Genomic DNA, 72,089 nt, shown 5'->3' on the forward strand with positions numbered 1-72,089 from the left:
TTATATAAAAGTCAGCTGTATTATAGAAAATATTTATATAGATTTTTATTTTTTTTATCATTTGAATCGAAAAATTTATCTATTTGCTGGAAAAAAAAATCCAAGCTCAAAAAATGTTCAAGCAATATTTAAAAAAGCTAAAGAAATAAATAGAAAAAGTAAAAATTACTTGCCTTAAATGTAATTTAATTGTTAAAATTATAATTTTATTTTAAAAGTCGTTTCGAAAAATTGGAGATCCCTAAGAAGATGCTGGTTTTTATTTGTCACTTTGGTAGAATTTAAAAATATAAAAAATATATTTTAATAACTGTAATTTACAAGCTAATTTAATTTAGAAATTGCGATTCGAAATAAGCTCAATTCCATAGAAAAAAAAAATTGCACTTTACCACAAAATTTCACCACTATAATTTATTTTTTAAAACAAAAATTAGAAGGTTGAAATTATTCTACTAGAAACATTCATCTTTCTGTCCATTACAGCTCAATTTGTACACAAAAAAAAAATTCTTTTTGGCCTTAAAAAAAAATACAATAACAATTAACTAAAAATGATAATTTTCAATACACTAAAATATTTTTTTTCAACATACAAAAAAAAAAAAAAAAAAAAAAAGATTTACCATCAACATACTTGACTTTGTATATATAATCTTTTCAATCCGTTGTAATCCTTGATCATTTAGCTGAGTAGTATACAAAGTAAGTTGCAACATAGTTTACACAAAATCATATAAAAAGTCTAGTTTGTATAATATAATATATGTGACAGGGAGAGTCATGACATGTAGGGTAGAAAAGAGGAATTGAATTGTCCCTGTTTTTGACTTCCGTGCAGTGGATCAGAAAACCGACACAGCGAATAAGTGACAAAGGTATATATCAAAACGGTACAGGGGTAAAATTTTCATACACATTTATATGTGTTATATATATTACATGTGTGTGTGTGTGTGTGTGTATGTGTGTGTTGAACAACAGTAGGGGGTGTCAGTGAGTATAAACTCAAAATGACCCAGCAGCCTTGTATCTTTCATCTCTTAGTTTATCTTCTACCCTTATTTTATTTTTTCATATATTTTTTTTTTTTTTTCTTTTTGCTTTTTTTCGATGCCGTCACCCCCTGCTTGGCCTCATGATTGAAGGCCATCTTTGCTGACAATAAGTGTGAGAAATCTTTACACGCAAGCGTCGAAATATTTTTCTTGCACTTTTTTTTTTTTCTTTTCTTTTTCATTTTAAATGACATAAAGATGATGGAATTGTTACTCAACACTTGGGGAAAATTTGATTATTTATATATTTTATATAAAAATTCAATGTGGCAATATATTGATGATATTTAGTTTTCTTTATATTTGAATAAATATTTATATGACAAATAATGTTTTTGAAAAAAAAATTATTATAAAGGTTGATCAAGTATTATGGTTAATAATTTTATTACAAATTTATTATTTACATATAGACAATTTAACTATAGCTTCATTTTTTTTTTTAAATATATAGTAAAACTCAAAAATAATTTATAAAAAAAAAAAATTGATAACATACATATTACTGCGTTGCGTTAATGGAAAAGTAAGAGAAAAAATTAAAAAATAGAAGGGTTGAAAATTGTAAGTAGTAAATAAACCAAATAAAAGTATTTATACATTTGTTAACTTGAAAAATTAATAGATGGCTTATACATAACTGTATAACTGGTACCAATAATGATGATGATTTATATGTGCAGCTGATTGAGTCAACTGATTATCTATACAACTCTTTCTGTTATTTAAAGAATAACACAATAATTATTATGGTACTAATAACGCTCATCTGGGTCATGTCTTTACGTAATATGTATATAAATTTTCGGAAGCTATGCCTATTGTTGGATTATCGTAATCATAATAATTTCATTTTCTTTAATAAATCCAATGCATTGTTGTTTTATTAATTCTAAAAAAAAATATTTATTCACATAATATTTATAGGCCACATAACTTAACAAAAAAATTGACTTTTTTTCTGTTCAACTATCGAAATTTATAAGTTACCATATTAAAAATCTAAATATAAAAAAAAAATTTACAACCCAATAACAAATTTGAAACTTATAAAATTATATTTTTTTGTCACAAAAAAAAAAACAAATAAATAACGTTATAGTATATATAATATATTGTATCAATGAATAAAACAACCAAAAAATAATAATAAAAAATAAAAAATTGATCCACCCAAAATTTAGCCATAATATATATGTCGATTTTTTATTCCTCCCTTTTTATTCGGATCGTGTAATGTCAACCCTCGGTATTGGGTAAGTCACCCTGTTCGGCCCACCGCAAAATAAACCATAACATTCATAAGCAAAGGGCATTCCCCGGAGGCAAGTTACATGCACGCAAAATAAAACCAAATGTATATTAAAAAAAAAAAAAATTAAATATATAAAATAAAAAAGAGAAAAAAAAAAAAAAGAATAAAAAGGCTGATAGGGTAGATTTTGTGGTAAAAGGCGAAGAAAGTTTTGTCTTTTTTATTTATTTTTTTTGCATTGAGGGTTGGCATTTCAACCCCTCGTATGTCTATACGTGTGTGTGTGTCACATAATTGAAGAGGGGCTGAAAAAAGGGAGAAGACAAGCTATCAACCCCTCAAAGCCTAAAGGGCTTGGTCGTTGCAACTTTGGAGGGTATAAAACCAACGCCATGTTTGATTTAATCGAGGGGAAAATGGTGGCCACATGAAACATCCTGCAATAATTTTATTTTTTATACCAATATTAACATAAATTTATAACAATTTATATCAATTTTAAATTATATCATAATACAAATTAAACATTGGTCAAATATTAAAACATAAAACTCAAATTTTCAATTTAAAAATACTTTTTATTTATAAATATATTATTTTAGTATTTTTTTTTTTTTCAAATTTTTTTAATACATCAATCAGCAATTGGTACTCAAACTGGATAAAAATATATTTTTTTCAATCAATGTTAATATTTTTTCTCAAGGCGTTAAATTATTAATGAATTTTTTTTTTAGTTTTGTCATTTTATATTTTATTTACAAATCACAACCTTATTTTTTATAAATTTTTATAAAAATCCACATATAATTTTTATTTACAATATTTTTGCTTTTTTTTATTTGTATAATCTCAAGGTATCAAAGTTAACCATAGAAAATCCTCCAGGGACGGAATCGAAATTTTTAACAATATCGAAATAAACCTGATATTATTTCACTGGTCCTTTTTTTTCATATTAAAATTTGTACATTTTCATCGATATAAATCTATTTTCTGGCAAAAAATATTCTCCATATTTCCCCAAGTTACTCCGTAATAACTTTCTATTAAAAATAAAATTATTTCTTTCATTAAAATAGCTTATTTTTTCTTTCTAAAATATACCCAAATATATTTCGAAATTTCGATTGGATATTAGCTTCGAAAAAATACGTTAAAACGAATTGAAAAATCAAAAATAATTACGGAGAATATTATAAAGCATTTACGGAGTAAATGAAAAAATGCGGAGAAATATTTCTACCAGATTTTACATAAATAAAAAAAATATATTTTAGCATATTTGATAGGCATTTGGATGTGGTGGCATTGGATACAGTTGAGCTGCAATTTGATGATGTCCCATGATCATTGGATTAATCATTGGAATATGATAAAATGATCTATTTTCATGTGTTCTTGTATGTTTTTTTAAATGATCTTTTCTTCCAAATTTTTTACCGCACATATCACAAGAGTGTGGTCTAAGTCCAGTATGTATTCTCTTGTGTCTTGTTAGCTCTTCATTTCTTGTAAAACTTTTACCACAATTTTCAGCATCACATTTGTAGGGTCGTTCACCTGTAACAAACAAAATTCATAAAAAATTAATAATCATATCAATAATCAAACAGCTGTAATGTAATTATTTTTATCCCAAAAAAAAAAATAAGCAATTATAATTATTTTAAAAATAAATTAAAACCTACCAGTATGAATTCTAACATGTCCCCTGAGTTGTCCATTATTGCTAAATGCAGCAACACAATATTGACATTGAAATTTTTTAGGTCTTAATTTTTTTAATCTTTTTGCAGCAATATCTTCTTCATGTATACGTTGAGCAGCATGTTGTACACTTCCATCAAATGGTAAATTTGTAACTGAATTTATTAATCCATTTGTATAACATTGTTCAGGTATATGAACTTCATTTAATCTCAACCATGTTGAAAAAAAATCATGATGCATTGGATATGAGTAGGTTGATGTAAAAGCCGATTTATGATCATTAAATTGATATTGATTTGATTGATTTGATACTAGTTCTGATTGATCCAGCAACTTTTTGTTACTATCATTTAATAAATTGTTAATATTTTTATGTTTTTTTGATTGTCTTGGGTATTCAGAGCTTGATGTTGAACATGGTGATAATGTTTGTCTTTCAGAATCACTTGATGATGATGATGATGATAAAATACTTGCATTGTCTTCAGTTGTATCACAATCAACACTGATATTTTTTTTTTCTTCATTTGAATTTTTATCCTTCCATGGACACCACAATATTTTATTACTACTTGTTTCACTTTTATTACACATTTTTAATTATTTTTTATTTTATTTTTTTGATAAATAAATATATTAAAATAAATATAGCTTTTTTTTTAGATTTTTATTGTGGCACAATTTGGTTGTATAAATAAATTTTTTTTTTTTTTTGATTATTTAATAGAGAAGCACGTTACCACACAAAATTTGGGGTGATACTGTTCCCCGAGGATTCGAAACATGCTTTATATAGCTTTGAATTTTAGGGATGACTTTTTGGAGTAGGGGTTTATTTTATTTTCTATGCCCCACCTTCTTGCAAGTGATTGGGGCGCTGAATCAAGGGTGACAAACGGTCAAATTTTATCCCTCTTTTTTTTGTATATATATATTTTTTTTTTTTATACATAATAGATTGAAAATATTGCAAGAGCACATGTTCATTACGTACCACATATTTGGTGGTTAACTGTGTATTAATAAATATTATTTTTAAAATTAAATTTTCATTGTTCTTAATTATCATAAATAAAAAATTTAAAAATAAAATAATTGAGTCTTTAAATTTCACTTTATAAACATTAAATATTTTTATTAAATTTACAAAATAAAAAAAAATTAATTAATAATTTTAAGTATATAGAAAAATTGAAAACAGTCTTCATTTGATTGTTCAAAAAAAAATAATTTGAATTTGTTGTATCAATGAGTTTGAGTGGAATCCGCGTAGTTTTAACATTTATAGGGTGAATTGTAAATTTAAGTATAAACAGACTAATGTACATGTGTGTGTGTGTGTGTTGATATAGTGATATGTGAAAGAAATAAAAAAAAAAAAAGAGAATGAATAGAAAAAAGAAAATTGAGCTGAGATGAAACGGTACTGTGGGGAATTGTTTGAGATTTTGGTGGGTGAGTTTTACCCAAGTGTTGCCATAAATCAACGAGCCATCTATGGGGCTCCACCCCCGAGTGTAACAACTTCTGGTATATAGTATGTATATATACACATGACACGGGCCTGCAGATTCCATTCAAATAATCCATAAGGACTCCATTGTCATCACAAAGTGGACTCGTACGCATTATTGCCGACGGTATAAATTTAAACTTTAAATTATATACGTTTGCTTTTCATTATACGCATAGACTGATGATAATATTTTTCTGGCTGTAATTTAGATTTTTTTTTTTTGGTATTAATACTTGTTTTTTGTTTTGGAGTTGAGTATTTTTGAATTTACAAAAATTCATATTGGGTAATTTTTGATAAGCGTGGATTAGAGAAAATTAAAAAGTCATTAATGAGTACCTCGGAGAAATATTTTTACCAGAATTATTTTATTTTGACAATATAAAACAATTAGAGGAATAATATAAATTTTGAAAATAAAATAATTAAATTTCTAATATGTATTTAAATAAAATTGAGTTTTTTTTTCTAATTCTTTTTTTATATTGACCATATAAAACAATTAGAAAAAAAAAATATAAATTTTGAAAATTAAGTAAATAAATTTCTAATATATTCAAATGATAAATAAATTTTTTTTTCTAGTTTTTTAATTTAATTAAACAAGAAGTAAATGATTAAATAAAAAGCATGATTTATATTTTAAAAAAAATCTACTAATTATTTAAATAAACAATGAGAAATTTTTATTTAATTTTAAAATAAATTTTAGGATATTTAGAAAAATAGGAATTTATTAAAATTCTAAATATATTTTTTAATCAATCAAATAGCCATTTAAATATATTTAATAAATTAAGAATAACAATTCAATATTTCATATTTTTTTTTCAAAATCTAGAATCTAAAAATTACATATAAAATCAATTTCAATTTTTTATTTTTTTATTTTCATTATTATAAAATTCATCTTTCAATTGAGAGATGATAATAAAACTACCTTTTTTTTCTTCATTGTAATTATAATTATACAAGCTCAACTAAAAAAACACTTGTTATGTCTGACGAAAACAATTTAAAACTACTTAAAAATGAAAATAACAATTTATCCACTCAATTTTTTATCCAAATAAAATTTAAAAACATGGCATACAATTTGATAAAATTTGCATAAAAAAATATCATGAATATTCAATTACAAACCTTATTTTTTTACTTTCTTAAAATGTACTAAAAAATTTAACACTGTATCTGACGCCGATGTGAATAGATCAATCCGTCTTACTCATGTCTTCCCAAAAGTCACAACAGTCGATACTAATCCCTCTTTTAACCTTTCAAATTTTTTTTAGAATTTCCAGATGACAAGCAAAGACAGACCATTTGACCCCGTAAATACTACAAGTTTATTTTTTTTTTTCCTCAAAAAATTTGTGGTCATTCACATTGAGATATTTCAAACATGCAACATGATCCAATTCGTTTCGAAAAATCAAACAAATCCAAACAATCGTTACGCTGTATTATCTGATTTTTTCGTTTGTTGATTTTTCCAATTTTATTTTTTTCTATTTATACATATTTTCAAAGAAATGTTTGCATATTTTTTTGACACTATTTATTATTATAAACGATTGATTTGTATTTAATTCATCGTCATTTTTTCATTTTTTTTTCTTCTCAAAACCACAAACAGAAAAAATATTTTTATATATTTTTCTTGTAAAGCAAACATTTCAATATTTAATTTTGCGGTTACTTGGTTTTTATACTTTGAAGCATAGCCATTTTATTTTTCTACCCCAATTTGTAATAAATCTAAAAACTTCAATTTGACCTTTTTATTTTTTCCAATTTTTCCATTTATGTTTCAATTACGTAACCAAGAAAAATAAATACATCAATGCATAAATTTATTTTGTTTTTTTGAATATAAACATAGTGTGTATTGAGATCTTGATATTAAATTTTTCCCCCCACTGATATAGTTTGTTTTTCGAGGGGTGAGAGAGAGAGAGAGAGAGTTTGATCAGTATATACGCAGGATTGGATGCCCACGCCCCATCAGAAGAGCCTTCGTATCGCACGCTTTTCTACTACCCATCGTTGGTTTTCAGACGAGTACACTCAAGGGTAAGGGAATCAAGAAATATATCTATGTATATACACGTATGTATCGAAGCAAGTTGGGGCTTTTGGGGGGTGCTCAACGGGCTCACATTGCAAGCCCTATGAAAGCCCTTTCTCACTCACCCTATTTTTGTTAAAGAAAAAAAAAATGATGCTTCTGCTGTTGCTGCTGCTGCTGTTGCTGATGATTTTACTGATTTCACATATATACATGTGAATATTGGTGGTTCCACCCTCGAAAAATGAGTCGAGTGCAACCACACGCACAGTAGACGCCCCTCGGATATGGCGGGTCCAAAATTTTATTATACCTCTTCCAGATGAGTTAACACTCCATGTCCAAAGTGCTAAAAGAAAAACGCTTTATTTATGCGTACATGCAGCCGTGAGATAGGAATGATGATGAGTGACAATGAGAATAATACTTGCCACTTTCTTTTTTTTTTTTTTTTTTCATTTTAGTTATGGTTATTTGAAGCTTGTTGTTTTTTTAATAACAAAATGATAGTATAATTTTTTGTCGATTTTAATTAAACATCAATATTTGAAAAAATTGTCGAATTTTTAGAGTCAATTTTAGGTTGAATATTTGAACGAGAGCTCGATTAAACGACGAAAAAAAAAAAAAAGATAAAAAGTATGGAATAATTTAATGATGAGTAAATTGATATAAAAAATTAAACCACCAAGTTTTTTGTTCGACGGAAAATTTCATTTTTAATATTTCGAATATATTTTGACAAATTTTTATATCACTTTTAATTCAGCTTCTATTTTTTTCGTTTTATGTGAAATATATAATTATAAAATTTAGTAAATACAAAAATATATATATACATATATTTACTCCAATATACTCACAAGTGTAGTGTTTTTTTTTTATTTCAAAATTCATATGAATTTCTATTGAACGAGCCAGCGAAATTTATCCAAAATTTCTATATTAATAATAATTAATGATAATTATCAGCTACAACAATGATGCGTTTCGCATTAATAATATTAATTGAAAAATAAAAAATGCGAAACGATGCATCATTGTTATTTTTAGTCTTTTAAAGATGATCTAACTTTGAAATTATTTAAAGTATTTTATGTTTAAATTTTGAGTTATGTATACATCAATTAATTTTAATCATGAGAAATTGATTATTTTAAATTCTCATAAGTTATGGGAATTTAAAATAATCGATTTCTTATGGTTAAAATATGAGACAACGCAGGAGTGAAAAAAGAGCGCCGCAATAAAGAAAATAAAAAAAACTAAAAGAAATTTAAGTTAAAAAATATTCGATAGCTGTAAATTCAGATCCACCAAATGTGACACATTCAAATGTATATGTAATTTACCTAGATCCAAAATATTCAATTCGTTTTCGATAAATATGATACTTTTTATATATTATTATAAAACATAGATGATATAATTGGATGAGAAAACATATCCAAACACTCTGAAAATAAACGCAGAATTCCGTGTTGAAAATTATTTCTCTGATTTTCGGAATTTTTAAAAAATCCAAAAAACTCAAAAAAAATCGGAGAAAGTTGGAGAAAATCGAGGTGAATAATTTCTCGCTTTACTCCAACTTTTCTTCGAAATTCTGCTTCAGCAATATATCGGAGAAAAATTTCGAAATTTCGGAGTCTTCTTATTTAAAAAAAAATATAAATAAATAATTCAGATAGATTTAAAAAAAAAAAAGCTGTTATTAATACTTAAAAGTTGAATTATTTAATATTTATCTAAAAATATTGTTATTAATTTGACTTTCAATGAATTCCATTCAATTTTTTTCGATACACATAGTTATTTTTTTTTATTTATAATTTATAAGTACATTATTATTATTTTTAAATTATTAAAGAGATACTAAAAAATATTTCATCATTCTATGCAATTATTTAAGTTTAAATCAGGTAGATCTATTTCAACAAAAGTTATTCGTAGCGATTATCTCAATCATTGAATAAATTATCAACTAATTAAAAACACAAAAATATCAATAATAAACCTAATAAGAAATAATACATAATTATTTATAAATAATTAAAAATTATTTCTTATTGAGTTTATTATTAATAATTTTTTTGTAATTTTCATCATTTTATTACTACAATTCATTGGGACAAAATAAAGTCAAATATAAATACACTTTACAGATCTTCTTTTTTGTTTTTCTCAAATTTCTTTTCTTTTTTCTTATCTAAAATATTTAAACCAATTGTCCAATTAAAAATAATGACACTCACGTCTTATAAAAAATCATAATATCATACACACTGCAGCAGTAGTTTATTGATTATTTGAATTTTGATAATTTATTACCCGTAGAATTCCAGGAGCCACCTGAGTAGTATATCGTTAAAAAAATTCATATATTTCTAAAAAAAAATATCAAAGAAAGAAATAAAAAAAAACTCATCGAATAATCTCCTCCCCCTCTTGTAGAATTTTTTTGATCCAAGAAATATCCTCAAAATATTTCTCTGTATCCGCAGCCCCACCAAAACCGACCACAACACACAACCAGACACAATGACTCCTCTTCTTTTCATAAATTTATATATATAATATTAAAAAAAATGAAATGAATGAAAAAGTCAAAAAAAAAAATGACTCTTGATGTTATTTATCCAAGTAATATATGAATTGCGTCCTTCTCACGATCCAGTGAATTTCTTAACATTTTTTATTGTTCTTTATTTAGCCCCTGAAAGGCCCATAAGGCCCAAAAGTGTCGCTTGAAATCATTGAACATTATATAAAATTTCAAGATATGAGTTTTAAAAATAATATATGAAAAACGCGTGCGATGAAATATCATAGAAAAATTTTAACCATTGGCACGGGCCATCTGGCAGTCCATGTCGGCTAGCCACATGATCACTCTACTGGAAAAACTCTTTTGATTAATGGACATTTACCATTATTACATTCATTTTTTGTTGAAAAAAAAAATTGTATATAAAAAGCAAGTTTTTTACCAAATAAAAAAAGTTTAAATAATTTTTTTTTTCTATTTGTAATTTTCAATAGAAAAAATAATTTTCAAAACATATTTTTGATTATTTAAAAAATTTATTTTCATATTTAAATATAAGCCGATTTATTGACAAGTGTTGTTAAATTTTTGGCTGTTTAAATTTTACAATGATCAACATAATTTGAATAATAGTAAAAAAATTTATATTCATGATTTTTTGACTTACTAAGAATCACCACTTCACAGCTGGTATATAAACTCTTTTTCTTTTATATAATACAGGATTATTTGGATTAAGAAAAACATGAAAAAGAGTTGTCCATTGATCGTTGACAAAACATGGGTCATTTTGAGTTTTATAAAAATATTTCTATACATTTTAAAAGCCTTTGATATATTAAAGAGTTTAAGCCGACGGAAAATCAATTTGGCATTTTTTTTAATCGAAGAAAAAATAGTATTTTTAATTTTTTAAATTATCTGTAATTTTTATTTTGAATAATAAATGATAATAGCTTATTTATTTAAAAAATTGTTTTATATATTTAACTGTAGTTATTTTTATTTGACGTAATAAATGTTGTCATATCTGTTGATGAAATATAAATGACGAAAGAAAGAATAACAGATTGAGTTAAAAGAGGAGTATCAGGGTTGCAACGTACCGAATTGCGATTGGTCACAGCCCTATTTTTTTTTTCACCCCTGTGTTTGTATCAAAACGAGAAGTATACGTGAAGCACAGTTTAGTCATACTGTTTGGTATATTTAGTAGACCCTCGAAGATATTATATAAAAAACCATAGCGAATTAATACATCTTTCTTTATGATTTTTGAGTTTTTTTATAATGCTCGTTGATAGTCGATCATCACTTCTGTATCACTTGGCATCTGCAAGGCGTAACAGACCGAGACTAAATACTTGAATTTTTCTTTTTACAAAATATTCAATACACTATGGAGATTATGTACAAGAGATTATCGAAGACATCATCATTTTAATAAAACTATTTTTAAATCTATTATGACTTTTTTTGTTATTTTTTTTTCTATCGATACATAATGTTAAAAGTCAATCAACTTGAAGTGTAAAAATATTAATTTTTAATTTATTTTCTATAGATAATTTACGTAATTAATTACTCTGGATTTTTTCTATCGAATAAATTTTTTTTTATGATTAAAAAACGGAAGTTAATTTGTATTTTCCTCAAGATTTCTCCGTTAAAAATAATCGTTAATTTGAAAATAGATTTACAGAAAGTCCGAAAAATTTTTTCCACTGGAAAAAGTATTTTTATTTTTGTAAAAAATAATTGAATTTAACGTATAATAATACTAGATATTGTAAATTTTTTTTTCAATTAAAATTATCTAAATCAAACTCTTGTTTTTGATAGAAAAAAAAAAGTGAAATTACGAGAAGAAAAAAAAAACTGTTTGGATCTTTAGAACGAAGCAACCTGACATAAAAAAAATATCTTCATCGAAAGAATCGAAACACTTTGTGTATATTTGAATGAATATAACGTTAATAAAAAAAAAAAAAAAAAAATATCAAACAACAAGTACAAGTTGAAAATCTATACGAAAATTGATAAAAGTCAAAAAATTACAATGGAATCACGAGCCACGCCTTGGTACGCCAATCGAGTGGATTTTTTTTTGATACAAATATATAAATCGAAAAAGAAAAAAACCAATAGAAAAACATAACCAAATATCTTGGTATAAAGAACAGAAAATAGTATAACTTTCAACTAACTAAATTTGACGTTAACTAAATAAACACATAAGAAAGACCGGCTTACTTTTGAAGTGGTGACACGTTGTTAGTTGACACGTATACAAACTTGGCTGATCTTTTTATTCTATTGTCACCAAGTGGTTGTCGGCACCTTTGTTGATGAGTACCCCTGCGGGGTACATTTCTCCGATTGCTCCCTTTTTTTTTTTTCATTTTATATATCTATGATAGAAATTTCAAGTCAAAGGAATAAACCGCCAGAGTGCTGTGTGTGAGCATATAGTGTGGATTTTTATATCATGCTAGATCATAACTAGAACATGACGAAAAAAATTATGAAAAAAACTAAAAATTCAACTGAAAATAATTTAAATAATTTGAAAATTATTGCTAGAAAACTTTGAATTAACTTGTTTATATGTCCAAAAATAAATTAAAGTAAAAGAGATAAAGTGACTTTAATTCTTGATTTTCAATTCTCCTTTTTTTTTAAGCTTTATCAACAATTATTACATTTTAACGTGACTTTAATTTTTTTTCTGTGACCCGAAGTCTCTGATTTATTGGAATAGTTCCTGGAATTTACGTTATCATGTTTGTGTCAAATAAACTTTATGGTAAAATATATTGATAGTAATTTTACATCACTGGTATATAATTACGCAAGAAATATTTATCATTTATCATATTATTTAACTTTTTTACTGTAATCGTAAATTTATTTGAAAACAAAAATTTAATCAACCAGTTGCTATAATAGTAATCAATATTTAAAATGAAAATTATAAATGTTTGAGAAAAATAAATGACTAACAAAATATGAATTAATGTATGGAAAAAAAAAATTAATTGAAAATTAAAAAAATATCACGTAGTTTTCTAATAGCTGAAATTGAATCATCTCTTTTTAAAATTCTAAAAATCAAGTGATACGAATGATATTATTTCATATATTTCAACAAATTTTTTTTTTAACTATAATAAAACAACAATATATCGAATTTATTAACGAGAAAAAATCATTCTGATTTCACTAATCTAAGAGTTATGTATAACTTGATGTACTTATAATTTTTGATAATCACTAGTGAAAAAATTAAATTTTTTTATTTTACCAAGTAACATAAGCATGTTTTAATCATTAAATACACTTTCTAGGAATTTGAGGGATTTTATTAAATAAAGAGATGACCCAGATGACCTTTATCAATATCATGATAATTATTGTGTCATTCTCCAAATTTCAATGACAGGATAAGTTGTATATATATGAACTGAAAAAGCTGATATAAAGCAGACTCAATCAGCACACATAACTTGTGATCATTTTTGGTACCAGTCGATTCACTCGTCAGCAGCTGGACAGTATAAAAACATCAACAAAATCATATACATATAAATCATCTATTAAATATTTTTCAAGTTAACAAATGTAAGTACTTTTATTTGGTTTATTTGTTACTCATAATTTTCAATCCAGTTATTTTTTAATTTTGTCACTAACTTTTCTGTCAACCAACGTAGTAATGCATATTATTTTTTTTTTTTTGGATTGTATAAATTTACATATTATACCAACCAAAAGATTAAGATTTTTCATTGAAAATTTTTTTTTTTAAATTATAATAATTTATATTATATTTATTAATTTTAGTGTGTTGCTGAAATCTGAATTGATTGCCTCTCAAAAATATGGTTGTTAAAAATCTACTGATGTTTCCAGCCAGCTCAGTAGCTGGTATATTTATGCTATTTGTAGCATGCAGTCTCGTGATTCCTGTAAGTATATTTTAAAAACAATTAATTTATTATTCAAAATAAAAATAAACAGCAAAGTAAAAAAGCTGTTGATATTAAATTTTTTCTGAAATTGAAATAATTTACACATATCGTTTAATTTTCAGGGTTCAAGTAAAATGAATTCACCAACAACTTTAACTCTTTCGTCAAATGATAATGATACAATTGATTCATTCAATGTAAACCAAAATCAGATTGAACTAAAAATTCATACTGCTATATCATCTATATTAGACAAATATATTATTAATGAATTAAATAATAAATTATTACAACTGAATGATACAATGAAACAAGTCAACCAAGATAAAGAACAAACACTTGCTGAGTATTTAGAAATAAATAAAAAATATAGAACTGAAAGTTTAGAAACTTTATCAACTTGTAATAATCATGTTCTATCATTAAATGATCATCAGGTTAACTTGGAAAATAACTTAACAACACTTGAATTAAAAATAAAAGATATTATTGATGAAAAAAATAATACAAGAGTAGAAATGCAGCGTATTATTGATAATTTGCAATCAGTGATATTATCAAAAAATCAACAATACTCAAATATATCACTAGAGTTAGAAAAAAAAATTGACGAAAATAATAAAACGATTCAAGAATCAATTGCTTTGGAAAAAGAACGAGCAGAAAAATTTAAATTAATAGAAAGTGAATATCAATTAAATTTGACAAATAAACAGCAAGAAGTTGAAATGTTGCAGGATATAATTTTCGACATAAGTGAAAAAGATCTTGTTAAATCAGTTGATTTATTGAAGACACTGATATCTATTATGAAATTCAACAAAGAGAATGTACCTGATGATTTATTAGAAAAGAGACGGCAATTATTTCAAAATATTTATGATAAAAATGAGACAGTCGCAGTTGATGATTTGAGAAGACGATTTGATGATATTGCTTTAACGCCTAATAGCCAATTTTATAATAGATATTTTTGTAACAAAAAGATATCTCATTATGATTCGACTATTTGTGCATTACTATGGCAATATTTGTATGAAATTGATCTTAGCCATAAAAATTTGGCTGTTCTTCCAAAAGATATATTTACTGGCTTTGAAAAAGTTGGAGAGCTTTATTTGTCATACAACCGACTATATTATCTTGAGTCAGGTACTTTTAATAATTTATCATATCTTCGGGAACTTCAATTGGACCACAACAAACTAACAGCATTATCGAACGATATATTCAATAGTCTTGAAACACTCGAAATATTATATCTACCTTTCAATCAAATATATTTTCTTCAGCCAGGTACCTTCGATAATTTATCAAATCTCAAGAATCTTTCGATACAGGAAAATCATCTTACATCATTACCAAAAGATATATTCATCGGCCTTGCAAAACTTGAATATCTAAACATTGCGAGTAACCGATTAAATTATCTTGAGTCGGGTACTTTTAATGGTTTATCAATCCTCAGTAAAATATGGATGGACGGAAACAAACTAACATCATTACCAAAAGATATATTCACTAACCTTGTATATCTTGAAGAACTAGACGTGTCGTACAACCAAATAAATTATCTTGATTCAGATATTTTTAATAAATTACCGAAACTTAATAAGCTCTCTTTTTACTCCAACAATCTAACACCATATTCGGAAAAAATATTGCAGAATACACTGAGAAAAATAAAGAACAATTTTTACGACTAAAATCAAATAAAATAATTACTGTGCTGCGTAGTAAAGGCCGGGTATTTTGTAAGTTTAATACATATATTACAATGCGAACAATAATTTTTACCCTTCGTGCCATTTAATTTTGTATTTCGGCTGGACAAAAATTACCGTGCCAAGCACAGTATTTCTAACTATACATACATACTAAAAAATATAGTGTCGATAAGTAAAGTTTGATGTATTACCAACAATTTTTATTATTTGAATTAATAAAAATTCCAAATATATTATCTTTTTTTAAATATTGCTCAAAAAATAAATGAAAAGGTAATAAATAATAATGCTTAAAATTAAATTTTTATTTAATGTATTTTTTTTTCATATCCAATTATTAACAATAAATTCTGTACTTGGTGCTTGTGTTATATATGTTAACTTATAATTATATATTTTATTTAAATCTAAATTTTTCCACTAGACAATTTTTTTTATTAACTTCATAATGCCCGGTGTGTTCATCTAAAAATACAGCTAATAATTTTTTTGTTATAAAATAATATTGTGTGGATGTTTCCATTAAAACATTGTTTATAATATAAAAATTGAGACTATACTCACTTGCTATCAAATTCACGATAAACAAATGAAAACTGCACACAAATTATGCTCACACTTCCATTTCACTAGTGATAATTGATATCTATAAATAATTATCGAGTAAAAGTACTAACATTATTATTTATTCACTTGAGTTAATTAATATCAATATTATATATAATTACGGAGGCACATTAGACCGTTGGACGTACAAATACATGAAATTAAGCTATTTTAGATACAATTATTGCTCAAAAAAATTATTAAAATAATTGTCGTTGTTTGTTAGTAGAATAGCAATATCTTTAGGTTCAGATAGTTCAAAAAAAAAAAAAAAAATACACAGGCAATTTGAAGAAAATGAATAAATAATAAATTAAATAATCCAAAAAATTTTTTTCCATCCATATTTATATTATTGTCCTTGTTAAATAATGAAATTGAAATTTAAATTATTGTAATTAAATTTGCACTGTACATAAATATAAATTTTGAATAAAATTTTTGAAAATAAAATATATTTTATATTGTTATTGATATTCATTCCTTAAAAAAAACTTTAGCTAATTAATTATTATCTTCCAATGGATCTGTTAAGTTTGTGTATAATATACTTTTTTTTTTTTTTCATTTTATGGATATACGATAGATCGCCTGAGTACTATACTCAGTATTTGCATATATATATATATAGTGTGGATTGTTACAGTTAAATCATGCTCAAAGTATAAAAATAAAATAAAAACTATATACCAATATATTTAATATAAGATAAAGTGGTTTCAATTTTTTATATTAATTTCTCATTTTTTTCAAGCTTTATCAACAGTTATTACATTTTAACGTGACTTTGATTTATTTTCTGTGACCCAAAGTGTCTTGGAACTTACTTGAAATCATGCTTGTGTCAAATAAACTTTATGCAAGAATATTGACAGTAATTTTTCATCACTGGTATATCATTACACAGGAAATATTTATCATATTTATTTGACTTTTGATTATCATAAATGTTTAAAAAAAATAAATAACTAACAAAATATGAATTAATATATATAGAAAAGAAAAATAAATTAAAAATTAAAAAATATCACGTAGTTTTCCAATAGCTGAAAGTGATTTATCTCTTTCTAAATTTCTAAAATTGATTGATTCGAATAATATTTTATGATTTTCAAATTAATTTTTAAATAATTTTTTTTTTTAATCTATTAAATTTACAATATTATATTGCATTTATTAATGAAAAGAAAAATCATTCTGATTACACTAATCTAAGATTCATTCATAACTTGATGTATTTATATTTTTTAATAATCAATATTAAATAATTAAATTTTTTTATTTTACAAAGTAACATATAAGCATGTTATAATCATTAAATTTGAAGGAATACAGTACATAAAGAGATGACCCAGACGACCCTTATCAGTATCATATTGAATTCTACGAATCCCAATGACAGAATGAGCTGTATATAAGCAGTTGAAGTAACTGATATGAAGCAGACTCAATCAGCACATATAAATTGCGATAATTTTTATAACCAGTGCATTCATTCGTCAGTAGTTGGGCAGTATATTCACATCAACGACATCATATACAAATCATCTAGTGAATATTTTTCAAGCTAACAAATGTAAGTACTTTCATTTGGTTTATTTACATTTTATAATTGTCAATGCAGTTATTTTTTAATTTTTTCTCACTTTGTCATTAAACAACGCAGTAAAATGTATTATATTATCAATTCATTTTTGTTTTTCATATACGTTATTATAAAAATATTTTTTAAAAAATCAAAGTTTATATTTTAGCAACTTTTATTTTAAATTGTCAACTCAATAATCACGTTTTTTTTATTAAAAATATATTTTCAAAAAATTGTAATAATTTATAAACATTTATTAATTTCAGAGTGTTGGTGGAATGTTTCTCAAATATATGGTTGTTAAAAATCTATCAATGATGCCGGCTAATTCAGTTACTGTTATATTCACCTTAACAATTATTGCTTGTAGCCTTATAAATCTTGTAAGTAAATAACCATATCTCGTTTAATATTATTAAAATTTCATTTTCTGTGCTAGAGTCCATATTACAGAAAATATAATTTACAATAAAGGAAAAAATTAATTTTCTTTTTAATATCCATTGTTGTTATCAATTTTTTTTTTTAATTTAAATTAACAGACATATTTCTTTTATTAAAAAAGGCATAATTTTCAATTTTCAGGGCTTATGTAGAATGCCTCACAATCAAATGACTTCAGAAAATACTACAAGTCTACCATCAATTGAAAGTAGGCTTACAAATTATAGTTTCAAATATATATATTGTTTCCATTATCCATGGTAAAAAACAATATTGATTTTATATTTTATTTTTCAGTGATAAACTCAACAATATCAACTAGTGAACCAAATGATATTAAAACAGTTGATTTATCGTATGTATTCCAACGTCAAAATGACCTGAAAAATAATTTGACTCTATCAACTATATTAAAGCTTGAAAATTATCAGATTGATTTAAGAAGTCAATTGGCTATATCACGTATATTAGAGCTCGAGAGTTATCATAACGACCTTAAAACTCAATTGGCTGACGAAAAAACACGTCAACACAATATCACCACAGAGCATTTAAATTTAATCAGTGAATTATCAATAGAAAACTTCAAACTTAGTACAAAATTGGAACAACAACAAAAAAATATATCAAAAATTATGAAAGATTATATGAAATTAAATTATGAATACATGGAATTATACAAAGCTTATTCTATAGACAAACAAAAAATTAAAACGATGAATGAGGAGAACAAATCTTTACATGCCGATAATGATGACATAGAAAATAATTTGGACAAAGGGGAAAAAGCGGAGAAATATTTCTACCAGGGAACCGAACAAGAAGAATACAGAATTTTGTTTGATGCGAAAACATTGCTCGAGAATAAATTATCAGCATCACTATTGGAAAATAACGAATTAAATAATAAATTATCGCAGCTGAATAATACACTGAAACAAACACTTGCTGAGTATTCAGAAATGAATAAAAAGTATAATGAAAGTTTAGAAACTTTAATAACTTGTGAAAATCGTGTTTTATCATTAAACGATCAACAGGTAAACTTGGAAAAAAATTTAACAATACTTGAACCAAAAATTAAAGATCTAACTAACGAGGTTCACCTACTGCAAATAGAAAAAAGAATTGCGAGTGACCAGTCATATGACTTACAGATAAATCAGAAAAAACAATTAAATGAAATTAAAAATGAATATCAATCAAATTTAACAAATAAACAGCAGGAAGTTAAAATGTTAAAAGAAATAATTTTCCAAATAAGTCAACAAGATCTTGTTGAATCAGCTAATTTATTGAAAACATTGATATCTATTATGAAATTCAATGAAGATAATGTGCCTGATGATTTATTGAAAAAGCGACGACAATTTTTTCAATATAAATATAATAAAAATCAGGCAGTTGTAGTTGATGATTTAAGAAAACGATTTGATGATATTGCTTTAACGTCTAATAGCCAATTTTATAATGAATATTTTTGTAACAAAAAGATATCTTTTTATAATTCGACCATTTGTGAATTTCTCAGTGAAGATCCGGATAGTTATGAAATTGATCTCAGCCATAGAAATTTGGCTGTTCTTCCAAAAGATATATTTACTGGCTTTGAAAATCTTAAAAAGCTTAATTTGTCGAACAACCGGCTATATTATCTTGAGTCGAGTACTTTTAATAATTTAACAAATCTTCAGGTGCTTGATTTGGACAACAACAATCTCACAGCATTATCGAGCAATACATTTAATGGTCTTGAGAAACTCGAAAGATTATATCTATCATACAATCAAATAAATTCTCTTCAGCCAAGTATCTTTAATAATTTATTAAATCTCAAGACTCTTTATATACATGAAAATCATTTAATATCATTACCAAAAGATATATTCACTGGCCTTGAAAATCTTGAAAATCTGAGCATGTCGCACAACCGACTAAATTATCTCGAGTCAAATACTTTTAATGGTTTATCGAAGCTTAGAAAAGTATGGATGGGCGTAAATCATCTGACAACATTGCCGAAAGATATATTTAACGGTCTTGAAAAACTGGAATTCTTAAACATACAATCAGCCCAAATAAATTATCTTGATTCAGATATTTTCGATAATTTACCAAAACTTAACGAGCTCTATATTTCGGGCAACAATCTAACACCATATTCGAAAAATATATTAAAGAATAAGTATAATTTTAAGAATTTTTATATGTGATTATAAAATTGATAAAATTACATTATCAGTCATTTCAAGAATTTGTTTACCATGTTTCATATGATTACTAATAAGTTATATTTAAATATAAGATTTGATTTTTCAATTTATTCAAATTAAAAATTTTTTAAAATAATAATTTTCATAATTTTTTGATCATGTTTAAAATCAATTAGTCGAGAAAACTTTTATTTTTTTCATAAATAACTATACTTATAAAAAATTATAAGCTAAATTAAATTACTTTAGTGATAAATAATAATGAAACTAACAAAGTTTTACATAACAAAAATATTAAAATACACAGGCAATTTGAAGAAAATCCGTCTATTTTTTGTTCTTGATAAATAGTAAATTTAGAATCAAATTATTATAATTAAATTTGCAATGTACATGAGTAAATATTTTGAATAAAATTTTTGCAAATAAAATATATTTTATATTTTTATTGATATTTATTCGTTGAAAAAAACGAATTATAAAGTATGTGCATAAAGAGTGGATTTTTATATTATGTTAGATCATAACTGGAACATGACGAAAAAAATTATTAAAAAAAATAAAAATTCAACTGAAAATAATTTAAATAATTTAAAAATTATTGCTGGATAACTTCGAATTAACTTGTTTATATGTTTAAAGGATAAAAATAAAATAAAAGAGATGAAGTGATTTCAATTCTTGATTTTAAATTATTGTTTTTTTCAAGCTTTATCAGCTATTATTATCTTTTAATGTGACTTTGATTTTTTTTTCTGTGACCTGAGGTGTCTGATTTATTAGAATAGTTCTTGGAATTTATTTGAAATCATACTTATGTCAAATAAAATTTATGCTGAAATATTGATAGTAATTTTTTATCACTGGTATTTAATTACACAGGAAATATTTATCGTATTTATGTGACTTTTTTACTGTAATCGTAAATTTATTTAAAAACAAAAAATGTAATCAACCGATGACTGATATTAAATAATATTTAAAATGATTATCATATAAATGTTTGAGAAAAATAAATAAATAAAACAAAATATAAATTGACATGAAGAAAAAAAAATGTACTTTTTTCCTTTTATAAAACTAAATCATCTCTTTCTAAATTTCTAAAATCAATTGATTCGAATAATATTACATAATTTTCAAAAAAAAAATTAAATGAATTTTTTTTAAACTAATAAAAAAAAAATATTATATCACATTTATTAATGAAAAAAAAAAATCACCCTGATTGCACTAATCTATAAGAATTATGTATAACTTGATGGGTTTATAATTTTTAATAATCAATATTGAAAAATCAAATTTTTTTATTTTACAAAGGAACATATAAGCATGTTATAATCATTAAATTTTAGGTAATACATTACATAAAGAGATGACTCAGATGACCCTCATCAGTATTATAATTATTTTGTTATTGCCTAAATTTCAATGACAGAATGTGTTGAATATAAACAGTTGAAGAAACTGATATGAAGATATTATTTTTTATTTGTTTTATATTCAAAAATATACTGTAGCATTATTAATTTAGTGGTTTCTTATTTTTTATTTATTTGTGACAGAAAAATAAAATTTTATAAATTTCAAATTTGTTATTGGGTTTGTAAATTTATTTTATTGTCTGATTTTTTTTTTTTATACTTAGATTTTTAATATGGAAACTTATTTGTGTCATAAATTTTGATAGTTGGAGAGAAAACAAATCAATTTTTTTATTGAATTACGTGGTCTATATATAAATATTATGTAAATAAATATATTTTTTTATAATTAATAAAACAACAATATATTAGATGGTATTAATAAAAAAGAAAAAATTCTTATTACACGAATCCAATAGTTGTGTATAACTTGATATATTTATAATTTTGAATAACCATTATTAAAAAATTAAATTCTTATTTTTATTTCACGAATTAACATGAGCTTATACAGTCATCAAAGCAAGCACCGCATATATTAAAAAAATTTTTAGCTGCAGCAACGAGCTGGATAGCTGTCTCTCCTATCCACGGCTAACTAACCTTTGGATAGTTAGCAGAGGATTGTTATTTTGGCAATCCACATTTGACAGGTTACTATTTTTGTGAAAACAGCGTGCCTACTCGTTACATTAGCTACACTTTGGATAGCTGTGGTAGCTATCCAAAGCCTGACAAGCTGGTATCGCTGTAGTAGCTATTTAGGATTGTGTATATTTACTAATTTTTAAAATTATTATCTAATTAATTTTATACTAAATTTGATGCACCAAATAAACGCCAACTTGAATACAAAATCTTATGCTAAATTTTTAATAACTATATGGATTATTTTAGTCATTGTTAATAATAATTTGGTGGATCTGTCAAAAAAGAGAGGTTATGAACACAACAGCTGTTGACATTGAGATTATGTCGAACCTGACGAGTTGGTTAGCCACGCTAGCTATCCAGTCGGCTGGAATAACTAACCGATTGTCTTTTTAATATATCGGGCTTGATTATTAAATCAACTATCCTTTTTTAACTATCCAAACGCCTCGTGACTGCAGCTAAAAATTTTTTTCCGTATACTTGCCGAAAATCCAAGGGAATATATTGCGTAAGATGACTAAGACGACCGTTGCCGGTATCACCATAATTATTTTGTTATTCTTCGAATTTCAATAACAGGCAGAGTTGTAGATAAGCAGTTGAAGAAACTGATATATGAAGCAGACCCAACCAGCTGCAAATATAAACGATGAAAAATTTTGGGACCAGTTCATTCGCTCGTCAGTAGTTGGACAGTATACACATCAACGAAATAATATATAAATCAATTATTAAATATTTTTTCAAATTAAAAAATGTAAGTACTGATTTTAATTTAACTTATTCACTAATTTGTTATGGTGACCCATAAATTTCAACCTGGTTACTTCTTAATTTTGTCACTAACTTTTCCATCGACCAACTTAGTAATGTATTATTATTTTTTTTTATTTTGGATTTTATAAATTTACATATTTCTTAAAAATATTTTTTTTTAAATATTTAACACAAAAAAAAAAAAACAATAAATAATTCAATAAAAAAATATCGTAATACCTATATTTATTATTTGCAAACATAACTTTGTATTATCGATCAAAAGATTAAGGTTTTTTAAAAAAATTAAAATCATTTACAAAATATATTGTAACGTTATTTATGTGGTTTTTTAATTTTTTATTTTCAATATGGAAACTTATTTGTGTCATAAATTTTGATAGTTAAACAGAAAAAAAATTAATTTTTTTATTTAATTACGTGGCCTCTAAATATTATGTAAATAAATATATTTTTTTATAATTTATAGAACAACAATAATATATTGGATTGATATTAATAAAAATAAAAATATTCCAATTAGACAAATCCAATAGTTGTGTATAACTTGATGTATTTCTAGTTTTTAATAACCATTATTAAAAATTAAATTCTTATTTTTATTTCACGAATTGACAATAAGCTTATAATACAATCATCAAATACAGCAGCATATACATGCCGAAAATTTTTAGTTTTTTTTATTTATATTTTTTAATTTTTCCTTTTACTTTTCCATCGACCAACGTAGTAATGTATTATTATTCCTTTTTTTTTTTAATTTTATAAATTTACATATTACATAAAAATATTTTTAAAAAAAATTAATAATTCAATAAAAAATAATCGTATTATATTTATTAGATGCAAACTTAATTTTAAACCATCGATCAAAATATTAAAATTAAAAAAAAAAAATTAAAATAATTTACAATAAAATAATTTAATTTATTTACTACTTATAATTTTTAACCCAGATATTTCTTAACTTTTATTATCACTTTTTCATTAACCAGTTTTAAAAAAATAAAAATTGATATTTTTTTTTATTTATCTGTAACAATTTATTTTTCCAAATAAGAAAACTAAAAAAATTAATGCATAATCATATCGTATTATTTTTTTTTCATGCAAATTTTATTTTAAATTATCACCGAAAAGATTAAGACTTTTCGTTTAAAATTTAAAAAAAAAAATTCAAATAATTTACATTTATATATTTATCAGATTCAAAGAAACTAAAAATTAATATTTTTGTTATTTATTGAAAACAATTTATTTTTACAACAAACAAAATCAGAAAATATAATGCAAAATGATAATTATTATTATTTATTAATTTTTTTTTATAGCAAATTTAATTTTAATTTATTATCGAAAAATATAATATTTTTTATTCAATAATTTTTTTGAAATAAATAAAATAATTAATAATAATATTTATAAATTTTAGTGTGTTGCTGGATTGTCTCCTAAAAATATGGTTGTCAAGAATCTACTGATGATGGCAGCCAACTCAGTAGCTGGTATATTTATGCTCATTGTGACATGCAGTCTTGTGATTCCTGTAAGTATATTTTAACATAAGTTAATATTTTATTAGATAGTAAAGTAAAAAAGACATTGATATTAAATTTTCTCTGGCATCGAAAAAATTTACACATATCGTTTAATTTTCAGGGCTCAAGTGAAATGGATTCATCAACAACTTCAACTATTGCGTCAAATGATAATGATACAATTGACTCATTGAGTGTAAACCAAAATCAGATTGATCTAAAAACTTATACGGCTATATCAATTATATTAGAAGAATATTTTATTAACGGATTAAATGATAAATCATTACAACTTAATGATCCACTGAAACAAGTCAATCAAGATAAAGATCAAACACCTGCTGAGTATACTAAAAGTTTAGAAACTTTAATAACTTTAGCAAATCGTATTGTATCATTACATGATCATCAAGTTAACTTGGAAAAAAATTTATCAACACTCAAATTGAATATAGAAGATGTTATTGATGAAAAAAAAATTACGAAAAATAAAATAAAATATTGTATTGATAATTTAGAATCAATGATAATCTCAAAAAATCAACAGTACTCAAATATATCACCTGAGTTTGAAAATAATAAAATCATTCAAGAGTCAATTGCTTTAAAAAAAGAACAAGCAAAAAAATTAAAAGCAATTGAAAATGATTATCAATTAAATTTGAAAAATAAACAGCAAGAAGTTAAAATATTAAAAAAAATAATTTTCGAAAAACTTAATGAATCAGGTTATTTATTCAAGATATTGAGATCTATTATGAAATTCAATGAAGACAATGTACCAGAATATTTATTAGAAAGAAGACAAGGATTATTCGGACTTAATTATGATGAAAATCAGGCACTTGTAGTTGATGATTTAAGAAAACTATTTGATGACATTGCTTCAACGTCTACCAGCCAATTTTCTAATAGATATTTTTGTAACAAAAAAATATCTTTTTATAATTCAACAATTTGTGCATTACTCAGTGAAGATCCGGATAATTATGAAATTAATCTTAGCTGGAAAAGATTGAATGTTCTTCCAAAAGATATATTTGTTGGCTTTAAAAATCTTCAGGTGCTTTATTTGTCGTACAACCGAATTCATCATCTTGAGTCAGGTATTTTTAATGATTTATCAAATCTTCAAAGACTCAATTTGGACTTGAACAAGCTAGCAGCATTGCCAAGTGATATATTCAAGGGTCTTGAAAAACTTGAAGAGATAAATTTGTCATACAATCAATTAAATTACCTTGAACCAGGTACCTTTAATAATTTATCAAATCTTCAAAGACTTAATTTGGACTCCAACAATTTACCAGCATTATCAAGTGATATATTCAACGGTCTTGAAAAACTCAAAATATTAGACTTAAAGTTTAATAAATTAAATTCCATTCAATCAGGTACTTTTAATAATTTATTTAATCTTCAGACACTTCAATTGGACATCAACAATCTAACAGCATTATCGAGCGATGTATTTAAAGGTCTTGAAAAGCTTGAAGAATTAGGCTTATCATACAATCGATTGAATTATCTGCAACCAGATACTTTTAATAACTTATCAAATCTTGAGAGACTTGATTTGAACAACAACAATCTAACAGCATTATCAAGCAATATATTCAACGGTCTTGACAAACTCGAAGATTTAAATCTGTCATGGAATGAACTAAATTCTCTTCAACCAGGTACCTTTAATAATTTATCAAATCTCAAGTATTTTCGGATACACGGAAATCATATAACATCATTACCGAAAAATATATTCGCTGGCCTTGAAAATCTTCAAGTTCTCGGCTTGTCAAACAATCGACTAAATTATCTTGATTTAGAAATTTTTAATAATTTACCAGCACTTTATCGACTTGATATTCAGGGAAACAATTTAACAACAGATTTATCAAATATATTGGAAAATAAATTCAAGGTTTTTGAGTGTAATTGTGAAATTGATAAAATAGTTTTAAAATCATGCGGTAAAAAATTTTAAATCTTTTTTTTTTTTTTTTAACATTAACTGAATGATTGGAATATTTTAAAATAGAAAAGACAAATTAATTACATTTTTTTCATTGTAATTTTTATTTTTTTAGAAGTTTTTTGGTATTTTTTTTTTTCTTAAATTTATTATTCACATAAGACAATGTTTGACTAATTTTGAATTTAAAGATTTAAAAATAAATATTTTACATAATGCATTATTTCATTATTTACGGTTTTAAAAATCCTTAAATAATATTAATAAACAGAAATTAGAACTTGTTTACTAATTATAATAACTATTATAATATTTGTGGTTATTTTAAAACTAATTTGTCTGTAAACGCATAGCAATATCTTGCTATTCAGATAGTTAAAAAAAAAATGAAAAATATACACAAGAAATATTTATCATACTTATTTGGCTTTTTTTACTGTAATCGTAAATTTATTAAACAAAAATGTAATCAACCAACGATTGATAGTAACTAATAAGTAAAATAACTATTATAAAGGACCTAGGTGAATTCAGTTCTGTGGTACCCCATGGTTACCCCCTGGGCATTGTTTTCCGACCGTTTATATACATTAATAGAATAAAATTTAACATTTAACACCACCGTTTCCCATTATAAATGTTTAAAAAAAATAAATAACGAACAAAATATAAATAAATATGTGAAAAAAACAAATTAAGGAAAGATGTTTGAACTTAATTACAATTGTATACTTTTTTTTATAAAAAAAAAATAAATATAAAGCTGTATTTATCATTAACAAATCAATGACATTATCATGTAATTTCTAGGAGCTGAAATTAAATCATCTTTTTATAAATTTCTAAAATCAATTGATTTGAATAATTATTTCAGATAAATTTTTAACTAATAAAACAACATTATATATTCATCGAATTTACCAATGAAAATTTACCAATAAAAAAAAAAATCATCTTGATTGCACTAATCTATAAGAGTTATGTATAACTTGATGCATTTATAATTTTTTAATAATCGATATTGAAAAATTATTTTTTTCATTTCACAAAGGAACATATAAGCATGTTATAATCATTAAATTTTAGGTAATAAATTACATAAAAAGATGACCTGGATGACCCCTATCAGTGTCATGATAATTATTGTGTTATTCTCCAAATTTCAATATGTAACAAAAAAAGTTATACATAAGCAGTTGAGGTCGAAAGTAAAGAAAATTTCCTTTCTATGAATTTTTGATTTTTTGGGCTTAAATGAAAGCCTGAATAATTATCTATTTCCATGAATTATTTCAAAATTTTCTCACTAGTTTTTTTTAAGATAATTGATGTCAAAGTTGACAACTTTAACACACGCAAGGATAGGGATAGAACACACACTTACGCTTGTAATTAAAAAAATTTTCTATGAATATTGCTTTTTTTTCATCACTTTGTAGTACTTTTTAATACGGATTTTTTAAGCCCTCATAGATCATTTTCCACCTATGATTTTAAGAGATATTCAACTTTTAATTATTAAATTTTCTATCATTAGCAGTCTTTCTATTTCTTTTATTCGTCATGCTGTCTCATGTTTTTTGGCTATGGTAGTATGTGTGTACCTATCCAGATGGAATGCAGACAGGTATACTACCAAGAACCTGTCAGTATAGTGAATACATTTTGGACAGAGGGGCACTGAAAATATTTTTTATAACCATATGTAGGTGCGCACCCTCTTGAGCCCAAAGTTTATTCGACGATGGGATATACTTTCGACTTTAAGAAAACTGATATGATGCAGACACAATCAGCACATGTAAATTGCGATAATTTTTGGTACCAGCATACATTCATTCGTCATAGAAATCACAACTTGTTATAATTACTAATTTTCTATTTCATACATTCATATATATTACGTTAAATAAAATTGAGTTATTTCAATTACAATCGCTCAAAATAATCATGAAAATAATTGTGGCTGTTTTAAAATTAATTTGTCTGTAAACATAGAAATATCTTGATGTTTAGATAGTTGAAAAAAATAAAAAATACACAAGAAATATTTATCATACTTATTTGGCTTTTTTACTGTAATCGTAAATTTATTTGAAAAAAAAATGTAATTAACCAACGTAATAAATGTTAAAAATGATTATCATAAATGTTTAAGAAAATTAAATAACTAAGAAAATATATTAACCTCATAGGAAGCACACTCAATCAGCACGCACATAAATTGCAATAATTTTTGGTACAACAATACATCCGCTCATCAGTAGTTTGGCAGTATATAGACATAAAGAAAATCTTAAATATATTATCTATTAATTTTTCAAGTAAACAAATGTAAGTCCTTTTATTTGGTTTATCTTTTACCCATTTAAAAATTAATAAAACAACAATTAATTTTATTAATAAATTTATCGAATTTATTAATTAAAAAAACATCATTTTGACTACACTGATCTATAAGAGTTATGCATTTATAATTTTTAATAACTAATATTAAAAAATTAAATTTTTTCATGTTACAAAGAAACATATTAATTATTAAAAATTATAAATGCATAACTCTTGGATTAGTGTAGTCAAAATAATTTTTTTTTAATTAATAAATTCGATAAATTTTTTAATAAAATTAATAGTTTTTAAATGGGTAAAAGATAAACCAAATAAGTAATAATCATTAAATACTTTCTGGGAATTTGAGGGAGTTCGTTGAATAGATGATCCAGATGAGCCTTATTAGTATCATCTCAATGATAGAATAAGTTGTATACGAGCATTTTAAGTTTAATTTTAACTTTTAATACCGTTCGCTCGTCAACGAATTTATATGTACATTATCTATTAATTTTTCAAGTTAACAATAATGTACGTACTTTTATATTTTAGTTTATTTTTTAATTATAATTTTCAGTTCAGTAATATTTAAATTTTATTCTTTCACTTTTTCATTAAAGAACGCAGTAACATGTATATTATTAATTTTTTTTTTCAATTCTACAAATTATTTTTTAAATTATGGAATATATTGTAATTATGAAAAAAAAAAAATAAGACATAAATATGATTTTCATTTTGGTTTTTTATATCATACATACTTTACTATTAAAATATTTTTTTTTTAAATTAAAGTTTATATATTTTTGCAACTTTCATTTTAAATTATCATCTTAAAAATTAATATTTTTTATTTAAACATATTTTTAAAAAAATTGTAGTAAATTAATTTTTGAGCAACTATTAATTTCTCAGTATTGGTGGAATGTCTCTCAAACACATGGTACAAGAACTACAGGTAACAGGTATAGCAGTGCGCAGCCTGACTGGGCTACCGTGAATCGACTAAGTATTGCTATACCTGCAGTTCTTGTACCTTGTCTCAAACATATGGTTGTTAAAAATCTATCAATAATGCCGACTAATTCAATAGCTGTTGTATTTACGTTGACAATAGCTTGTCACTGCATAAATTCTGTAAGTAAATGACCGTAACTTGTTTCATATTATTAAAATTCCATTTTCTGTGCTAGAGTCTATACTACAGAAAATATAATTTACAATAAATCGATTGTCTTTTTAGTATCCGTTTTTGTTATTACTTTTTTTTTTTTTTTTATTTAAATTAACAGACATAATTATTTTTTATTAAAAAAGGCATAATTTTCTATTTTCGAGGATCATGTAAAATGCCTCACAATCAAATGGCTTCAGAAATTAATACAACTCTACCACCAATTGAAAGTAAGCTTATAATAATTATAATTTAAAATAGACATCATATAAATTATCCATGGTCAAAACTTATATTCATTGGGTATTTTATGTTTCAGTGATAAACTCAAGAATATCAACTAGTGAACCAAATAAGTCGTCGAATGATCTCAAAACAGTTGATTGATTTATTGTATATCTATTCCAACGTCAAAATGACCTGAAAAATAATTCTACGTGCCCTGTCAAAATGTGTGTACACAAATCGAGATATAAAAAAAAATAAATCATTAAATTTCTTTTTTATTAAACTGAATAAACAGATTTGTTTTAAATTTTTTTATTTAATACTTTTATTTATGGAATAAAAGTATTAATAATAACCTTTGTTTTTAGCAATATATTTTTATTTTTAAATATTGTGATAAGGTAAATAACTGTTTTATCTTTTAAGCAAAAAAAATACCGATAGAGAAATTTGACACATGCGCGCATTTCTTTTTCGATAAAACATATATATACAAAAATTTGAATTGTCAATTATTTATATTTTCAACAATTTGTTCATTTCTCAGTAAAAATCTAGGTAATTATAAAATTGATCTTATTGACTTTAAAAATATTGAAAACAACAATCTAACATTAAAGAAAAAGTATAATTTCAAGGTTTTTCTCGGGATAAAATATTGAGTATAGAAATTCAGGCCTGTGACACTCCTGCGGTGAGGGACGTGGCTTATCGTCCATTCTGGCCTTTTTACCATTCTCATTTTTTATTTTACTTACAGCCAAATTTTTCGGTAAAATGTGAATAAAGAAAATATTTGAAATTAATGATAAAAAAAAAAAATTGAAATTAAACTGAAAAAAAAATTGAAAAAAAAAATAGAAAAAAAAATTTTAGAAAAATTCATAAGAAATGGTAAATTCAGACTTAACAGATGTGATCAGGTACAAGTGTATATAAGCGGTCAGAAAATAATGGCCTAGGGGGTAACCATGGGATGCCACGAATCTGAATTTACCTTGGTCTAAATTGTTAAAGATTGAAAAAGTTTTATAATATTATTTTCTATAAATTTCTGATCATGTTTAAAACTATTCAATCGCAATGAAACATTTATATATTTTTTTCTCCGGCTTTTCCTGGCATTACTCCGTTTTTGGCCTATCAATCCTATGCCGGAGTAATTTCTCCGACAATAGGCAAAAAACGGAGTAATGTCGGAGTAATATTTATAAGTATCATGTAAATAAATATATGTTTGTATGAAAAATGAAACAACAATACCGTTTCGTCAAAAGACAGAAAACCTTGTAAAATAAAATTTAAAATTTTCATGTTGTCATAAAATATCAGTCACGGCAAATATCTTTAAAATATAATAATCCGTGAGTGGCCTTTCGGCAACTAAGATTTATTTTATTTATTCTACCTTTTTCACCGTGACTAAATGTTAGACCTTGCTCTAAAGGGATGAGCGCTCAGCCACATGTCTGATGGACGCCTGGGTAGTTGGCGTTTTTCATTTTAACAAGAAATTTATTTTTCATTATTTCAAGTTTCTAGGGAAGGACGCCAACTACCCTGAGATCCATAGACTTCTCTATACAGAAGTCAGTTGTCTCTCAGAGCTCGCGAAACATTGACCAACCCATCTAGGACTAGTTTAGTTTTATCTGTGTCGTGAGTGTTAATTTACCAGTGACAAAACAAATACGTTGGACTTATTGATAAAAAAAAAAATCGGTTAAATAATTTAGTGTATTTATAATTTTTAATAGTGACCAGTGAAAAAGTGTTACTTTCTGAAAAATTGATTCGGGCAGTGTATACACATCAAAGGAATTATATATAAATCATCTGTCAAGTTTTTTAATTAACAAATGTAAGTACTTTTAAATGTTTTATTTCTACCAATAATTTTCAACTCTGCTATCTTTTTATTTAAATTTTTAAAGTAGATTTCTAAAGTAGTTATATATTTTATGCAAAAATTTTACAAGTCTATTTCAGTTATTAATATTTAAATTTTCACGGTGTTTTTTTTTTCGGAGTAATTGCGGAGGAATGAGCGAGAAATCGCGGAGAAGTTTTTCCACCGGGGAATTTCATATTTCTGTTATTTATTTAAAACAATTTATTTTTCATTTAAACATTTTTTTTTTTTAAATTATGATCAAACATTAATATTTATTTATTTATCACAGTGTGTTGGTGATATTGTCTCTCGAAAAATATGGTGTTGAAAAATCTACCGATGATGCCAGCCAACTCAGTAGCTGCTATACTCATGCTCTTAGTAGCATGTAGTCTTATAGTTTTTGTGAGTATATTTTAATAAAAGTTGTCCTGTTTTACCGGTAAAGTTTGTTTACTTTTTTTTGTATAGAAAAGCATACAGACTTCACCGGTAAAACAAGACAACCTGTGTTTTACCATATCAAATTTTCATAGAATTTTTAAAAATATATAAATATATGGTTTATTTTTAGGGCTCGAGTGAAAGCCATTTACGAATAATTGCATCGGAGGAATTGCCAGATGATTTTGATACAATGAGTCTGTCAAATGTAATCCAAGGTCAGATTTACCCACCAGCTCATGCAGAAGTATCATCTATATTGGACAAATTTTTTATTGATCTAAAAACTAATTTGACTAAATCTTGCAAAGTGAACCTTGAATATTATAAAAATGATCTTAAAAGTAAATTGGATTATCAAATAAAACGTCAAGAAAATATTACCAACAATTATCATGATGGGGTCAATACATTATCATTAAGAAATTTTGGACTTAATGAAGAATTGAATGAAATTCAAGAGGAAACAGTACAACTTAGAAAGAATTATTGGGAACTGATGAGCAAATACAAAAAATGCAACGAGTCTCATTCAACAGACAAACCAAATGACTTAACGGGTGAAAATGAAACTGCAATCCAAGAGTTGACCCTTTTAAAAAGAAATCATAGACAATTGCTTGCTAAGTATTCAGAAATGAATACAAAATATAACAAAAGTTTAGCAACATTAAAAACTTGTGATAGTCGTGTTTTATCATTAAACAATAATCAGTTTAACTTGGAAAAAAATTTAAAGAAAGAACAAGCAGAAAAATTGAAAGAAATAGAAAATAAATATCAATCAAATTTAACAAATACACAGCAAGAAGTTAAACTTTTGAGAGAAATTATTTTCGAAATAAGTCAAAAAAATCTTGCTGAATCAGCTGATTTATTAAAGACATTAATATCAATTATGAAATTCAATGAAGATAATGTACCTACTGATTTATTGGAAAAGAGACGACAATTTTTCCAAACTAAATATAATAAAAATCGTGCAGTTGTTGTTGATGATTTGAGAAAACGTTTTGATGATATTGCTTTAACGTCTAGCAGCCAATATTCCAATAAATATTTTTGTAACAAAAAAATATCTTATTATGATTCACCTGTTTGTGAATTGGTCAGTGAAGATCCAGATAATTATCAAATCAATCTTATTCACAAAAATTTTGCTGTTCTTCCAAGAGATATATTTACTGGTTTTAATAACCTCAAAAAGCTCGATTTGTCAGCAAACCGACTATATTATCTTGAGTCAAGTACTTTTAATAATTTATCAAAGCTTCAGAAACTTAATTTGAAATGGAACAACTTAACAGCATTATCGAGTGATATGTTCAATGGTCTTAAAAAACTCGAAGAATTAGACATATCATATAATCAACTAAATGCTCTTCAACCAGGTACCTTTAATGATTTATCAAATCTCAAAAGTCTTTGGTTAACCGAAAATCATCTAACATCATTACCAGAAGGTATATTAAATGGTTTAAAAAATCTTGAAAATTTAAGTATTGCATCAAACCAACTATATTATCTTGAGTCAAGTACTTTTAATGGTTTATCAAATCTAAGACAAGTTTGGTTCTACAAGAATCATCTAACATCATTACCAAGAGATATATTCACTGGTCTTGAAAAACTTAATTACCTCGATTTAGATTCAAACCAACTGACTTATCTTGATTCATATATTTTCAGTGATTTACCAAAACTTACCAAGCTCTTTATTAGCAACAATAATCTAACAAGATATTTGAAAACTGTATTAAAAAATAAGTATAGTTTTGAGGTTTTTGAATTGTGATTATAAAATTGATAAAATTACATTGTCAGTGACACAAAAAATCTAGTTACTATTTACTGGGGTTGTTTAAAATTTTTTTTTTCAGTAAAATGTAACCATATGTATAACCTAAAAATTAAATAAATTAAAAAAAAAAATTTCCCATTCCTTTTTTATCCTTAATAAATAATAAAAATTAAAAATAAAAATGTACATGATTGAATATTTTAAATAAAATTTTTGAAAATAAAATATATTTTATATTGTTATTAATATTTATCCTCTAAAAAAAACTTTAGGTTATTGATTATTTATCTTTCAGTGGATCCATTATTATGACTTTGGTAAAATAAAATTCTTTTTTATCAACGCCATTGAACGCCATCTCCGCCGAGAGAGAGAGAGAAAAAGAGAAAGAGTCTCTCTCTCTTTTTATTGCTTTTTTATTTTCTTGTCTCTCGCGCGTATACAAGTTTTACTTTCAATAAATACAAACATTGAAATAAATACTATAACAACTCGAATGAATTCTAATTAAAATATATTCATTAAAATACACAAACAACATTATAAAAATGGGAAATTTTGAATTATTAAGAAAAAAATTTTCTGTAAGTGTTTAAATAATATTAAAATAATAATTTATAAATTTAAAACCTGCCATGTATTTTAAGGTTATGTTTTAGCTTTTGTAACAAATTTTGTTTACATTTAAAAATATAAAAATTGTTGTTATTAAAATTATCTAATTATCAATAATAATTTATTTAATTTTAGACTTATTTGGAGCAATGTATCACATGTTCTGATATATCAGAATTTCAAAAAAAATGTATAAATGATTGTCCAAATAGTACTGACAGAAAAACAGCAATTGATCAAGCATTAAGAGATACACTTCTTGTTGTTATTGATAAAAGTTATAAAACAGGTAAAGTTAATTTACTTGAATCATATGTAACAATAACAATTGAATTATGCAGAATTGAATTAGCAACATTAACAATGCCAGTGATGATGCTGAGTGACATTTTTGATACAATAACACTTGATAAATGTGAAAAGTTATTTACTTATGTTGAAGACAATATGTCAATTTGGAAAGAAGAGCTATTTTTTACAGCATGTAAAAATAATTTATTAAGAATGTGTAATGATTTATTACGTAAATTATCAAGATCACAACAGACTGTTTTTTGTGGAAGAATATTATTATTTCTTGCTAAATTTTTTCCATTTTCTGAAAAATCTGGCTTAAATATTGTCAGTGAATTTAATTTAGATAATTGTACTGAATTTGGTAATGAAAATAATGATGATACTGATAATAATATAACTCAAAAAATTGATGATAATGATGTCAATAATAAAATGCAAATTGATTATAATTTATATCGTAAATTTTGGGCATTACAAGATTTTTTTAGAAATCCAAATCAATGTTATACAAAAATGCAGTGGAAAGTTTTTTCAATGGTAATTAATTGTTACTAATTTATTATTTTATTATTAATAATTAATATTCATTTAACTAATTGATAATTGATTTTATTTTTAAGCATGCATCAAGTGTTTTATCAGCATTTTCATCATTTAAATTAGAAGATCAACGTCCATGTACAACAATTGACAATAAAAATAATTCAGTTATGGATACATCAGAACCAAAAGAAGCTCATTATTTTGCTAAATATTTGACAAATCAAAAATTACTTGAGCTACAATTATCAGATTCAAATTTTCGTCGTTATGTTTTATTACAATTTTTGATATTATTTCAATATCTAAATAGTACTGTTAAATTTAAAGCGTAAGTTAATTTAATCATATTGAAATTTTACTACAACTATTAATTGTTTATTTAAATAATTATTTAGTGAAACACATGAGTTAAAAAATGAACAAGCTGAATGGGTAACAGCAACAACTGAACAAGTTTATACCCTGATAAATGAAACACCACCAGATGGACAATTATTTTGTGAAACAGTTAAAAATATCCTAAAACGTGAAGAACATTGGAATGCTTGGAAAAATGATGGCTGTCCACCATTTAAAAGACCAGCAAAAGAACCATCATCTGATAGTGATGAGCCTAAAAAAGTTAAAAAAATTAAACGTAGAATTGGTGATGTTATAAGAGATGCACAAGGTGCTGGTAAATTTAACATGGGAAAGTGAGTATTTTACAATATAAAAAATAGTAAAATAATTAAATTATATTGTATTAATAATAATTTATTTATCAACAGTCCTGAATTGACAAAATTATGGAATTTATGTCCAAATAATTTGGAAGCTTGTAAATCAAAAGATCGTGATTTTTTACCATCATTAGAAACATATTTTGAAGAAGCTATTGAACAGCTGGATCCAGCAGCTATGGTTGAAGAAGAATACAAGTAAGTTAAGATAAAAATTTGTTGATAAATTATTTAAATATTATATGTTGTTTTTTATTGAATTGTAGAAAAGTCAATGATGGAAGTTTTGGTTGGCGTGCATTGAGATTATTAGCAAGAAGAAGTCCACATTTTTTTGTTCATGGAAATAATCCAATAAATAAATTACCAGAATATCTTGAATCAATGATTAAAAAAATAGCCAAAGATCGTCCAGTAAGTATGAATATTATTTCGAAATTAAATAACATATATTATAATTTGAATTTAAATTTAGCAGTTACAATGTGATGTTGTTAAAAATGAATCATCTGAAGAAACACAAGCAGAAACAAATGAACAAGATTTTAATGAAGATGTTCTTAAACAAGATGCTGAACAAGTTGATGTTGATACAATTGATTCTAAAATAAGAAAAATTAATCCAGTTAGTACTGATATTATTGATAAATTATCAGAAGTATTAAAAGATGATTGGCAAAAATTAGCAAGTAAACTTGGATATGCACGTGATGAAATTAAATTTTTTGAAAGTAAACCAACTCAGTATGATCAATGTCAAAGTATGCTTAAAATTTGGTCAGAAGCTGATGATGATGCATCTATTGAAAATCTTTTATACATTCTTGAAGGACTAGATCTCACTGAAGCTGCAGCACTTTTACAATCATAAATTATTATAAATAAATAATAATACAAAATTTAAATTATATATTAAATTTTTTTTTTTTTTATTTTTTAAATTCAAGTTAAAAGTAAAATAAAAATAATATTTTTTACTCTTTGATATACTGATGATTATTTAATAAAGCTTTTCTTCAGTTACAATTTTTATTTATGTTTTTTTTTTATTATTTATATCTGTTTTATCAACAGAGGTAAATATTATTATTATCAAATTTTTTTATTATTGTATTTCAGCTTGTCAGTTTACTGTTGGTGTCATATTTTTTTAGACGTGTTTTTTTCTGTCACTGCTCCATTTTATTTTGACTAATTTAACAAACAACATGTGTAGATTAATTACGTTATAAAAAATAATATAATTTCAAACAAATATATAATGTTGTGCATTTTAAAATTTAATATTTATAATAAAAAAATATCATACGTATTAATCAACTCAGTTTTTCAGGTTTGTACATTGATTTTTTTTTCTTTCATTGTTTAATTTTTTAATAATAATTATCCTTTGTTTATAATACATTGTTTTGACTCCCTAAATTATTCTAATTTATAGCCTTAATTATGAACAATAATTTACAAAAAAAAAAAACATAATATTATCAACATTAAAATGATATTTTCTTTGTTACAAAAATACAGGAAAATAATAATAATTTAACAAAGCTCTATTAAAAAATCCATTTAAGGATAATGATTTAATTTCGACAACAAAGTATTTATTTTTTTTTGTTACTTTGTCCTGATAAAATAATGTTAATTTAATTTTTTTTTTTTAGATTGAAGCTAGTACAAGGTGACTTTAAAGAAAGAAAGAAAAAAAAAAGCAACAAATAAAAATGACAAGTCACAGTTCTAAGTCAGTGATTGATCAATTATTTGAAGATTTAATAAAAGAATGTAAATTTGCAGCACCAGGTGCTAGACTATCATATTTTGTACGTAGACGTCTTGAAAAGCATAAAAAAAATATACGTCGTGATATTGTTAATCGTATAAAGGATGATTCTGCACCATTATTTATTGCATGTAAAAGAGGTCATGTAGAAATTGTTGAATATTTAATAACAGTATGTAATGCTGATATTGAACAACGTGGTATGTATGAAGTACCTGATGATAGATCAGTACATCATGTAACACCACTTTGGTGTGCAGCTGTTGCTGGTAAATTGGCTGTTATTAAATGTTTAATATCACATGGAGCTGAAATAAATGCTGTTAGTGATACTGGCTCAACACCAGTACGTTCAGCATGTTTTATGACACATCTTGGTTCGTATTTTTTTATTAATAAAATTTAACCCATGAACTTTTAAATATATATATTTATATTTGTCAATAAAGGTCGTCCTAAATACCAATAAAATTTTACATCTATTTATAGTTTTTATTTATACTATATTATTTTTTAATTTAGATATTGTTGAGTATCTTGTTGAAAATGGTGCTGATATATTAAGACCAAATTATAATCGTGGTACTTGTCTTATAAATTCAGTACAAAGTGTTGAATTATGTACATTTTTATTGACAAATGGTGCTGATGTTAATGCAAGAGATATACAAAATAAAACTGCCTTACATTATGCAATTCAAGAGCATAGATTTGAAACAACAAAATTACTACTTGAACATAATGCTGATCCACATCTTAAATCAAGATATAATGATGATGCATTACAAACAGCATGTCTCAAGGGTGCAACACAAATATTTGATTATTTAGGTAAATTTAATTATCATTATAATATTTTTCATACATAAAATTTGTTAATAATTAATTGATTATGTTTTTTTTTAGTTGATAATGTTCATTATACACAAGAAAGACTTGCTGATGCAAATGAATTAATGGGTTCAACATTTTTCGATGAACATGCTGATACACAAACAGCATTAACATACTGGAGAAATGCTATGAAAATAAGAAATGATAATTCAATTGATAATAATCCATTACCAAAATTACCAATAATGCCAAAAAGAGATAGTTTTGGTAATATGATTGAATTTACAACAATTGAAGAATTAAATTCAATTGCACTTGATCTTGATGCTATTAGAATACAAAGTTTATTAATATGTGAAAGAATACTTGGTGAACATCATAAAGATACACTTTATAGATTAATGTATCGTGGTGCTTCATATGCTGATGCATTGAGATATCAAAATTGTATTGATTTATGGAGAAGAACATTAGAAATTCGAGTTGAAAAAGATTCAGTAAGTCATTTTTAAAAATACACATTAAATTACTTGATAATAATTTATAATTATTTGTTTTAAAGATTTTATATACTGACACGTGTTTTACTGCTCAAGCATTGGTAAGAATAATGGTTGATTTAAATGAATTAACTGATCGTAATCGTGACAAAGAAGAACCAAAATTTAGTGATGTTGTTGCTGTATTTAAATTGTTAACAAGTCAATTAACTGAATCACGAAAACTTCTAGAGGTAATAAATTAAAAATAAATATTAAAAAATTATATTTTAATGATATTTTTAAATTTATTGTTGTTAAAGGAACGTCCAGTTCACAAAAGACAACAAGATAGTTATGATAGAATTTTAAAATGTGTTACACATTTAATATATTTATTAGTAGAAACAAGTTTAACTGAAAAAGAAGATGCTGAAGCACATAAACTTGTTCGTGAGCTAATTAAAAAAAATCCAAGATCAGCATCAACTGGTGATACATTACTTCATCTTTGTGTATCATCATTAAATGCAATAACATCAAATTATTTTACAACTGACGATAGAATGACTGTATTTCCACATACTGAAGTTGCTAAACTTCTTCTTGAATGTGGTGCTCATGTTAATGCAAGAAATGAATCAAAATCAACTCCATTACATATTGCAAGTAATGCATATAATTTTATGAATCCATTAATTAAGCTATTGCTTGATTATGGAGCTCATCTTGATACACCAAATCGTGCTGGTGATACTCCAGCACGTCTTATATCATCAAATCCACATAATAATGTTAATTTAGTTAATTATATGAGTCTACGTTGTTATGCAGCTCAAGCAATATTTAAATATAAAATTCCATGTACTGGTTTACCAAAAACACTTCATCAATTTTTAGAATATCACAAACCATAGCACAGAAATTTTAAATTTTAAATTTATACAACTATTTTTATGTTTTATTTTTTTTTAATCTTTTAAAAAAAGCTATTTAATTTTTAATAATACTTATTTACATTATTAATCAATTATATTTTTAAATGTAAATAAAACAAAATATATATTTTATTATTTTACACAATTATATTATTAAATTTTTTTTACAAAATCACAATACTAATTTATTTTATCTTAATATAGTTAAAAATTAATTTTAGCAATTAATATTGTCTCAATTAATATTAATAATTTTAAATTATAATCAATATATGTCTTATGACAACAACGTGATATGTAAATGACTTAAAAAGTTTAAAAATTCAATGTTTTTTTGTCTACGAAAAATAAAATTATAAACAAAGTGTTCCAATAATTATGAAATTTATTTTAATCGTAATAGAATTATTACAAAAAAGCAATAATAATAAACAATAATTAAAAAGTAATGGAGTTTTAAAATTATTATAAATTTTACTAAACAATTAATTACTAAAAATTTTATTTATATTTAATTTATGAGGTATGAAAAAGAAATGAAAAATATCATCAATAATAAATGTTTTTTTATATATAATAACTTAATAATAAAATTGTAATAATAATTATATTATTATTAATAATAATATTAATTGCATTGCTTGGTTTTGGTTTGATGTAAGCATCAACAACATGAATTTTCCAGCCAACATTAGCATGTGTAAATGAATTATAATAAACAGTATCTGGCCAACTTGAATTTGGTGTTACTTCAAGATTTCCACCTTCACCTATTGTTCGAAAAAAATTTTATAAATTATTATATTAAACAATTTTATTATAAAATAAAAAATTTACCTGATTCACAAACATGAATAAGAGTATTATTAAATTTTTTAAATGTTGGAAAATCATCATCAAGTCTTCTGTCTCTTCCATCATGTTTACTAAGACATAATGGACCAACAACAGTTGGTCTTGGTCTTCCTCTTCTTGTAAATTCAACTCTGTGCTATCATACATCTAACTTGATTTTTTTGTAAGCAAATACTTAATCCATTGGCACCAATTAATATACGAACCACGACGTAACTGATATCACTTGATTCAGTACGATTTAAATTTAATTTTAAATCAGATCTTGAATAAATATCATGAAAATTTGGCTCTTTATTTTCATCTAATTTACCAATTGCCCAAATAAAATATACTGAATGATCTGTTGGATATTCTTTATCACCAGGATCAGATGATATTAATGTTCTTCTATATGTTATAACTTGTAAACCATCTTTTTGAAATGCAGTAAATATTTGATTACTATCTTGTCCACCAACTAATTCATCTTTACAAACACCTTTATATTGTCCAAGTGTTTTAGCACATGGTGCTTTTGCTGTTATATTATAATCATTTGCAAAACCTCGAGCACCATCCATATATGCTATTGTAACATCAGCACCTTCCATTTGACTTTTTTCTGATGAACCAGATATACCAAATGCCATGTATTCATTATTAGCTTAAAAATTATAAATAAAATATATTTTATAATCATTTAATAATGGCTAAATCGAAATTTAATACTTACAAACTTGAGCAGATAATTGAAATGTTATTTGTGGTCCAAATATTTCCCAACTAACTTGATATATTTTATGTAATTGTTCACAATTTGGTAATGTTCTTTTGTGTTTTATTATTTTAACAAGAGATGGTGGAACATTTAAATCATTTTGTATTGATATTGAACCATAATTTGTTTTTGTTTCGATATTATAAATACTTAACCAATCAATACTAAATACAGTCATGTCACCTGGTAACTCAATTGATATTTCTTCACCTTTATATTCTCTCAATGAATCCAAACTGAAATAATTTTATCATTAATATTATAAAATTTTATATTTAAATTAATATATTTTACTTACTATCCATGTTCATCTGGTACTTTAAAACCTTTTGCTGATGGTTGAGGACCGAGACCAACCCAAAAATATGTATTTGAATCACGACCATCAAATTTAAATCCAGTAATACGTATTGTTTTTGAATCAACAATTGTTATTGTTTCAGAATCAACTCTATGATCACCACGTTTTGATAATTGTCCAATTTTTTGGGGTTTTGGTGGTTCAAAACCTTCTGGTATATCAACATCAGCAAATGTATTTTGAGTTGTTAAATCATAAACAGAAAACCAACTTATTTCAGTTATTTTTTTCTTATCCGGAAGTGTTAATATAAAATCTTTGTTAAGATATCTTTCCAAAACATTTGTTCTGTAATTTAAAATCAAATAAATTAAGTCTTCAATGAATCAAATTGATTTATATTTATTTAAACTTACTTGCCCCATTCATCGGGTACAATAAATCCTTGTGAACCACGACGATTTGATGTACCAGCCCAAAAAAATGCATCAATACTTGTTCCATCGTAATTAAAATTTTTTAATAATAATGTATATTCATCAACAGCATAAACTTCACCAGATACTTGATGATGATAAGAATTAAATTTTCCTATACATTTACCTTGATAAACATTATTTAAATCTTTATCAACACTTTCTGTTGAAACACATTGTCCAGGAAAATCTCTACGTTCACTTTCATCATCTTGCGTTAATACTGAAGTAAAAAAAAATATAATTATTTACATTTATATCATAAAAGCTTTAATAATAATTTGAAGAAAAAAACTTACCAAAAGTTAAACAACATAAAACTAATATCACAGATTCTTTCCACCACATTTCACTTGTAAATTGTTTAAATATTTTAAATATTTTTTTTCGTTCATCAACGTTATTCGACCTGATTCATCATAATAAAAATTATATTAATATTAAAATGAAAGTTCCAGTTGGAATGTTTATATTATCAATATAATCAATTTATTGTAAAGATTCTTGTTGATGATGTGATGATGATTCAGGTCACCTTGGTATTAAATGATCTTGAAAATAAATAAATAGTTTAAATGTATTAACTGTCTACTTTCAATAAACCACAGTATTTTCAAGCTGGTAGACATGAGCAAGATCAGGATGTGAAAGTAGTTATCAATTGGAAAAATTATGGAGGGGCAGAGAAGGGCGAGTAACTTGTCTTCAGCCTTGGGCAACATCATATACCAAAATTAAGAAAATATACTTTTTTTTCTTGTTTAATTTTAACTGAAATTGATCATTTATTTGATTCAGATTTTGTTTATAAATATGATGGATCATTGGAAAATTTATTTTTATTAACAAATAATATATTTTTATAAATTTATTATCAAGTTATTTTATTATTAATCATGAAAAATATATATACTTTTTTTATATTTTAAAGAGTCGTTTACCTTGACTAGTTTTTTATCAAAGTTTAAAATTTTTTATCTCGATACATTGTTGAGGAGTACGTTGAATTTAATTGTCAATAAATAATTGTTGTTATTTATATTTTTTAATTATTTAATTTAAAAAATTATTTACAAATTACACAGAATGCTAAGAGAATAATAATCAGATTTTTTTTAACTGAAGAAAAACGAAAAATATATAAATAAATGGAACTTTGTATAAATAAACTTAAAATTAATCTAAGTTACAAAAAAATTTTCTTACAATAAAGCAGTTAAAACTTATAATTTGATTTTGAAAAAATATAAAATTATATTTAATTACTTGGTTGAGTAAATTGAATTATTGTGGATCAATTTTGAGATGAGTTTTAACGTGATTTTGCAATGATTCATTACTGATGAATAATTTACGACACATAAGACATGGATATGCTTGTGATATATGTTGAGCAATGTGTTTTTCCATTTCACCTAATTTAATATACTGATTACATAATTTGCACATCTTAAAACTCATTTGATGATCGTTAAGTCTAGCCATTAATTCATTATTAACTTGTAATGAACCTCGAGATTTTTTATTTTTCCATCCTCCAACTGGTATTGAAAATGTAAAGTCTTTTGTTGTTGGATATGGTATAAAATGATCTCTGCAAAATAAATAAAAAACAACAACAAATAAATATCTAATAATAAAATTACTACAACATGATAATTCAATTTCGAAATTCACGAAATATCTGTAGATTATACTTCAAAGCATTTCGATTATTTAATCGAAATAATTTGTCTATATAGAAATATTAATAACAATATTAAATTGATGATTTAAATATTAAATAATTGTTCCAAAAAAAAAACTACTTGTTAAATATAAATCATGCTAAAAATTAATTTAAAAAACAAATTCTAATTAGAAAAACATAACTAATTGTCTTTCTAAATTGACAAAATACAAGAAAATAAATTGAAAATATTAACATTACTAAAATAATAATTTAAACTAAAAAAGCTTATGAATATTTCGAATTAAATTATGATATTTATAATTTGTTTTTTTAATTAAAAATAGATATTATTTACCTGCAAGGTGTATCATCTTTGAGAATAGCTTTACAAACTTTACACTGATATCTGATGTAAGCACGTATTGGCAATATATTATTTGTTATTTGCACTTGTTTAGTATCAGCTAATGTAATTGTGCTATTTTTTTCATCACTTGATAAACCATCAATATGACATTTTTCATTGTGTAATTGAACAGCTTCATGACAGTCAAATTTTAGTGAACAAATATGACATTTAAATAGCAATAATGGATCTTTATTATCATGTAATTTTTCATGTTCATCATATGATTCTTTGCTGTCACATGATGTACCACAAATATTACAATAAAAATGTATCATTTTTATATGATCTACAAGTTGTTCTTTTGTTGTAAAATAATTTTTACAAAATATACAAATTTCTTGTTGTTGTTGTTGTTGTTGTTGTTGTTGTTGTTGATGTTGATCATTATCAGTTAGACTAGAATTTAATTCACATTGTAAATAATTTGTTGGTGAATCATCATCATTTAATTCTATATCATTTTGTGAATTAAATTTAATCTTTTCATTTATTTTAGCAATTGCTTGAATTTTTGACATTTTTAATAATTGTGATTTTTTACTCTTCGGACCAGGTCGTGCTTTTATTTTGTCAATTTGAATAATAAGTTTATAAATTCGTTCATGTTTTTCCATTTGGCTTTGTTTTTGTGGCGAAACAATTGCTCCATTATAATTATCAATTGAGGTGTTTGTTTCATCAAAAGTATTTGTAACCTGTCAATTTTTAACAATACAAATAAGTTTATTTATTATTTAATTATTTGACTGATAAAATTATGATATTATAAATATTTACCTGCTGGTTTCGACGCAATGGTGTCATGATTTCTAATTTGTTGTATATTCACTTTTTTTTACAACTTGATTGATTTGTTTATTGTTGATTATTTACTGTGTATTATTTGTTTTTTTTTTTATTGAACAACTATACACATGCAAAGTGCAAACACACACACACACAGGGCACAGAAAAAAAGAAAAATTAAGTTGACAATCGGTAATACAGATTTCTTCTACTTGAAAATTTTCAAATTGCTTTTATATATTTTTTCTCAATTTTGTAATTGATTTATCATTTATAAATATTTTTTATGAAACAAATTAGCTACAAAATAATCTATAGAAAAATTGAAAACACTTTATCTTATAAAACGAAAATAGATGAGTAAATAGTAAAGAAATTTATTCAAATTATTTTGAACCTTTTTAAACATAATCAGTAAATAAATGGAAAAAAATTTTTTTTAGATCATTTAATTTATTATTTATTTGTTTTTTTTAAATTGCCAGATTATTTTTCATTTTTTTTAACTGTCTGAACATCAAGGTATTGCTATTTTATTGATAAAATAATTTTAAAACAACCACAATTATTTTCATGATTATTTTGAGCGATTGTAATGAAAACAACTTGATTTTATTTTACATTATATATGAATGTATTAAATAGGAAATTAGTAATGATAACAAGTTGTGATTTTTATTTATTAATATTATTTAAAAATTTGAATATTTTTAATATCATAAATAAAGTAATAAAGCATTATCTATAATATTTATTTTAAAATCTTTAAATTTAAAATTAATAAAACATTGTCATAATATATGATTAATGAATTTAAAAAAAAAAAAATATTTTGCTGAAAAATAATAATTACAATGAAGAAAATGTATCTAATTTGTTTTTTTAGTCAAGGTGTAGTTATATTGTAGTTATTATAAGGTGTAGTAGGTGTAGTATTTGTCTTTTTTGACTACATTTCGTAGTCATGGTGTCACTAAATCTGGTCGTGAATAACCCCTCGTATAGGGGTGTGATCCTCAGCCAAATGTCGATACATATAATTACACAAATAATTAATTACACAAATAATTAAAAACTTTGAGCATATTTTCATTTCTCAATAATTGTCGTTTCTATAATTGATCGAAAAAAAAAACACCTGTCTGTGTATTAAATGGATATAATGCATTTATGATTATCACTTGTGATAAAAAATTGAATGGAATAATTAATGATGAAGAATATAAATATGTTGTTATAAATAAAAAAAAAAAAAAAACATACAATTAGCTGGCAAGGTTGTTTAAAGTTTTTAAAATTTAATTAAGCTGAATGACGTAATAACTCCTTTTTAATTATTATCGTTGTTTGAAAATTTTTTATTATAAATAAAATAACAAACAAATGTATAAACCAACGTATAAATTAATGCACAGTAAAAAAAAAAATGTAAAATGTAAAAAAAATGTAAATGTTAAAATAAAAATGTCAAATTTTTAACATTTTTTTAAGTGTTAAATGGAAATTTAACATTTTTTCATCTTTAACATCTAAAAAAATGTAAAAATTAGAAAAAATGTAAATTTGACATTTAAAAAAATGTCAATTTATTTTACACATACAATTAACACTTAAAAAAATGTTAAATTTTGGATTTGACATTTTTCGAATGTTAAAAATTAGTTGAGAGATGACCGCTAGGTCTTGCGAGTTGCGTTAATTATTTTCCCTCTCGCTACCAGTGAACGACGCCAAATAAAACTTAGTGTTACAGAAATAAGTTTAATACATATTATAAAAATAAATAATATAATTAAAGAAGTTACAAAACATAAGTTATTCTTCAGTTCATCTTTTTTTTGTTTTATCGAGATCATATCCATTCGAAATAAATAATTATTTACTTTTTATTACCAATGTGTCATACCTAACCTATGATTTTGCTCGTTTGTGTCAATTTTTTTTTTATATTATATATCCATTTTACTACAAATAAATTTATTTTGTGAATATAAATATTATTATTAATATTTTGTGTGATTGTTTGTAATTTTATAATTAAGAAAAGATTGAAATAAATAATTCATATGTTTTTTTTCTTCAAGACAATTTACATTTTTTCTTCAAGACAATTTACATTTTTTTAAATGTAAAATTTTTAACATTTTTTTGGATGTCAAAATCGGTCTACACTTTTTTAAATGTTAAATTTTAACATTTTTTCGAATGTTAATTTTTAACACTTTTTTAAATGTTAATTTTTTAACATTTTTTAAGTGTTAAAATTTAACACTTAAAAAAATGTTGAATTTAACATTTAAAAAATAATGAAACCATTATCAAAATAAATTACATTTTTTACTGTGTGAAAAATAAAGTTACTATATTTTTTTTTAGTATAATTATACTGAAATAAACAAAAAAAAGATAAATGTAAAAGATAAATTAAACTTTTTAATAATTTTAATAAGCTCATCGTTATACAAAAATATTAATCAATCTTTTATGTGTTGAAGAATATCAACAATAATTGATAATTATAATTGTAGCAACCCAAATAATTCTACACGCAATAGTTAAACATCTCATTTTTCTTATTAGTTGAATATCTACAAAAAAAATATGTCTCATTTGATTTGTGTCGAAGCCATTGAAAAATGTTATCAGCTTATTTAAAATATTTATTTTTATCAATAATTTTTTAATTCATTATATACTCAAAGAACATTAGCGATTATGAGCAATTAAATTTTAAAAATTTACAATTATTTTTATTATTTTTTTTATCATAATTAAAATGCACTTAATTTTTATTCGTAATTTTTAAAATTTAATTATTCATAATCGCTAATGTTCTTCGAGTATATAAGGGATCGAAAAATTTCCATTTTCACAATAAACAATTTTCAAAATCAACTTGTGAAAATATAAAGAATATTCAACTTGATTAAAGTAAGTATACAATCCATTTATAAAATAAAACATATAATATTTTACTTTTTCTTGAAGTATTTATTCATTTTATTATATATATTCCTAATTTTTTTCAAATAAATAATTTCAGATGAAGAACATATTAATATGGATAGTTTTTGGTTTAAGTACACTGTTTTGTGTGAACTCTCGAGGAGTTATCGTAGAGGATACTCGTAGTTTACGGCAACGAATAGTCGATGATTTTACACGTTGTTCCGCATTTTTTGGATGTAAGGAGGAAAAATGTTGGGCAGGATGTGCGGGTACTCTTGCAGCATTAAATTTTTGGTGCTGGACTAGTGAGGCCAATAACTCAACGGCAACTGAATGTACATCCTTTACTCAATGTAATTCATGTTGGAAATGTGCAGGTATATGTTTTGTTGTTTAATGATTAATTATCAACGATCAAATAAATATCAATGATTATAAGTAAAAATTTAATATTATATAAAATCATAGTATATAATTGGGAAAGATTAATGTCTCTTCATTATTATTATTATTATACTTTTAATGTTACATGTACTTATAATTATCCTGTTGACAAATGTTAGCAGATAAAAATAATATCATCAGCTAAATATACAAATTACAATTAACGTATCAGGATATTCATCAAATATATTGTTTATTAATGATGCTCCAATTGATACTGTGACGATTAATGTTCTAAAAATGTTATATTAAAATTCAAATAAATATTGTAAACTGTAAAAAAAAATTTACTATTCAAACATAACTGTTTTTGAATATATTCAATTAATTGTATACATATGTATGTGTGTCCGATAGTTTTATACGATTTGTATAACTAACTTCCTTAAATAAACTACCTCCTCAACTGATAATTTTTTTTTTTTTTTTTTTTTTTTCTTCTATTTTATTTGTGGTGAACCTGCACTATACATATCCCATTCAATTACAGTTATATATATAATATTCAAAATTTACATAATAAAATATTTTTTTTTTCTTGGTAAAAAATATGTTTATTTTGTACATTTTAAATATTAAAAATGATTAAAATAAAATTTTAGTTATAGTTTTAATTGGTAGTTTAAAAAAAAAAAAAAAACTGTTTACTATAAATTAACAAACCATAGTTCGCAATTGTATTGTTAACTTGGTCGTCTGATAAAATACGTGCGGTACTTCAAAAAAATATACTGTCGTACTATATTTTACTATAAATTCGTAATACATATACGTACAGTGCAGGATCATACGTTGTTCCAAGCATACATATATGTGTAGTACTTCTATATCATACACAGAAGAGTGCAAATGATAACGTTGACTCGGTCAGATGTTTACCTGAATCTCTTTTTCGCGCATGCCTCAATGTATACAGATCAAAAACATTAGCAGGCTGTATTAAATATGTCTATAAATTTATTATACATATAATTATTGTGTGTAGAAAAAAATAACATTTACATTAATCTCCAGTGAGAAAAATATTGTGAGGATCATCTCAAAGTGTCGATCTTTATATATATACGTAAAAGAAATTTTTATTGCTGTGTGTATTATATCAGTTGGAAAATTTTACTTAAAAAAATGTGTCAATTTTGAATAATTAATTTCTTTTGTTTTGCAGGTTGTTGCGCGACATACTTACGTCATATATGAAATTGCTTTAATTCAAATTCAATACAATTTAATTAGAAAATCAAAAAATTATAACAATATTTTTACATTTTGTTTTATACTCTACGGGATGATATTAAAATATATGAATATACTAATTTATATAATATCATTTTCTCTCATATATTACATGAACAAACAAACTATATGCAAATAAATAATCAATAATGAAAAAGGCTTGAATTCATCACGAGGATACGCAGTATACAAATTGACTCAACACAACAAAGAATCATATACATATAAAAATATAAAACTTGATTAGACATTTAATGCCCAAAAAAATATAAATTGCTCTTTGGTCATCAATGACTCATCATTTAATGTTGATAATTGTATTTTACAGTCAACAAAATGATTGTCATCAACGTGAGATTGTTACTTTTCATAGTGACATCAATTAAATTAATTTCTTGTACAGAATTAGCTTCAAAAAATTTAAAATATCAAAAAGCAAGTAATGATGGACTCATTGATGTATCAACAAAAAATCAAATAATCAAAAATAAAAATTTATTACAAGCTTGTCTTGATGATTATGTCACCTCTCACTTGAAAAAACAGCCAAAAATCATTACAGCTATTTTAACTAAACACATAAAAATATCAAATATTTACTTGGAAGAATTACAAAAAATTTGGTCAACATTTGTTATAACTAAAAACTATAATGTTAAAAATAATATGCAAAAAACAAGAATGGATTTTTTTATTTTATTGAGAAACCATAATGATCTTGATGATTTGCAAATTAAAATTCATGAAATCGGAAGTCGTGGATCTACATATACAGTATTATTGATTGATCATTTTGAAAATAAAAAATCATTCATCAAAGAATCAAATTTATTAACCAAATTATTATGGATTAAAAAAATAGCAAATATTGTTATAATTGGTTTTGTTGAAAATTATTATCTAGCAATGGAGAGTAATGAATTTAAACCAAATGTACTAAGAGAACCGATGGACCCAGTGATTGTTGGCCAATGTCAAAATAGAAAATGGATAATAAATAATACATTATTTAGATCAATGAAAATGAATAATTGTTCTGTAAATGTTGGCTATTTGAATAATAAACCGTACATGTATACTGTTAAACGAAATAATAAGTATGAATATAAAGGTATTGATTTATCGATATTACAAGTTGTCGCAAATCATCTAAATTTTACAATTAAATTATCAAAAATTGCAGAAACTAAAAATGATACAAAAGTACAAACAATTGTTAATTCATTTGACAGTAGCAAATCCTATGATATTGTTATTGGTGGTATCCCTTGGCAACAAACAATTGATATTGACTACACAATTCCTTATGATGATGTAAAAATTGTTTGGTTTATACCTACCGACGAATCTGACGAAAAACAATCTCTACCAATTCCGGTAACAAAAGAAGAATGGATTAAAATAATTGCTATTTTAGCACTTCCAATATCTGTCAAGCTTATATTATTCCATGAAATATCATTTCTGGAACTATTTGGTGTTGTCCGTGGTGTGGAAAATAGACAACGACCAGTCAGTTGTTCATACATAATATTTTGCATGTGTTGGTTTATACTCGGTTTTACATTAACACAATTTTGTTCAATATCAATAGTAGGATCGACAAAAGGTAAATTTAATTATGGATTCAATACAACAGGCGCTTTAATTGATTCAAAAATGATATTTGGTGGTTCAAAGGATACAAAAAATTTATACATTGGAAATATAAAATTTAAAACTTTCACTGAATTTGAAAGTATTGAGTATGAAAAACAACTCCAAGATTTAATGAATGGTAAAAATAAAACAATGGCATTATTAGCAGTAATAAATACTTTAACAGCAAATAAGAAATATGATCCTTCTCATGTATATGTATTACCAGAGGCTATAGCTAGTGTTCCACTTGGTTTTGCAGTATGGCATGGCTTACCATATGCTAATGAAATTGATATTATTTTACAACGGCTTATAAGAAGTGGTATTATTACACATTTTAATAATATCGAAACAAAAAGTTATCATCGCAATACCAAATTGCCGCAATATAAACCCATCAGGCTCAAGGATCTTTTACCAGCTTTTTTAATACTTGGTATTGGTCTTACAATTAGCTTAATAACTTTAATTTTTGAAATTATAAATTTTCGAACAAAGATAATTGATCGCATTTATATTTTTTATCGTAAATTTGCTCGCCAAGTTCGTTTTGTGCTTCAACTATAATAATTATAATAATTTTAAAAATGTATCGTCGTTTCATTTGAACAAATCTCATTATCCAGATTTTTTAATATGATATTTAAATATGATATAATATAGAGATTTTATTGTGTGTGAAAAATTTTTGTTGACCTTAAACAATGCAACTTATTATTAAATAAATAAATTTGTTCAACTGAACAAGCACAAATAAAAGAAATGAGATGTTCAACTATTGTGTGTAGAATTTTTTGGGTTGCTAAAATTATAATTATCAGTTGTTGTTGATATTTTTTAACACATAAGAGATTGATTAATATTTTGTATTATGAATTTTAAAGCACCATGTAAAGATTTTATATTTACGAATAGAAAAATTTGTTTTCTGAAAATATCTATGGATATAAATTAAATTTGAAACAACATATTTTAACTAAAATTGTATCTGATGTAATTGATGTGTTTTAAATAAAAAATAAAGAGTATAATCATTAAACGATCGAAAAAAAAAAAAAAAAACAAAATATAGTTAGTAAGTTAGATTTATTTTTAAATAAGCTACGTAAAGCTGTGTTAATAAAATCAAAATTCGTACCTCAATATAGCAATAACAAAGTATTGTATAAATTAAAAATTGGGAGTAATTTTTTTTTTTTAACTTTTGTTGAAATACAAATTTGACTTTTACCAGTAAATAATTATCTCAACTCATTCATCTTTAAAAATAAAAAAAAGTTGTTTGAAAATATTTATTTTTCAAGGCACAATGCAATTGTTAATAGAAAATTTTAATACAACAATTACATGGTGCCCCTAAAAATAAATATTTCTAAACAATTTTTTTTTTTTTTTATCTTAAAAAGAATGACATGAGCCAATTTATACTGATTAAAATTTGTACGTCAATGATAACAAAAAATTATTGTAAATTAAACTTGTAATTATTAATTTACAATGCCTTGTTAGTGTTATTGAGGTGTACAAATTGATATAACTGCAGTGGAAGATGGTAAAGATTAATCGAATCGCTGTATAATAAAGCACGGTATAGTATTTCACACACATATATGTAACATAAAAATATATAAGAAAAAAAAGATAAATGCGTAAAAAATAAATTGAACTTTTTAATCATTTTGATCAGCTCATAGTTATACAGAAATATTAATCAATCTTTTATGCGTTAAAAAATATCTCAAAAACAACTGATAAATTATAAGCCAGGATGTTCGTCGGCGAAACTGGTCGGCTGAGGGTGCCATGGTTACTAGTAACTTAGTTTGTTTATTTAAAAAAAAAAAACAGATATACGAGTTTAATTAGTACGAATGAATTATGGCCGGTTGTTTTTTTTTTTTTTTTTTCATAAATTTTATTAACTCCGAGAGATGTCGTTAAATGTCTTTTACTTCACAGTCAATAATATATTTTATCAAATAAATTCAAATATAGATATATAACCCTGGTTGATAAAATGTTCGGACTTAATTTTTTTTTTTTATTTAGACAGAAATTTAAACATTTGTTTAAACATTTAATTCAACATTTTTTTAAACAATAAATTTAACATTCTTTTAAACAATAAAACCTTTACCTGAAAATAATCCATTTTTTGGATTAAAAAAATACATATTAAAAAATACACTTTTTCATAGAACTTTTTCTAGAACTTTTTTGAGAATTTTTTCTAGAAGTATTTTGAGAACTTTTCTTAGAACTTTATTTAGAACTATTTTGAGAACTATTATGAGAACTTTTTTTAGAATTTTTTTGAGAATTTTTTCTAGAACTTTTCTTAGAACTTTATTTAGAACTATTATGAGAACTTTTTTGAGAATTTTTTCTAGAAATATTTTGAGAACTTTTTCTAGAATTTTTTTGAGAACTATTATGAGAACTTTTTTTAGAATTTTTTTGAGAACTTTTTCTAGAACTTTATTTAGAATTTTTTCTAGAACTTTTTTGAGAATTTTTTCTAGAACTTTTTTTAGAAATATTTTAAGGACTTTTTTGAGAATTTTTTCTAGAAATATTTTGAGAACTTTTTTTAGAACTTTTTCTAGAATTTTTTGTAGAAATTTTCTTAGAACTTTTTCTAGTAAAAGTAGTAGTGTAATTTTTGTTTAAAAAGTCTTTGAAATTTTTGTTGAATTTATTGTTTAAATAACATATATTATTTAAATAACATACACTAATAAAAATATTAAAAATTAACACTCTTTTATTTTAACAGAAAATATAGTTTAAAAAAGTTATTTTTTTATAAAGCGTTGTTAAATTAAATTATTTAAATACTTACTTTTTTTTTCTTGATATAAATTCTAAAAAATATGCATAAATAAATTAAACACAAAAAAAAAAAATTAAGTCCGAACATTTTATCAACCAGGGTTATATATCTACATTTGAATTCATTTTATCAATATATATTTGAATGTGAAATAAAAGACATTTGATGACATCTCTCGGAGTTAATAAAATTTATGAAAAAAAAAAAAAAAAACGGCCATAGTTTATTCGTACTAATTGAACTTGTAAGTGTTTTTTTTTTTTTAAATAAACAAACTAAGTTACTAGTAACCATGGCACCCTCAGCCGACCAGTTTCGCCGACGAACATCCTGGCTTTGCTGATAATTATAATTGTAGCAACCCAAATAATTCTACATGCAATAGTTAAACATATCTCATTTTTTTTATTAGTTAAATTTCTACAAAAAAAATATGTCTCATTTTATTTGTGTCGAAGCAATTGAAAAATGTTATCAGCTTATTTAAAATATTTATTTTTATCAATAATTTTTCAATTCATTATATACTCAAAGAACATTAGCGATTATGAATAATTAAATTTTCCCAAGTGAAAAAAATATATTTATTGGAAATATGAAATATATCTATTTTATATTTAGAAAAAATTTAGAAAAAATTTGAATTAAATTTAAAATATATACAGTTTTGGACAGACTAAAATTAAATTTAGAAAAAATTTAGAAAAGATTCAGAAAAAATATAAACTAAATTTAAAATATATACAGTTTTGAACATACGAAAATTAAATTTAGAAAAAATTTAGAAAAGATTTAGAAAAAATATAAACTAAATTTAAAATATATACAGTTTTGAACCTACGAAAATTAAATTAAAAAAAAATTTACAAAAAATAAAAAAAAAATTTACAAAAAATTTAGAAAAAGTTTAATTTTAGTATGTCCAAACTTAAACATATTCTAAATTTAATTTATATTTGTTTTAAATCTTTTCTAAATTTTTTCTAAATTTACTTTTAGTATGTCCAAAACTGTATATCGATTAAATTTAATTTATATTTCCATTAAATATAAATTAAATATATTTTTTCCACTTGGGTTAGAAAATTTACAATTATTTTCATTATTTTTTTTATCATAATTAAAATGCACTTAACTTTATTCGTAATTTTTAAAATTTAATTATTCGTAATCGCTAATGTTCTTCGAGTATATAATGGATCGAAAAATTCCCATTTTCACAATAAACAATTTTCAAAATTAACTTGTGAAAAATATAAAGAATATTCAACTTGATTAAAGTATGTATATAATCCATTTATAAAATAAAATATAATATTTTACTTTTTTTTGAAGTATTTATTTATTTTATTATATTCTTAATTTTTTTTAAATAAATAATTTCAGATGAAGAACATATCAATATGGATAGTTTTTAGTTTAAGTACACTGTTTTGTGTAAACTCTAGGCGAGGAGAGGATAATCGTAGTGTATGGCGAATACTAGCCGATGATTTTGTAGGTTGTTCCTCATATTATGGATGTGAGAGGGGAAAATGTTGGGCTGCATGTGGTGGTCCTGTTGCAGAATACACTTTTTGGTGCTGGACTAGTAAGGCCAATACCTCAACGGCAACTGAATGTACATTATCTATTCAATGTGATGGATGTTGGAAATGTGCAGGTATATGTTTTGTTGGTGAATGATTAATTATCAATGATCAAATAAATATCAATGATATAAGTAAAAATTTAATATTATATAAAATCATAGTATATGATTGGGAAAGATTAATGTCTTTTCATTATTATTATTATTATTATACTTTTAATGTTACACGTACTTATAATTATCCTGTTGACAAATGTTAGCAGATAAAAATAATATCATCAGCTAAATATACAAATTACAATTCACGTATCAGGATATTCATGAAATATATTGTTTATTAATGATGCTCCAATTGATACTGTGACGATTAATGTTCCAAAAATGTTATATTAAAATTCAAATAAACATTGTAAACTGTAAAAATAAACTTACTATTCAAACATAACTGTTTATGAATATATTCAATTAATTGTATATACATATGTATGTGTGTCCGATAGTTTTATACGATTTGTATAACTAACTTCCTCAACTGATAATATCTATTTTTTTCTTTTCTTTTCGGAGAAAAATTTTCAGTTAATTTTGTTGTGGTGCCATATCATTGAGGGTCTATCTTCTGACAATTAAAATATTTACGATCATTTACGATAATTAAAAAAAAACAATTTTTGCTTTGAAAAATTAAAATGTACCCAACTAATGTATAAACTAATGAAAAATAAAATTACTATATTAATTTTTTATATTAATTTGATAATTTCTTTCTTATATATATATATATATATGTTTTTTTATTGTTATTTTTGCATTGTTTTTTTTTTAGTATAATTATACTGGAATAAACAAAAAAAAGATAAATGAAAAAATAAATTAAACTTTTTAATCATTTTGATCACCTCATAGTTATACAGAAATATTAATCAATCTTTTATGTGTTAAAAAATATCAACAACAATTGATAATCATAATTGTAGCAACCCAAACAATTCTACACGCAATAGTTAAACATCTCATTTTTCTTATTAGTTAAATATCTACAAAAAAAATATGTCTCGTAATGATCATTTTATTTGTGTCGAAGCAATTATTGAAAAATGTTATCAGCTTATTTAAAATATTTATTTTTATCAATAATTTTTCAATTTATTATATACTCAAAGAACATTAGTGATTATGAATAATTAAATTTTAAAAATTTACAATTATTTTCATTATTTTTATCATAATTAAAATGCACTTAAGTTTTATTCGTAATTTTTAAAATTTAATTATTCGTAATCGCTAATGTTCTTCGAGTATATAAGGAATTGAAAAATTCCCATTTTCACAATAAACAATTTTCAAAATCAACTTGTGAAAAATATAAAGAATATTCAACTTGATTAAAGTAAGTATATAATCCATTTATAAAATAAAATATAATATTTTACTTTTTTTTGAAGTATTTATTTATTTTATTATATTCCTAATTTTTTTCAAATAAATAATTTCAGATGAAGAACATATCAATATGGATAGTTTTTGGTTTGTGTACACTGTTTTGTGTAAACTCTATTCAAGGAAAGGATTCTCGTAGTGCATGGCGACGAATAGTTGATGATTTTGTAGGTTGTTCCTCATATTTTGGATGTGAGAAAGGAAAATGTTGGGCAGCATGTGGAGGTTCTATTGTAGAATCAACTTTTTGGTGCTGGACTCGTAAGGCTAATACCTCAACGGCAACTGAATGTACATTATCTATTCAATGTGATGCATGTTGGAAATGTGCAGGTATATGTTTTGTTGGTGAATGATTAATTATCAATGATCAAATAAATATCAATGATTATAAGTAAAAATTCAACATTATATAATTGAGAAAGATTAATGTCTCCTTATTATTATTATTATACTTTTAATGTACTTATCTTCTTACATAAGCCCTTTTTTTAAGTTAATTTTTAAAAATTAAAATTTATCAATAAAAAATAATTAAATATATTATTTTATGAAATTTGAAAATTATTAGTTTATTGTTGTTTAATAAAAATGAATTATTAAAATATCTATTGTTGATAAATATGATATCAAAAATATGAAAATAATTATAATTTAATATTTAAATCACTTTGTAACTTACACTGTTTTTTAATACCAAAATTTTATAGTAATAATTTTGTGTCGATAAGACATCGTAAATAACTACCTTAATTATTTATTCAACCATTTTTGTTTTTTTTTTATTTCGATATATTATAACTTTTTTTTTTTAAGAAATAACAGATATCATGATTCATATTCTATTTATATATTTTTTTTTTTATCGCAAATTATTTACAAAATAAATTAATTTATATCTCGAGTCATTCGTATAATTTTCATACAAGTGTCATCATTAATAATTTTCACGTAAATTTTGTATTAAATTGTAGTTGAGTTGGGATAAAATTGGAATGATATATCAATTATTGACTGATATAAATTTTTTAAATTAAATAATAAATATGTTTAACTATTTCAATCAAAAAATGATTAAAATTCGTTAATCAAAAACTGTTTCTAGTTATTGATATTCAGAAACATTGCACAAACATTTTTGTTGATTATGAAAATTTTCTTCTTGTCGTTCTTGTTGTTGTTGATGATGATTCTGCTAGGATTGTGATTGGTGTTCTTGTTGTGATGATTGATAATTTTTTCTTTTATAATTTACAAATTGTTTCTCAAAATTTCACATTAATTTAAAGTTTTTTTTTTTTTGATAGGATAAAAGTTACGTCTTCGCATATATATATGTTTTAATTATTAATAAACGAAAACATGCTTATCTCCCGAATTTTTTATAAGTTGATAATGTAGGACTATATTATTTTAATTTCCCAAGTAAAAAAAATATATTTATTGGAAATATAAAACAAATTTAATTTATATTTAAAATATATGTGAATTAAATTTAATTAATGTTTTAAAAAATATAAATTAAATTTAATTTACATTTAATTTACATTTAATTCATATGTAATCTATATCTATACAAAAAGTAAATGTATTTTATATTTTTTCAAAACATAAAATAAATTTACTTAAAATTTTTTTTTTTTCGACATTGCAAAAAAAAAAATTTGGATGTACTTCAAATTTAATTTATATTTTTCAAAAATATGAAATAAATTTACTTTTTGTATAGATATAGATTACATATGAATTAAATATAAATTACATTTAAATTAAATTTAATTTATATTTTTTAAAACATTAATCAAATTTAATTCACATATATTTTAAATATAAATTAAATTTATTTTATATTTCCAATAAATATATTTTTTTCACTTGGGTTTGAGATTTTTGGTAGCTAGGCCTTTTTGTGAGTGATTAAAAATGAGCATTTGATTTTTTTATTTACTCTTATTATACGATGATCTTAAGGTTTAAAGTTTTCCATTGATAATACTGTCCACTAAATCATCCGGCATCATTGATAGATTTTTAACAACCATATGTCGGATAGACATTCCACGAATACCCTGAAATTAATAAACGCTCATAAATTAATTTATTACAATTTAAAAAAAAAGAATATTTTTAATAAAAAAACTTAATTTTTGGGATGCTAATTTAAAATAAAAGTCGGAAAAACATAAACTTTGATTGTTTTATTTAATATTTATAATAAAGTATGCGTATAATATGAAAAATAAAAATTACTTGTATCTCTTATTTTTTTTTTTTTTTCATAATAATAACAATAGATTTTGTATAATTTAAAAAATAAAAATAATTTACAAAATTAATAAAAAAACTAATTAAATAAAAAAAAAAAGAAAATACTACTACGTTGGTTGATGAAAAAATGAGAAAAAAAATTAAAAAAAAACTTGGTTTGAAAATTACAAGTTGTAAATAAACCAAATAAAAGTACTTACATTTGTTGACTTGAAAAAATTGATATATACCGGATATAATTTAATTCCATATTATTTTTCATAAATTTTGATATTTTTTCTTGTTGTTGACTCAAGTTTGTATTGAGCTTCGTAATTTCTAACGATAATTTAGTGACGAAATCATAATGCTTTCTGGTGATATTGTCCAATTGACAGTTTCGTTGATGAGTCAAATTTATATAATTTTCAAGCTCTGATATCAATGATACAGTCGTATGAGTTTTCAGGCCAATCTGACTTTTGATTACATTCGATGAATTAACTATACCATTTAAAAAAAAATTATAATCAATAGTTTTTTTACTTTACTGTCTATTATTACAAAAAATAGCAAAATATAATATTAATTTCCTTTGAATTTTCTATTAAAATTAAATATATTTTTTCCACTTGGGTAAATAAATCGAATAAAAGTACTTACATTTGTTAACTTGAAAAATATTTCGTTGATATGTCTATATACAGACAGTATACTGTGCAACTACTGACGAGCAAATGGACTGCTACCGAAAATTATCATAATTTATATACACATCAGCTTAGTCTACTTTATATCAGTTTTCTCAACTGCTTGCATATACAACATCCTACTATTGCAAGATTCTAGGAATACCAAAATAATTATCATGACACTGACAAGGGTCATCTCTTCACGCCATCGAAAAGTTCAGCTGCAGTATTGATAATTCGTAATAATAATTGTTAATTCGTAAAATAAAGATGAGAATTTAATTTTTTAATATTATTGAAAATTATAAATCCATCAAGAAGTCAATAACTTTTAGATAGACTCAATGTTTTTTCTTTTCATTAATAAATTTGATATAATACGGAAGTGGGATAGGCGCGAAGCGCCCCACCATAGTATTGCTTTCTGTACACTTTTTAAGGTTGAATGTAAATACGAATTCCCTCTACTCGATTTTGCTAATTTTTTTTTTAATCGCTAGCTAGAACATTTCTCTATTTTATAGAATTTTTTTCAAATTTTTCGACCGTGAAATAAACTTGACCGATTTAAGACGGCCGTAAACGGAAAAACCCACGTTTTGATCTGTATCTATAAAAACCCCTCTACTCGAAATTACTAAATTTGATTTAGATTTGTAGTTTTTTTAATTACGAAAATTTAAAAAAAAAATCATCAATTTCGACCGTGTTTTTTAGAAGATATTCAATCGCAAACGATTAATTAACTCCGAAATTTACTTTACTTTACTGCTGCAGTCGTAGTTGTGTGTGTTCGTGTAGGCCGGGTACACTCATACTACTACAGATGTGATAGTAACGGACCAAGAAGACTAGGGGGACGTTCCAAAAATCACTCGGAAACTCGGAAGGTCAAGATTGTGATCATAGAAAATTTTTGATATTTTGTTGTGGTAGACATGATTTTTTGTTCATGTATTTTTATAGGCACAAAACAATAAATTATTATTGTTTAATTATTAATAATAATTATAAAAAATACTTTTCACAATTGTAATAAGTAACAAAAGTAAATGGCATATGCAATATGGCTGTTTTTGTTGCTTACAATATCTACAGTAACCTCTAGTTACTTTTAAGTTTATTTTATCTCTATATTTTTTCATCTACTGCGCCGGTCCGGGTTTCCGAGTGATTTTTGGAACGTCCCCTTGAGACCAGGAGAGTCAACTCCCTGTAGTGGGGGATAGGCTGGATGGGACCAAAAACGTCGTAAACTTTTACACAGGGGCAGGCTTTATAAAAACGCCGTTTCAGCGCTGTTGTCGACCCACGAACCACGCACACATGTATTGAATATAATACATATAATACATATACTTAATAAATTAACAGTCTATTTAAATTAATTCCTTAATCACTTGCCACCAATATTTTTATTTATCATAAAAAATATGATATAGACTACAAATTAAATTATTTGGCTAAATCAATTATTTTATCATATATAAATTATTATATATGATAAATCAAAATATTGGTGGCAAATAATTGAAGAATTAATTTAGACTGTTAATTTATTTATTTGGTTCCATCCTTTTCTTAGAAAATATTTTCCATAATTAATCGATTAAATAGCTATTAGAAAATGTATCTAAGGGAAAGATGTGGCCAAATAAATTTATATGTTGTCTAGATTAATTTCTTGGCAACATTTTCTATAATAAATTAAAATATTTGTGGCGAATAGTTGAGCAATTTTTTTAGACTACGAAATAATTTATTTAGCTACATCCTTCTTTTAGCAAAAATTATTACATACAATCAATTAATTGTATAAATTTAGATAACAAACTTGTGGCGTATTTTGATATCAAATTGATATACGTAAAATAGAACAAATCAGCATTAAAATATCAACAACAATTGTGAACAATTTTGGTTCGCGAGACGCCGAAAGTGCCTCTCTGTGGCCAAATGTACAAGCCTTATTTCACGACATATTTTGTCCCATTCCCAATGTACATAGTTGACTCTCCTGGTTTCTAGTCTTCTTGTAACGGACACAGATTTTGGGCATTGAGGGCACCAATTTATTTTAAAAAAGCATGGGCTGGGGCGAGCCCCTTTGGCACAAAAAAGTTATTCAACGATGGGACTTACATTCAACCTTAAGAAGACCACTCATAGTTTCTATAATAATTAAGATAGACTGTTCATATTAGGCTCAAATAAAAGATTTTAGCAAAAGCCACAGCCTCTGATAAAAATAAAATTGTTGAGATGAATAATGAAACTATAAATGACAAAAGAAAATTTTAAAAAAATATTCAAAGGGAAATATTAAGAAAACTAAGCAAAATTCATGATATTAATATTTTATGTAGATGATAAATCTAGCAGTTTTATATATTTTATATATTTATTTTTTTGATGGAAAAAAATTAAAGAACAATTACTAAGCTGACCAAAGATTTTTTCTGTATTTTTTGGCTTTTGATAATTCATATGTTTCATAAGTTATTTAATTTTCTCAAAAATATATATGATATAGTTATATTACAAATGGTTGATGGCATTTTTTGTTTAAAAATAAATATGGTAAATATTTTTTGTAAATCTTTTATGAAATTGCCAGATAAAAATAATCTAAATTTTTTTTTTCTGTGTTTAATATTTAATATTTATTTTGAAATCCAGTAAGATATTTCAGGTCGCAGAAAGAAGAAAAAAAATCATCCACGCCCAAATATTATTGTAGATAAAATTTGAAAAAAAAAAAAACAAAAAAAATTCAAATCAAGAATTAAAAACACTAACTTTAATAAAAAAAAAAAAAATTCATATTTAGTTTTAAAAAATACATTTGAAATGTTTTTTTTGCTTCTATTCATTTAGTTATTTTTTTATTAATTTTCTATTTACATTTGATAATATTTTTAATGAAAAAAATACTATTAAAAAATTCATAAATAGTTTATAAATAAATTTTAATAAATTACGAATTGATAATTATACTATTCTTGAGTAGTAAAAATAACAATTGGAATAAAAAAATAAATCTTATGCTTTAAGGGATTACCCCCGCATATCTAGAGACCTCTTGCGTATGAAATTTAGAAACATAATATTTCTATGAGTGCGAACGAGATAAAAAAGAAGGAGAAAGTCTTGTTTCTCACTTCAACTTGAGTATTTAAACAAAGACAAAAATTTATTTTTATTTATTGTAAAATAAAAAGGTCTCAAAGCCCTATTAATTTTTATATCAAAACTTTCCTTATTGTTTCCCCCATCTATCTGTAGTTTTTGAAAAAGCTATCTGCGTTTTCCATAAAATGGCTAACCAGGTTTCTAAAAACTAAACCGGACTCTCCATAAGAACCTATGTATAACCTTCAAAAAAATAGCCTACTTTAGTAATTAATTACTAAGTAATTAGCTACAAGAAAATTATCAAAAGACATTTCTATATAATAAAACTTTACTATCAAACAAACATGCAAGAAATTAAATTGTCAATTGTTTATATTTTTAATAACTTTTGAGGAAATTAACAGAAAAAATTTTTGTACAATTTTTTTTTAAAATTCATATAGTGAAAACAATACTAGTAAGCTTTCATCTACGTAAAATTACGTAAAGAAATAAAGGTAATTAAAATTTATACACGTAATTGTTTGAATAATTATAATCCTTTTAAAATTTTGACAGATATCAATGTCTTATACGTTTCAAATTCAAACACATTGAAATTATTTAATTTCAGATATTTTATTTGACATACTTAATTACTATACAAATATATATTTGTGAATAAAAACAAAAAAAAAAAAGAGCTGCGTTTTTAGGGTAAACAAGTGGATTAGATCGTTATAGAAATTCATTTTTTTTTTGATATATTTGAACAAAAATTAAGACATGTGGCCTCATTAAGTTTTTCGTTCGTATAAAGTTATTTATTTTTATTTCTGATGTAAATAATTTAGTCTACTAAATTAATTCTAGTATAAATAAATGACGTGTTCAAATATCACGAGCAACTACTTATAAAATTTTTAAAAAAATTCCAAGCCCTGCAGTCACGGTATATAAAAGTCCACTGCAATTGAAAAAAATTAAACGTCACGACTTTTCAACAATTTTACTTGAAGCTGAGACTCATAAGATCATACTGAAAAATGAAGTTGATTATAACAATCATTTTCATATTGATAGTATTGAAAAAGGTATGTAAAAAAAAAATTTTAATTTATTTTTGAATAATTCAATAGCTGTTATGGTTATTTTATTATTAATGTATAGGGACATGGAGGTAGAATGGAATTTAAAAGTAATTCAACATTGCTATTAAACACAAGTATTGCGGAAAATATAAAAAAAAATCATTCAAATAGTACTGATAAACTGACTAATTTAAACAGAGTTCAACAAGACATAATAAATACAGACCATGCTAAGAGCTTTCAACTAATAAAGTCATTTGAATGGAAAACCATTTTGGATCATGAAAAACATTTGTCTAGCGATAAAAATATAACATGTTGTAAAAATTTTTCGGAGAAATATATTGATACACTATCGAAAAATGCAACATTTAAGAATGAAGAATATTTTAAAAATCAAACTTTGCTTTCTACAAATTTTATCAATAAAATTATACAGGTATAGATAATTTTCGTTTTTTTAATTAATTTATTATGTAAGGATCTGTTTTACAACATGATACGATAAATATATTATGTTTTTATTTTCATATTAAGAGTAATGGATCGATGATCACAATTAAGAATTGCGTTATAAATAAAAAACTTAATATGGTACAACTTATACTCGAATGCATTGATCAAAGTATTTCGATTAATTCTCCAACTAAGACAATTACTTTTTATAAAAATATTGAAACTAATATAAAGAAGAATATTAACTTGACAATTTCAACATTAAATGATTATTCTGAAAAATTGTTCGATTCTCTTGAAAATAATTTAAATCATGCAAAAAATTTATTTCAAAAATGCACAAGTCATGATCAAAAAATTGACAAATGTGCAAATTATTTTAATTAAAAAAATATATCATTGTCTATTTGATGTAACAAAATAAATAGTGAAAATTTTTAAATGATAATTTAAAGTAAAATTAAGTAAATAATTATTACTTACTTCAGTGCCGTAACAAAGAATTTTTGCGCCCTGGGCAAAATTATATTTTGCGCCCTATTTTAATCGATATAATATATGAAAAAAAAATCATTTGTTAGGTGTACCGTGGTAGAAATAATCTCTCCGGACTTCTCCGGATTTTCTACGTAATTGAGACTTCCGGAGATATTTACGGAGTAATCTCCAGACTATTTCTATAATATCTCCGGATTTTTTCCGGAATTTTGACTTAAAAAAACAAACACAAAAAAAATGGAAAAATTAATAAGAAAAAGTAGAAATAAGAGTTTACATACGAAAAATAAAAAAGAAATTTTTTCTGAAAAAATCCGGAGAAAACCCGAAAAAACTCCGGAATAATATCTCCGGAAGTCTCAATTGCGTAGAAAATCCGGAGAAATCCAGAGAGATCCGGAGATAATCTGGAGAAAATCCAGAGAGATTATTTCTACCAGGGGTGATATAGATGAAGAATGAATCATTACGAAATCAAAACAGTTTTTGTCTTCTAGCATTGTGGCTGGAAAATTCATCTATGGTGCCTCCTGTGAGGTGTTTCAATTGTTTTGTGTTTCAATTGTTTTGTGTTTCATTTGTTTTGTGTTTCATTTGTATTCATCTATCATGATGTCATCGAAGTCTATTGAAGATACAATCAATTTGGCACAATGATTCTATTTTATTATAGAAAAAATTGCAGAGAAATTAATCTAGATATTATAAAATAATTTATTTGGTTACATCCAATCCTTAGCAAAAGTTGCCAATAGCTCTTTTTGATTAATTAATTATGGCAAATGTATCTAGGGAAAGAATGTAACCAAATATATTAATTCCTAGTCTAAATTGATTTTTTAGCAATATTTCCTATCATAAATTGAAATTATTGTCTAAAATAGCTAAAGAATTTATTTAGACTAGGAAATAATATATTTGGTTATACATTCTTTCCTCAGCAATATTTGGCAATAGCTTTTTTATTAATTAATTATGGCCAATGTTGGTAAGAAAAGGATGTGACCAAATAAAAAAATTCGTAATCTGAATTAATTTCTCAGCCATTTGCCATAATCATCTCAATTTATGTCAATAAAAAAATGATAAGCAAACCTTTGGCCTATAGTCAATACAAGTAGAATAAAAATCGGTCCATTATTTAACCTGCTTTCGTGGTTAAGTCTGTTAAGGGATTTGGACGATTTTTTTCGGTATATGAGAAAGAAATGAAATTTATACAGTAGATTTTTGAAATACTAATACATTTTATGTGATTTTTTGGTAATTGTTTGGAAGCTCGTTTTTTTTTTATTAATTTTTAAAGTTGACAACTTTTAACATTGGCTCTTATGGAGAATGCGATTTTTGTCAAAAAAAAATCCATTAAAATACCAATATCTCCAATCGACAATATGACATCATGAAAGAAAAAACTATCGGGTTATAAAATGAGACAAAACAAAACGTATAGAAAAAAAATAAAAGAGGTTTGGAGCTTAGTTTTTTTACAATTAATAATTGAAGTATGAAAAAATTGATTTTTATGAGGAATTATTGAAAAATTACTAGAGACCTCTTGCGGATGACTTTTAGAAACACAATAATTCTATGAGTGCGAAAAAGACATAAAACAAAGGAAAAATGTTGTCTCACTCTTCGTTTTAAAAAAATCGTCCAAATCCCTTAAAGTACGATGTTAGTGATAGGTAGAATTAGGTAGAATTTTAAAGTATAGAGGATCGTGTCTTGGCCGTTGTCAGAAGAAACAAAAAAAAATTTCAATCGAAATTATTAAGTATTTTTTATTTTACGTCGTATTTTGCATTTTTAATATTGTTTTTGGACGATTGTCTCTAAACGAACAATAGCAATAATAAGGACGATTACCTTAAAATTTAGAAAGACAATCATGTTTATGTAATACCCGAATGATCATAAATGACAGTAGTCAATTTATTTCCTGAAAATAAAATTTTTTTTTCAATTGTTTTAAAAAGAATATTTTTTTTCTTGTCACGCGCTTCTAAGTGCGCCCCTCTTTACACTGCGCCCTGGGCAGTTGCCCCTCTTGCCCACCCCTTGTTACGGCACTGACTTACTTTATTTATAAATTTATTATTTTGTATTTAGCTGAAAAACTGTATCGATATTATCACTGAAGTAAACTAAAATTACAAAAAAAAAACATAATAATTTAAAATTTATTTTGAAAAATATTTAATATAAATTTATGCTTCATATAATATTATTATTATCTCCAAGTATTCGTATGAACATTAAATAAATAAATAAACAAGTAGATGAAATAATATACATGTTGCTGCACTCGATAATTTATTGTCTATCCTATTTGTCTCGTGAATATTATGTTCCTTGTATTTAAAAAAAAAAAAAAACAGAAATTAGAATCCTCTGATAAAATAAGATCAATATTTCAATTGAACCAATTCTAAAAAAAAAAAAAATATCTCCTGAATTGATTAGTCATATTCGATTGCATTATTTTTCTTATTTTATTTGTATTTTAATTTGACTTCGTGTTCACTATCAAGAATCAACATTTTATTGACACATTTTTTTTTATAATACAAAATTTCATGATTCCAACTGAAACAAATTTATTGCCAGTGTACATTTGTACATGTATATATATTTTTGCTAATCAAATGTAAACATTGAATCCAAAAATAAAAAAATAAAATCCAGATGATGTAAAATGGTTCTATTTATTTTTATACAAATGAGATATGCAATTGTTTGAATATGCTTAATGCTTTTGAGTTTTTGACAAATGTCATTGTTCTAAGCTTCAAGAAAAAAAAAATTATATTATATTTGACTCCAATAAGTTCTGTACAAACATGAATTATTGTATTAAACATGAGGTAAAACAGTGTCGCGTTTATCGATGTTAGAAAATATATCAATAACAGATATATGAGATGCTGAACGAGTCGATGATTGTTGACCTGAATGTTCATCGTCCACCTTCTACTATCGTTATCACCAATACATGGATGATTAATTTGTACGTCATTTTTTAATTAATCAGTACGCGTATTTTTTTAATAATAGCATTACCACGTCCAATTATTTTTGGATGATATTCTGGATCAATTGTAAATTTTATATTTAAAATAATTTTAATTCACGTTCAATACGTTTTGCTTCAAGGCCACCAACACGTTCAAGCATATCAAGAAATATGGAGTAATGTGAATAAATTCGGAGGAAATCGGCGCAACGCGGAGAAAATCGGTGGAAACAAAAAAATTTCGGATAAATTCGGAGCAATATCGGAGAAAAATTTTCGCCAGGTAATTGCCAATTATTTTTTTAATATTTATATCTTTACGTCGAATAATATAAAGGTGTATCCATGATGGTGCTTCAATTGATGTTGTTCAATTATTTTTTATTAATTCATTCGAAAAAAACACATATTTTGATTTTAACATAAAGAGACCCAAAAAGCAGTGAATAAAAAAAAAAAATATACATATTCACAAAAAGAATTTTGCCCAAGTGAAAAAAATATATTTATTGGAAATATAAAATAAATTTAATTTATATTTAAAATATATGTGAATTAAATTTGATTAAAATAAAATTAATTACATGTAATTTATATTTAATTCATATGTAATCTATATCTATACAAAAAGTAAATTTATTTCATATTTTTGGAAAATATAAATTAAATTTGAAGTACATCCAAATTTTTTTTTTGCAATGTCGAAAAAAAAAAAATTTTAAGTAAATTTATTTTATGTTTTGAAAAAATATAAAATACATTTACTTTTCGTATAGATATAGATTACATATGAATTAAATGTAAATTACATGTAAATTAAATTTAATTTATATTTTTTAAAACATTAATTAAATTTAATTCACATATATTTTAAATATATATTAAATTTATTTTATATTTCCAATAAATATATTTTTTTCACTTGGGTGGTTTGATTTAAATTTTTAATTAGACGATATTATTTACTTTTTGGTATTAATTATTACTGTAAAGTGTCTCGATCGATGGTCTAGATGCAATAACACGTTGAGCACTATAACAGTTTCCGAGCGCTCAACGTGCTATTGCATCCAGACCTTCGATTGGCATACAATGTAATTTTATAATTGCAATAATAAATTATCTTAAATTTTTTAAAATTATTATGATAATTTAATAAACAATAAAATTAAATAAAAATTAACATGTCAATTTGTAAAATGAAAAATCTAATTTTCTAATGATGATTATTGAAAATTATAAATACATCAATGTAATATATATGTTATTCTTGGATTAGTGTACTCAGAAGTCTAAACAGTTCTTTTTTGGTACAAAAATGATAACGTAAAATTTCAATAACTATTCCAAGAAATCCAATGATATTGTGTACAGAAATTATCACATAAATAATTACTCCACGTGTTTGCATGAATACAAATTGTTCAATTTTATTTAATATTAAAAATCATGAAATACATAAAAAAATGATTAATATCTAATACTTGAAGATAAACAATATTTCATGGTCATTATTATCTCATGTTTTACAATGATAAAGTTTGAGTAACAAACATTTCCTGTTGATAATTTCGAAAATGAATTAAATCATCACTATAAAAGTTTAAAAAAAAAAAAAAAGACCAAGTCATTCAAGTTAGTTATATGCCGCAAGTGATGCAGAAACTTGGCTCAAAATTTTCAATGCATCATTCGATGCCTCATACATTTGTGTTAGATGATCTCGCTTGATTTTTTCAGCTTCGCAAAGCTCCATAAGTTGAATCTAAAAATATAATGAATAATCACAATGTACAAAAAAAATAATAATTCATTTCAATCCATTCAACTTACAACATCTTCACTGCCTACAAGTTGAGACAGAAGCTCAACATTGATAAAATGCTTGACATTTTCAATGATCATGAACATGATGATTTTAGGAACAAGATCCTGCACAGTTTTAGTAACAATGTCCATGTATGAATCGATTAAAATTTTAAATTTATAAACTTCTTGAGTCATTTTTGTATTTGTTGAAAATTTTTCATACAAATCAGCATCATCATTCTGTAAATAATCATAACAATTTACCAAAATAATCTGAATCACGTGTAATTTATAAATGTTTTTTTTTTATTTAATAATTAAAATATCTCACTGGAAATTTCATAGAAAGTGTATTCTTGTAAGATTTTTCAGTGGCTCTGAAAAAAAAGAAAATTGTATCTATTTTTCGTTGCATAAATTAATTATTAATCTTTAATATTTTCAGAGAAATTATAAGTTAATTTGATGGAAAAATTAAAATATAAACAAAAGACTTTACTCACTTTTCAAGTCCAATGAAATCAACATGTTTTGTGTTGATGTATGATAATTCAAATTCCACAAGATCACACAACTGTTTTTTGCATTTTTCTTCACATTGTTTTAAATATGTTATCAATTTTT

At 24.1% G+C, this 72,089-nt stretch overlaps 8 protein-coding genes across 10 annotated transcripts in view; 4 read left to right on the forward strand and 4 right to left on the reverse strand.

Moving 5' to 3' along the window:
- Positions 1 to 3,589: 3,589 nt before the first annotated feature.
- LOC122849470 (zinc finger protein 107-like) lies at positions 3,590 to 5,655 on the reverse strand. Its single transcript, XM_044148172.1, has 3 exons — positions 5,578 to 5,655; positions 4,005 to 4,566; positions 3,590 to 3,876 (listed from the first exon to the last, which is right to left on the reverse strand). The coding sequence occupies exons 1-3, from the start codon at positions 5,653 to 5,655 to the stop codon at positions 3,590 to 3,592; spliced, it is 927 nt and encodes a 308-aa protein (XP_044004107.1).
- Positions 5,656 to 17,970: 12,315 nt separating this feature from the next.
- Positions 17,971 to 21,439, forward strand: LOC122848954 (toll-like receptor 13). The gene is made up of 4 exons (XM_044147448.1): positions 17,971 to 18,038; positions 18,317 to 18,433; positions 18,636 to 18,702; positions 18,792 to 21,439. Exons 2-4 carry the CDS (start codon positions 18,329 to 18,331, stop codon positions 20,705 to 20,707), a joined length of 2,088 nt encoding a protein of 695 aa, XP_044003383.1. The 5' UTR covers positions 17,971 to 18,038; positions 18,317 to 18,328; the 3' UTR covers positions 20,708 to 21,439.
- Positions 21,440 to 25,620: 4,181 nt separating this feature from the next.
- On the forward strand, positions 25,621 to 34,938 carry LOC122849471 (chaoptin-like). Its single transcript, XM_044148173.1, has 3 exons — positions 25,621 to 27,060; positions 33,274 to 33,834; positions 33,949 to 34,938. The coding sequence occupies exons 1-3, from the start codon at positions 25,624 to 25,626 to the stop codon at positions 34,936 to 34,938; spliced, it is 2,988 nt and encodes a 995-aa protein (XP_044004108.1). The 5' UTR covers positions 25,621 to 25,623.
- A 444-nt stretch (positions 34,939 to 35,382) lies between these two features.
- LOC122848957 (THO complex subunit 1) lies at positions 35,383 to 38,106 on the forward strand. 2 transcript variants are annotated; one of them, XM_044147451.1, is made up of 7 exons: positions 35,383 to 35,528; positions 35,695 to 36,393; positions 36,477 to 36,727; positions 36,795 to 37,094; positions 37,170 to 37,319; positions 37,388 to 37,535; positions 37,597 to 38,106. In XM_044147451.1, the coding sequence occupies exons 1-7, from the start codon at positions 35,493 to 35,495 to the stop codon at positions 37,990 to 37,992; spliced, it is 1,980 nt and encodes a 659-aa protein (XP_044003386.1). In that variant the 5' UTR covers positions 35,383 to 35,492; the 3' UTR covers positions 37,993 to 38,106. The 2 variants fall into 2 exon arrangements, with proteins under 2 accessions (XP_044003386.1, XP_044003387.1); XM_044147452.1 differs by having other exon boundaries at positions 37,600 to 38,106.
- A 140-nt stretch (positions 38,107 to 38,246) lies between these two features.
- LOC122848960 (protein fem-1 homolog A) lies at positions 38,247 to 41,131 on the forward strand. The gene is made up of 6 exons (XM_044147454.1): positions 38,247 to 38,454; positions 38,783 to 39,278; positions 39,424 to 39,732; positions 39,808 to 40,232; positions 40,298 to 40,468; positions 40,538 to 41,131. The coding sequence occupies exons 2-6, from the start codon at positions 38,843 to 38,845 to the stop codon at positions 41,129 to 41,131; spliced, it is 1,935 nt and encodes a 644-aa protein (XP_044003389.1). The 5' UTR covers positions 38,247 to 38,454; positions 38,783 to 38,842.
- Positions 41,132 to 41,719: 588 nt separating this feature from the next.
- Positions 41,720 to 44,189, reverse strand: LOC122849472 (protein Skeletor, isoforms B/C). The gene is given in 7 exon segments (XM_044148174.1): positions 41,720 to 41,922; positions 41,990 to 42,137; positions 42,139 to 42,653; positions 42,723 to 43,003; positions 43,066 to 43,416; positions 43,485 to 43,767; positions 43,844 to 44,189. Coding segments are annotated over 7 exon segments (1,830 nt in total). The 5' UTR covers positions 43,893 to 44,189.
- A 576-nt stretch (positions 44,190 to 44,765) lies between these two features.
- Positions 44,766 to 46,523, reverse strand: LOC122848972 (PR domain zinc finger protein 5-like). The gene is made up of 3 exons (XM_044147469.1): positions 46,403 to 46,523; positions 45,572 to 46,320; positions 44,766 to 45,138 (listed from the first exon to the last, which is right to left on the reverse strand). The coding sequence occupies exons 1-3, from the start codon at positions 46,427 to 46,429 to the stop codon at positions 44,829 to 44,831; spliced, it is 1,086 nt and encodes a 361-aa protein (XP_044003404.1). The 5' UTR covers positions 46,430 to 46,523; the 3' UTR covers positions 44,766 to 44,828.
- Positions 46,524 to 70,938: 24,415 nt separating this feature from the next.
- The window catches only part of LOC122848961 (dynamin-like), a 6,071-nt gene continuing 4,920 nt past the window's right edge, over positions 70,939 to 72,089 (reverse strand). For both annotated transcript variants that reach the window (XM_044147456.1, XM_044147455.1), the window contains exons 10-13: positions 71,969 to 72,089; positions 71,797 to 71,842; positions 71,490 to 71,705; positions 70,939 to 71,421 (exon numbers count right to left, since the gene is read on the reverse strand). The exon at positions 71,969 to 72,089 is cut by the window's right edge and continues 37 nt beyond it. In XM_044147456.1, coding sequence (XP_044003391.1) covers positions 71,293 to 71,421; positions 71,490 to 71,705; positions 71,797 to 71,842; positions 71,969 to 72,089 — 512 coding nt within the window. In that variant the 3' untranslated portion in view covers positions 70,939 to 71,292. The remainder of the gene's footprint in view (positions 71,422 to 71,489; positions 71,706 to 71,796; positions 71,843 to 71,968) is intronic.

The sequence above is a fragment of the Aphidius gifuensis genome, linkage group LG2 (genome assembly GCF_014905175.1).
Source record: "Aphidius gifuensis isolate YNYX2018 linkage group LG2, ASM1490517v1, whole genome shotgun sequence".
NCBI classification, from domain to species: Eukaryota; Metazoa; Arthropoda; class Insecta; order Hymenoptera; family Braconidae; genus Aphidius; species Aphidius gifuensis.

What these genes read in the sequence shown, in the direction of transcription:
- LOC122848957 (XM_044147451.1), top strand. Translation starts at nt 35,493, where the DNA reads ATGGGAAATTTTGAATTATTAAGAAAAAAATTTTCT. An exon ending in TATTAAGAAAAAAATTTTCT is followed by an intron (nt 35,529 to 35,694) that starts GTAAGTGTTTAA and finishes ATTTAATTTTAG; the next exon opens with ACTTATTTGGAGCAATGTAT. An exon ending in GGTAAATTTAACATGGGAAA is followed by an intron (nt 37,095 to 37,169) that starts GTGAGTATTTTA and finishes ATTTATCAACAG; the next exon opens with TCCTGAATTGACAAAATTAT.
- LOC122848954 (XM_044147448.1), top strand. Translation starts at nt 18,329, where the DNA reads ATGTTTCTCAAATATATGGTTGTTAAAAATCTATCAATGATGCCGGCT. An exon ending in CTTGTAGCCTTATAAATCTT is followed by an intron (nt 18,434 to 18,635) that starts GTAAGTAAATAA and finishes TTCAATTTTCAG; the next exon opens with GGCTTATGTAGAATGCCTCA. An exon ending in AAGTCTACCATCAATTGAAA is followed by an intron (nt 18,703 to 18,791) that starts GTAGGCTTACAA and finishes TTTATTTTTCAG; the next exon opens with TGATAAACTCAACAATATCA.
- LOC122849470 (XM_044148172.1), bottom strand. Translation starts at nt 5,655, where the DNA reads ATGCGTACGAGTCCACTTTGTGATGACAATGGAGTCCTTATGGATTAT. An exon ending in TCTGCAGGCCCGTGTCATGT is followed by an intron (nt 4,567 to 5,577) that starts GTATATATACAT and finishes TGTCCATGGAAG; the next exon opens with GATAAAAATTCAAATGAAGA. An exon ending in ACATGTTAGAATTCATACTG is followed by an intron (nt 3,877 to 4,004) that starts GTAGGTTTTAAT and finishes TGTTTGTTACAG; the next exon opens with GTGAACGACCCTACAAATGT.
- LOC122849471 (XM_044148173.1), top strand. Translation starts at nt 25,624, where the DNA reads ATGATAATCTCAAAAAATCAACAGTACTCAAATATATCACCTGAGTTT. An exon ending in AAATTGATAAAATAGTTTTA is followed by an intron (nt 27,061 to 33,273) that starts AAATCATGCGGT and finishes GTTTATTTTTAG; the next exon opens with GGCTCGAGTGAAAGCCATTT. An exon ending in TAAAAACTTGTGATAGTCGT is followed by an intron (nt 33,835 to 33,948) that starts GTTTTATCATTA and finishes ACAAATACACAG; the next exon opens with CAAGAAGTTAAACTTTTGAG.
- LOC122848972 (XM_044147469.1), bottom strand. Translation starts at nt 46,429, where the DNA reads ATGACACCATTGCGTCGAAACCAGCAG. An exon ending in CATTGCGTCGAAACCAGCAG is followed by an intron (nt 46,321 to 46,402) that starts GTAAATATTTAT and finishes AAAAATTGACAG; the next exon opens with GTTACAAATACTTTTGATGA. An exon ending in AAAGATGATACACCTTGCAG is followed by an intron (nt 45,139 to 45,571) that starts GTAAATAATATC and finishes TTTATTTTGCAG; the next exon opens with AGATCATTTTATACCATATC.
- LOC122848960 (XM_044147454.1), top strand. Translation starts at nt 38,843, where the DNA reads ATGACAAGTCACAGTTCTAAGTCAGTGATTGATCAATTATTTGAAGAT. An exon ending in ATGTTTTATGACACATCTTG is followed by an intron (nt 39,279 to 39,423) that starts GTTCGTATTTTT and finishes TTTTTAATTTAG; the next exon opens with ATATTGTTGAGTATCTTGTT. An exon ending in ACAAATATTTGATTATTTAG is followed by an intron (nt 39,733 to 39,807) that starts GTAAATTTAATT and finishes GTTTTTTTTTAG; the next exon opens with TTGATAATGTTCATTATACA.